Below are 72089 nucleotides of genomic sequence, written 5' to 3' on the forward strand. Positions count from 1 at the left end.
GGCTTGGTGGTGTATTCTCCACAGTCAGCATGCAACGCATGAGCTGACGTGGAGGAGGTACACACACTAGCACAAGGAAACAGGCTATCCCTAGTATAGTGGAGGGGAGGACTGACTCCAATAGGAGATTGTGGCGCACAGAGCCGGTGCAGATCTGACAGCCACAAACAATGCTTTCGTTATAACGTCTCAGCGCAAAGTAGCGCTGAGCGCATAAACCAGAACTGAGGAGATCAAGACAGGTAGACAGAATGAACGCTTGCTAGCTAGCGGCTACTTAGCGACAGCAATCTGAGCGTGTGTTAGGCTTGGTGGTGTATTCTCCACAGTCAGCATGCAATGCATGAGCTGACATGCAGGAGGTACACACACTAGCACCAGGAATCAGGATATCCCCAGTTTAGTGGAGGAGAGGACTGACTCTAACAGGAGATTGTGGCGCACAGAGCCGGTGCAGATCCGACAGCCACAAACAATACTTTCGCGATAGCGTCTCAGCGCAAGGTAGCGCGGAGCGCATAAACCAGAACTGAGGAGACCAGGACAGGTAGACAGAATGAACGCTTGCTAACTAGCCGCTACTTGGTGACAGCAAGCGTCCACAACAAGACTGACTGGAGTGAGGCAGCCAATGTGTTTGCAGCGATGGCGTGCCTCACAAGGACAGGACAGGATAGTCAGGAAATAGCAGAATCGAGATAGATGAACGTAACACAGACAAATATACAATAAGTATGTTTTCCTAGCGTATTACAATTACAGCTATCAATGAAACTATTTGTAACGTCTGACTAACATATGTATATATCGGCAATGAACCGATATTTGACATAAGCTGGAACACTGACTAGGACTGGAGCAACACAGGGAACGGGACTCAGAAGGATTCGCTATCTCTTCGCAGAGATGAACGCAATCCACAAACGGTAACAGAACAGGATTCAGAAGGATTCGTTATCTCTTCGCAGAGATGAACGCAATCCACAAACAGAACCAGGAGCAGGATAACTACCTCAGCACGGGTGATCAGGATACGCGCAAACTACCAAAACGTGCTGGAAAGCTGACTAACTGCACACAGGATATAAACAGTTCGTGTACGTATACATCAGCGACACTGATGTATCAACGTAACACGAATACAAGGAAAATAATAAACGTGCTGTTATGCGTATATATTGGCAATGAACCAATATATGATGCAAAACCAGCAAAGTATCTTTAGAACAAGAAACACGATCGGGGGCTGAAGCGACAGCAAGACAGGCTTAAACTGAAGCTATGAAAACCCGAGGAGTCCTGCAGGAAGCAGATCTTTATACTGAGGTCATCCAATGGGAGCAGACATGCAGATTCCCACACAGGTGAATAATAATCAGTCACAAGCTGACAGCAGGGAAAGGCAGACAAAGCTATGCAGCTTGCATGGAAAGAGATCAGAACTGCCTGAGCTGCAGCACTACTACTTCCAGCAACACCTGCTGCAGCAGCGATCATTACACCCCCTTCCTTTCTCCCCACCAACAGAGCTCTCGGTTGGTGGGGTCTGATCGCCCCCCAGTTGTTTGTTTTTTTGGTATACAAATATTTATTCCTATTTTTTTTAATTAAATAAACATATTTTTTTAATTTTTTTTCCTCTCCCTCCCGCCCACCCCCTGCCAGCCAATCACGGTGATCGGCTGTCATAGGCTTCTGCCTATGAGAGCCGACCGCTCTCTTGTCCCCCAGGGGGACAGCCATGTCACACGGCTGTCCCCAGTACAGTGCTGCTGCTGATCGCAGAGCTGTACTGTGTAAATAGACGGCGATCACACCGTCTAATAGTCTCCCGAGTGGCGATGGCCGCTCAGAGACTGAATATGGGGTGGAGCTCTGCCCCCCAAGAAGGAGATGCGCACGCGCACCATGCACGCAATCTCCTTCAGCTGCCGCCTCCAGGACCTGACGCCAATTGGCATTAGGCGGTCCTGGGGCTGCCGCCGCGACCACGCCCATTGGCGTGGGGTGGTCTTGAAATAGTTAAGAGCCTGTGTAATCTGGGAGTGGGTAAGAGAGTGACCTAAATTTATACTCCAAATAGATGATATATATTTTTTTTAATTCTTTATTTGGCCAAAAATATATATTTCCAATTTTTTACAAAAAAGTGCCTCATTACAGTTATATTCCAGAGAGTATCCCTCCCTTCACCCCCGAATCCTCTTTCTTCAAATCTGACCCATGTCCACTGTTCCCGAGGCGGTTCTCATTCTTTTCCCACTTCCTACTCCTATTCTATCCTGGGTCCAGTCTCCTTCGGTTATTTCTTATGGATTGGGCCAAAACTAAAAGCACATCCTCTGGTTACAAGTCCCCTCTAAAAGTCACTGAAGAGAAAGTTAGGTCCACCCTCAAAGAGTTTAAGATTCACGAAAAGTGTATACCCACTGGTCCCACTAGTCTGTCCCTCAAAGTTACCCGAGATTCCCCATCCAATTCCTCCATCTTTATCTCATTCATTTAGGTCTCCCTGCCCACGGGGAAAATATCCCAGCCCACCATTAGTCCTATATCTCACTACTCCGATACTCTTCTGTTTCTCTAAATTCTAGCCATTTGTCCCAGCCCCGATTCTCTTTTCTATTGATTATACTTGAAAGTTCTTCCATCGAGTAAATTTGGTCTACTTTAGTAAACCATTCCTTTATGGAGGGGGCCTGTCGGGACTTCCATTTTCTAGCAATTAATATCCGTACTGCATTAATTAAGTGCATCCCCAGTGACCCTTTATAATCTTTAATCCCTTTCTCCACTAGGTAGATGTATATTTTTCGAGGGCTCTATACCAATGAGCAGGGGCGTTGCTAGCCCCAAAGATCAGTGGCACGTGTCCTGGATCTATTCTGTGGTGCCCTGGATGTCCCCCAGGCAGAGTAGAGTCACCCCAGCACTCAGCATGGCACCAAACAGTACCCAGCATGCCCCACAGAGGCACCACAGCACCCAGCATGGCACTACGCAGCACCCAACATAGCACCATAGCACTCAACATGGCATTAGAGTACCCAGCGTGCCCCACAGAGACACCATAGCACCCAGCATGGCACCACAGCACACAGCAATGGGGAGTATGCTGGGTGCTATGGTGCCTTTTGGGTGCTGTGATGCCATGCTAGGTGCTGTGATGCCTTTATGGGGGCATGAAGGGAGCTGTGGTTCTTCTATGGGAGCGTGTTGTGACTGTGAGTTGTGGTCATTTATTTATGTGATCTGCTGCATTTTTGTTTTGTGTTAATGAGGAAGGTTCTTTATCTAACATTTTGCTGGGCAGGTCTACTTAGACCGCTGTTAAGTTCATGTAAATTTGGCTCCACCCATGGCCACACCCACATTTAGTGCATGGTCTCACTTGAGTGCCCAAAAGTGCCCCGGATCTCTTAGCTTCCTTGGAACGCCCCTGCCAATGAGACGATGTTGAAACAAATGTAGGCAGGTGCATAAATTTGGGCACCACAAAGAAGAAATGAAATCAATATTTAGTAGATCCTACTTTTGCAAAAATTACAGCCTCTAAACACTTCCTGTAGGTTCCAATGAGAGTCTGGATAGTGGTTGAAAGTATTTTGGACCATTCCTCTTTACAAAACATCTCTAGTTCATTCAGGTTTGATGGCTTCCGATCATGGACAGCTCTCTTTAACTCACACCACAGATTTTCAATTATATTCAGGTCTGGGGACTGAGATGGCCATTCCAGAACATTGTACTTGTTCCTCTGCATTAATGCCTTAGTGGATTTTCAGCAGTGTTTAGGGTCGTTGTATTGTTGAAAGATCCAGCCCCAGTGCAGCTTCAGCTTTGTCACTGATTCCTGGACATTGGTCTCCAGAATCTGCTGAAACTGATTGGAATCCATGCGTCCCTCAACTTGAACTTAGCCTGTGGTCTTCTATTTCCTCAATATGCTCCTAACAGTGGAAACAGACAGCTGAAATCTCTGAGACAGTGTAATAAACGATGGAGAGACAGTTGCGGTGAACAGCGCTACCACCGCAGCTGCCTTCAGCTCTCTGCCAAGCAATGTATCCAGGCCTCGGCGTCTAGCACGCCGAGGACGGGTCTGTCAGCCGCACATAGGGTCGCATTGTCGCGTGCGCGCGCACACAGACGGGACCTTTATGCAGGGAGGAGGCGCGTCAGAGGAGAAACTCGCCACTCCTCATTGGCTGATAGGAGGGGGCGTGCCGAAGGGGTCTCCTCTGCTTTATAAGCCTAGCTGAATCACTCGCAACTTGTCTGCTGTTGCGAATACTTTGTGTTAGCGCTCAGACCTTAGATAGTTCCAGTGTGCTTTGATTCGGGAGGAAACCGGGGATTTCACACAAGATAGGAATTGTTGATGGTTATTAAGGTATTTCATTACTGTGTTATTATCTGTGTATGACTCTGGCTCGTTCTGACTACTCTTCCGCTCAGTGATTCTGTACCTCTGCCTCTCCGATCTTGCTGCCGACTCTGCCTGTTATATCTTCCTGTCTCTGCCTTCCGATTATGTACTGCATCTGTCTGTCTGTTGCCAACTCGATTAGTCTGACCACTCTACTCTCACCAGAGGGCCCTTGACTCTGGTGAGGGGCGCTGTACTGTTAGTACCCACCAGCTCCTCTGGTGAGGTTTAGCCTAACCTATCAGTACTAATGTTGCACCAATCACTATACTTGCTATTAGCTATCTCATCAGCTGTCTGGTATATCAGTATTATTGGTGATTCTGCAAATCACCATATAATCAGGTATATATCTGTATTATAGGTGACACTGCAGATCATCTGATAATCAGAACTCTGTTCATGCTGACACATATCATTACAGACAGCTTTCTGTATCCTTCACCTAAACCAGGCATGGGCAAACTTGGCTCTCCAGCTGTTAAGGAACTACAAATTCCACAATGCATTTGCCTTTATGAGTCATGACTGTGTCTGTCAGACTCCTGCAATGCATTGTGGGACTTGTAGTTCCTCAACAGCTGGAGGGCCAAGTTTGCCCATGCCTGACCTAAACCATGATGGTGAACAATCTTTTTCTTTAGGTAATTTCAGTGTTGTATTGAGACCCCCATCTTGCTATTCTTCAGAGAAAATTAGAAGAGGAGGGAAACTTACAATTGACTCCCTTAAATACTTTCTCATAATTGGATTCACCTGTGTATGTAGGTCAGGGGTTACTGAGCTTACCAAGCCAGTTAGAGTTCCAATAATTCGTTCTAATTGTTTTGAAATCAATAAAATGACACCTGCCTTATTTTATTCAAACAATTATTGCGCCCTTTCTGTAAATCCAATAAACTTCATTTTACTTCTCAAATACTACTGTGTGTGTCTCTATATGGTAGATTTAACTGACATTTTTTATCGTAACAATCAACGATTTATACAGGAAAATCATGACAATTATCAAGGTTGCCCAAACTTTCGCATTCCACAAAAAAAACAAAACCCTGAGGATCCCTTATGAGGAGATGGGCTAGTTGAAAACCTGTCGGTTCTGTCAGATTTCTACTACCTACTGTAAGTGACAGCAACATGGGAGAAAAGTAATTTATGGCTCATTTTACTCTGGGAGAAACATACTTCTTATTTGTATGTGTTCACACGCATTTACATTTTTTGCGATAGTGCCCGTTTAAGCCAAGACAGATAAGCAGTGGTAAATCTTGAGATATATTCTGGGAATAAACCACTATGGGCTCGATTCACAAAGCGGTGATAACCCAGTTATCACGCTTAAAAGACTTTAGGCGTGATAACCTTTGCACCACTGAGTTATCACCGATTTTTGCTCTAACTCGCGCGAAGTTTCCGCGCGTACGCGCGTACATGCGCGCGCAAAGTCCCATAGGGCTTAATGGAAGCTTCACGCGAAGCGGGGACGCTGCGCGCGCAAAACTTTGCGCTCGGAAAATTCACGCGAGTTGCTTCTTATCATGCCTAAAGTGAGTTTAGGCGTGATAAGGGGCTTTTCACTGGCGTGCAAACACTTTGCACCGCTTTGTGAATCAAGCCCTATGTGTGATACTGTCAGTTTTATGTAATTTAAACATGCAGACGCATGAGACCTGACAGCCCGAGTTACTCAATGGGCTCCTTAACATCTAATGTGTTTTTGTGTCTGCGTTAAAATATGTGAGACCATGCTGCCCCCTGCTGGACAACATGCACATTTACGGATGCAGTGGCGTAGCAATATGGGTTGCAGAGGTTGCGACCGCATCGGGGGCCCTTGGACCAGAGGGGCCCCGTAGGGCCCTCCCTCATCCCCAGTATAAGCTCTCTATTGGTCACGTGTTGGTAATAATCACTTCTATAGATGCTTTGAATAGTATTAATCATTAACAAGCTGTTTTCCATGGCAGGTTTTGGTGCGCCGTATCAATTGTTATGTATAGAGTGCTTGGGGGGGGGAGCCCATAGCTCCTTAGCTATGCCACTGTACGGATCAGGGGCGTAACTAAGAGCCCCGGGCCCCCCTGCAGAAATTGTGAGCGGGGCCCCCCCACCCCCCGGGGCCCTCCTCCCCCTGGGGCCCGCTCGTGGCTGTTTTGAGGGGCTGGAGGGGTCACACCATGAGGGGAAAGCTATGGCCACACTCGGCGGGGAGGGGTGATGGTCCCACCACTCCCTCACCTCAGGCTTTCCCCTCTGTGCTCCCCTCCAGCTTCAATAGCTATACAAGTGCAGTGGAGCGGCGTGCAGCGGCAGGCAAATATACCTTCCGTGCGTCCGGACGCTTCTCGCTCTAGTGACTGACGTGACTTCCTGTTTTATACAGGAAGTCGCGTCAATCACTAGAGCAAGAAGTGTCCGCCCTGGAATGCACGGAAGGTATGTTTGCCTGCCGCTGCCCGCCGCTCCGCTGCACTTGTATAGCTATTGAAGCTGGAGGAGAGCACAGAGGGGAAAGCCCGAGGTGAGGGAGTGGTGGGACCATCACCCCTCCCCGCCGAGTGTGGCCATAGCTTTCCCCTCATGGTGCGACCCCTCCAGCCCCCCAAAACAGCCATGAGCGCCCCCCGCAGGCGCATGGGCTGCATCCCCTATTGTTACGCCCATGGAACGGATGTATTGTATTGTACGTGGCCACATGCCTCAGGTGTAGCAATGTACATGCTACACATCCGAAAATGCAAGTGTGATGTCCTGTGTATGAGGCCTGAGAACCAGCAGGAGGTTATCATTTGCTAAAAGGGTTTGAATGGGCAGATTTCTGCTTCCTTCCTGTCACATGACAGCGTCACAGAGAACAGGAAGTGAGGTGGAGGTATGTCAACAATAAAACCATTTTGTTTTACTTGGGTGGAAAACACAAAAAAGAATCTGTTATGTTCTTGTTGCTGCCCTTTTCTCTCAATTGAGATTTCCTTTGTTTCATTTCCAGAAAACAAAGCAACAAAACAGGAACTAAGCGAATCTCTGCAACAGGAACACAGACAGTATTAAAATCCCCACAGAGGTTTTAGCCAATAATTATTCCCCAAAATAAAGTTAGCTGGAGTTACACTCTAAGATTCAAGACAGGTGAAGGGTCAGACTCAGGGTTAGAGTCAAAATTTAATCAGGAAAAGGGATGAAGTTGGGTGCAGCCACTATATTGTTTGTGTGGGGAAACCTGACTGCCTGGGGGAAACCCACTCACACGGGGTGAACATATAAACTCCAACTACCGGTGTGAGGAGGAAGGACAGGTTGAAAGCCAAGGTGAGGCTAGTACGAGGTTTAACCACCCCTGGCGGTCTGATTCTTTCCAGATTTTAGGGTCTAAAAGCGGTGCAATTTTTTTGCAAGCTTTTACTCCCTAAAACCTGTATAAAAATCATACCGCAGAGAGTCCTGCAGCAGCCCCTCAACTTACTCACCTCCCTGGGATCAATCGTTGCAGATCTCCCTCCGTCCTCTGGGTGGCGCTGTAACCCTGCAGGGAGATTGCCGACATCAAACGGCAATCTCACCCGAGGGATGTAGAGAATCGGAGGACAGGAAGGAGAACGGCGTCCGGATCCCCCGGGAGGTGAGTGAAAACACCTGCTGTGCACTATGCTCTGCACTGTCTTGCCGGCGGTTAACATGAGTCACGCTTGCGATTACCGTTTCTGGCTTGTTTTTTCCAACCCGAGCTTGACTCATGATAACCGCCAAGGAGGTTAAACTACCTGCATACATACGAAGAATGGCGCCTGCAAGAATTGGGACTTGAACCATTGGGCGACAGTCCTTGGCTGACCTCTGTACAGACACATTCTGCTGCTATGGAGGGGAGAGGAGGACCAATGGTGTGACCTAGAGCAGCATGGAGTGGGGGGGGGGGGGGAGACGGATGAGACAATCTGCCAGCCACATATCCCGTCAATGTATCATGGGATTGGCCGCCGCACCCCAAGAACAATCTAAGGGCCCTTTTTCATGAGCAGTTGATAGCTAGTGAAAACACTGCCAAACGCACACAATTGCTTGCTGCTGCCTGGCAACTGCTTATACCAGGGCCAGATTTACCATTAGGCACTGCAGGCACGTGCCTACAAGCGCCTTATGGGGCAAAGGCGGCTTCCCAAATGTCCCTCTTCACTATTAAAATGCGGATCAATTACTCCCCCCGCCCACTTATGTCACGCTCCGGTGGCCGCCTCATGCTCTGCAGCTAGCCGCAAGCAGTAACAGCCAGGCTAGTGACTCTGTCACACTCTCTCATCCCACCTACCGTATTCCTTCTTGCCTACACGCAGCTCTGCAACTTGCAAGTCTTCAGCAGGAGCTGCATGCATAGGCATTGGGGTGGTGTGCAGCTCAGTCTCTGCTGCCTGGGAACGAGGGGAGAGAGATGTGTGAAAGCAGCAGCATGGGCAGTCCCCATCTGCAGCAAAATGATGTTGTAGGTCTATGGTGCTGGTCTGTGGGTTGACTTTGACTGTTCTCACCATTTGTTGCTTCTGTTTATCCGAGATTTTTCTTTCTCTTTCCTAACTGTGGAAACAGACAGCTGAAATCTCTGAGACACGTTCTGTACCCTTCCCATAAACCATGTTGGTGAACAATCTTCAGGTCATTTCAGTGTTCTCTTGAGACCCCCATGTTGCTATTCTTCTGAGAAAATTAAAAAAGGAGGGAAACTTACAATTGACCCCTTAAATAGTCTTTCTCATAATTGGATTCACCTGTGTATGTAGGTCAGGGGTTACTGAGCTTACCAAGCCAATTTGAGTTCCAATAATTCGTTCTAATGGTTTTGGAATCAATAAAATGACAACAGTGCCCAAATTTATGCACCTGCCTAATTTTATTTAAAGGACTCAGGAGGTGAAATACGAAAAAAAAAGTTAAATACCTGCATGAAATTTGAATGCACGGAGGATGCCATCCGCGCCCTCCGTGCCGTTCCGCCGGGTCCCCGCTGCTCAATGTCCCCCCAGGCCGGCTCCCGACCCCACAGCCCGGGTCGGGCTCTCCTGCCTCCACTAAGCTGTGGGGCTGTGGAGTCAGGAGCCGGCCTGGGGGGTACATTGAGCACAGCGGGGACCCGGCGGAACGGCACAGAGGGCGCGGATGGCGTCCTCCCTGCATTCAAATTTCATGCAGGTATTTAACTTTTTTTTTTGTATTTTGCCTCGTGAGTCCTTTAAACAATTATTGTAAACTTAATTTCATTTCTCAAATATCATTGGGTGTGTCTCCTATATGATACATTTAACTGACCATTTTTATCGTAACAACCAATGATTTTTTACCGGAAAATCTTGGAGATTAACAAGGTTGCTCAAATTTTCGCATCCCACTATAAACAAAACCCTGAGGATCCCTTATGAGATGGGCTGGTTGAAAACCTGTCAGTTTTGTCAGATTTCTATTACCTACTGTAAGTGACAGCAACATGGCCAAGACAGATACGCAGAGGTAATTCTTGAGATGTATTCTGGGAATAAACCACTATGTGTGATACTGTCGGTTTTATGTAATTCAAACATGCGGATACATGAGACCTGACAGCCCGAGTTACTCAATGGGCTCCTTCACATCTAAGGGCCTGAGCCCACTAACGCAGTTGAGCGCAGTTGTACACAGTTGTGTCCGCTTTTCAGCATCTGTAACACTGATGTGTTGCTGAAAAGTGGACACAACTGCACACAACTGTGTTGGTGGGCTCAGGCCTGAAGTGAGGAAAATTATTTCAAATAAACACATGACGTAGCTGCAAATGAATATTACATACTAAGCTCACAGTCAGTTCCTCTCAGAAGCTCACCATTTTCTTCTTACAACGATCCCAATATTTTGTCAGAACTGAAATATACCAGTTGCTGTCAGTCATATATCAGCAGCTGTCAGTTACAAATGAATGTGCAAGGTAATATCCATGTTTCCATATGGCTCAAGTGGGTGATATTACAGTGTGCTGACCAGGAAGCTGTTATGGGGTAATGGACATTTTTTAAAATGGAGGACGGAGAAATCCATTGATCACAGCGGACAAACAGGACGCAGGAGAGGAGAAAGAGATTGAGGAGTAAACTACACAGTAGGTAAGTATAACCTGTGTATGGTTATTTTGACATTTATAATGTGTTTTTGTGTCTGCGTTAAAATATCTGACACCATGCTGCCCCTGCTGGACAACATGCACATTTACAGATACAGTGGCGTAGCAATAGGCTAGGAGCTGCGTGCATAGGGATCGGGGGTGGAGCACAGCGCAGTCTCTGCAGCCTGGGAACGAGGGAAGAGAGATGTGTGAAAGTGGTAGCATGGTCAGTACTGACAGCGGTGTCCTCCGTGTTACACACTGCAGCCCATGTTGTCATAAAATAGATGACAGACAAGGGCCTCTGTGCTGTTATTAGCGTTGCTAGGCAACGCTGAAGGAAGTCGGTGCCGCATTGGGGAGAGTACCCGGCTTCCTGCTGTGGGAGGAACTCTGCTGAGGACGGGCTTGAGCCTGAGAGGGTGGGGCTAGAGCAGGCTCGCTCTCTGGATATGCAGGTAGCAAGGATTTGCAAAAATGAAGTTTTGGGGGTGGAGGTTGTTGCAGCTTCTGTGTAATATTGTGTGTGTTTGAGTGTAGGTGAGTCCCACCTACTTTCCCCCATCACATGGCAGTCAAGGAGATTGTGTGTGTGTGTGTGTGTGTGTGTGTGTGTGTGTGTGTGTGTGTGTGTGTGTGTGTGTGTGTGCGCGTGTGTGCCTGCGTGCGTGTGTGTGTGTGCCTGCGTGCGTGTGTGTGTGTGTGTGTGTGTATATCTGTGTGTGTGTGTATGCATGTGTATGCATGTGTGTGTGTGCGTGTGTGTGGTGTGTGTGTGTATGTGTATGTATCTGTGTGTGTGTGTGTATGTATGTGCGTATGTGTGTGTATGAGTGTGTGTGTGTGTGTATGAGTGTGTGTGTGTGTGCTTGTGTGTGTGTGCTTGCGTGTGTGTGTGTGTGTGCGCGTGTGTGTGTGTGTGTGTGTGTGTGTGTGTGCGTGTATGTATGTGCGGGCGTGTGTGTGTGTGCATGCGTGTGTGCACGCGTGTGTATGTGTGTGAGTGTTTGCCCCCCAACAGACACCACCCTGACCAAAAAGCGTCATCAGAGGCCCTTTGTTGCAGCCAAATTTCCCTCCTGGGCCCCTGAGCTGGCTGCTGACCCTCCCCCAATCATCCCCTAACTTAAAGAGGAACTGTAACGACAAAACGGCCCCTGGGGGGTACTCACCTCGGGTGGGGGAAGCCTCCGGATCCTAATGAGGCTTCCCACGCCGTCCTCCATCCGTCAGGGGTCTCGCTGCAGCCCTCTGTGCAGCGGTGACGTAATATTTACCTTCCTGGCTCCTGCGCAGGCGCTCTGACGGCTGTCGGCGCCGAAGTAGGAGGAAATACCCGATCGCCGTCGGGTCTGCTCTACTGCGCAGGCGCAAGTTTCTGGCGCCTGCGCAGTAGAGCTGACCCGACGGAGATCGGGTATTTCCGTCTATTTCCGTGCTGAAAGTCGCCACAGCGCCCCCGCTGGAGCCAGCAAAGGTAAATATTGAACTGACAGTCGGCGCAGTCGCCGGCTGTTCGGAGGGCTGCGGCGAGACCCCCTGGGACAGAGGACGGCGTGGGAAGCCTCATTAGGATCCGGAGGCTTCCCCCACCCGAGGTGAGTACCCCCCAGGGGATCTTTTTAATGTTACAGAGTCTCTTTAACAGACTCTGCAGTGTCCCTGGGGAGCAACAGTTCACATGGGAGAGGAACAACTTGGGGGCCCCTACAGGCTCTGGGGCCCTGGGGCAACTGCCCCTTTTTTCCTAGCCCTGCCTGGCTCCGATCGTCCTGTTCCAGCCGGCGACTACTTCCGGGTTCAGCGACAGCCGCCGACAGGCTGGGAACGCGAGTGATTCTCCGCGTTCCCAGCCGCTATATCACCCTCTATGCTGCTATAGCGTATATATGAGTATATAGTTTTATCAGGGCTGATAACAAGCAAGCTGAGCAGTGCAGAATGAAACAGAGAGCAGGGTAGGTGTTTTCTCTAATGTTCCTACTGATATATACTGTATGGTAAAATACATGAGGGTGTTTCGTCTCTGGTTCCCTTTAAGCAGTAATGTAATGCTAATCAATAACCTCTACTGGCTGTAAGGATCACATGAGCTTGGCTTTTGATGGTCTTTGCATTCCCTAATTGTCCACTTGTCACAGTGGATCCTCTCATACTTATCAGCAATGTATTTTGAGGAAAATGATCCTCTATACTGAAGGGCATATATTACTCCTATTATTACAGGGGGAGTGATGTGGATTTGGTAATGTAAATCCGGTATAAAGGGGTACAAGGATGGATGGGCGGTGCTGCTCTGTAGTGGCCTCTCACTGAGGTTATATAAACATCTCTATAGACGGGAACAGGGAGGGGAAAAGGCAAATAGGGGAGAGCGCACTCCATTTCAATATGACATAATAAAATGGCCTCTCCGTGGAGTGTTCTCACCTCTAAGAGTGGCTGACTCGCCCGTATGGGTTGGTCAGTGATATGGCTTTCATCCCTCTAACAGCCGGGAAGGCAGGCTGTGGATGTAATCTTCCTCCGCAGAGTCCCTCCTTAGGTCCACAGGATACTCCGTGATCTGCACAAGTAGCTCCGTGCTGGTCCTCCTGGATAGGATGGCCGGGCTGGATTATACTTGTAGTCCTCCCAATGTGAGGGGGGATTAATGTAAGGTGTGCGGAGGAGGTCTGCTATTAACACTGTAAGATTGGCAGCAATTTAAATATTCCCCTTGAAATTAAATAGGTGAATTTTGATTGGCTGTTGTAGGCTCCACCCACTTTCTTGAATATTATACCCAGTCACCCAGTGACCAACTGTGCAAAGTTTGAGAACCCTGCCATTAGCAGTGTAAGAATGGCTGCAGTTTATATTTTCCCAGGAAAAGTTTTCTCGTTGCTCTGCCCACTTTTTTGTAATCTTGACACACAGTCACTCAATGACCAAGTTTCTGAGCTTTCAGGTTCCTGGCATCAAAAATGTGTGAATGAATTTAGTTTATCCAGCAAAGAAATCTAATTGGCTGTTTGTGGCTCCACCCCCTTTTCTGGATTTTAACCTCAGTCACCCACTGACCGACTGTACCAGGTCTGAGGCCTCTGCTATTAACAATGTAAGAATGGCAACAATTTAAATATTCCCCTTGAAAATGTCAGAATTTTAAGAACCCTGTCATTAACAGTGTAAGGCTGCAGTGTACATTTTCCCAGTAAAAAATTTGGGATTTTGACTCCGTCGACTTTTTGTAACCTTGACACACAGTCACTTAATTACCAAGTTTGTGAGCTTCCGAATTGCTGGCATCAAAAATGTGTGAATGGAAGCAGTTTATTGAGCAAAAAAAATCTGATTGGCTATTTGTGGCTCCCCCCTCTTTTAGTGAATTTGAACCCCAGTCTCCCCCCAGCCCCCCCCCCCCCCCCCAATCAACCCCAATGACTGACGTTTTTGAGGTTTGAGGCCTCCGCTATTAGCAGTGTAAGAATTGCACCAGTTTAAATATTTCCCTTGAAAATCAATAGGTGAATGTTGATTGGTGACCAAGTGTGACAAGTTTAAGACCTCTGCGACTAACAGCCTAAGAATGGCTGCAGTTTACATTTTCTCATTGAAAATGAATTGCTCAAATTGATTGGCTGTTTTATGTTCCGCCCGCTTTCCAAGAATTTTTGACCTCAGTCACTAAGTGACCAAGTGTGCCATGTGGTTGGCTGTTTGTGGTTCTGCCCAGGTGTGTAGGGGGTACGCGAGACCCCCAGAGCATATCCTCCCAGGCAGCAAGAAATCTGCATACAAAGTCTTGTTGAAAGCAGAAAACATACGTGCACGCATGCACTCTATTATATATATAGATATCTATATTTATATACTGTAGTATATAAATTAACATCTCACTTTTCAACGTATTGATGTTTTTTCCCCTACTAGTATCTTTTGGCAAACTTCCTAGCCTGCCTAGCAATTGCAATTTTTTGGCGATTGCGTTTTTGCACTTCTCATTCTAGTGAATGAGAATCACAAGACAATCGCCGGGGAAAATGCTACATTCAGCAGGTTTGGGATCGTCAGAAATTGCAAACGTGCCGTAATCAGAGCAATGTGAGTAATCCTATAGGATTATTCCTGCTAGTCACCAACAAATCACCAAAGCGCAAATCGCAGGCAAAAAGTGCCCGAGGGTGGCCTCAGCCTTCAGCCTTTTTGTCTGTCTACAACTATACATATTCATGGTTTGCGCTCTTGGACTCTTCAATCTGTCTATGCACAACACAATGCAGACCCCCCTTCAGGGTATAACTCACCAGATCCTCTGGTCTGACCGACCACATCACGCCCCCGGGGTTTATGCCCCCCCCCCCCAAGTCACCTCTCTGGCAAGCTGCTTTATTTCTCCATATATCCTCGTTTTCCCAGTTCAGATCACCACCATGTACATCCACATGTGAATTAAAAAGAAGGAAGGGAAAGGGGGAAACCGCTTCCAATTGTGCAGATCGTTTATTATAAAATTAAAAAAGTCTTCAATTAAAACTTTACAGCAAGTTTGGCAAGCGTCTCATAAGCTTACAAAAAAGGTACAGGTAGGCCCAGTTCCCGAGTGGCCGCTCTATAACCATCTGCTGCCTTAATCCCTGCTGTCAGCCAAAACGTTAAACCAGCAAGGTATGCTAGCACGCTGACATGTTGGACGCAGCTCATTCACTCCTACACTTCTCCACCAGTGACGTCACTCTGCTGGCTCTGCCCTATGCATTTCATTGCATAGCATATCATCAGGGGCTATGTCTACAACTATACACTTTCCAAATAAAAGTTGGTTCTTAATTTTCAGAAAGTGCTGGATCCCTTCTATAACATTAGTACTCCATTCCTCTTTGGACAAAGAGATGAAGGACCACAAGCGTGTCTGCTACTTCTTGTTGGTGGGGGCTGCCCTTCCGTTTGTTGTTGCTAAATTTTACCTTATGTACGTTAATTTACAATCTCAGAACATTAATACATACAGACAAACTGACATTTTTTTTTTATTATAAATATGATGTATGATGATGCTGATGTTGTTGTCCAAGTGAGTAGACGGCTGATGTTGTTGGAAGCTGGCAGGTCTTCCACACAACTCACCACCCCTCACTGGCAAACGAGAACGACTTAAAGAGCTGTTGCTGCTCAGCTCGCAATCTGGGCTTCCTCTTTGCCTCAGAATAGGTGATCTCAAACACAGTCAGTGTGTCTCTCGGTTTTTCCTGTGGTGGTTCCACATGGAATGGGGGCCGTGCCTCTCCGGACTCCACGTCCTTCCAGTCTATCTGGATGAAGAGCGGCTCTTCCCTCAGGTTTTTCACCAGTTTTTCACGCCTTATCTGGCTCTTGCACAGTAGCTTCTTCAAGAAGTCTTTCAGCATGATGTCCATCTCCGCTGTATAGTCTGGAGATGTGCAGCAAATGGAGGATCTGAGGTCAAAATCAAACCTATCCTCCTCATCCTTCAGGAATGGGTACCTGAAGGACGCCATGATAAAGAGTACGATTCCCATAGAGAAGTAATCTACTGTGTGGTTGTAGTCCATCTCTAGGAACACCTCCGGGGCCATATAGAACAAGGTCCCCTTACATCCTTTAGTCATGGCATTTCCAAAGACATTTTGTGCTGCCAGACCGAAGTCAGCGATCTTTATATTCCCGACTCCGTCCAGAAGGATGTTTTCCGGCTTGATGTCTCGGTGGATTATACCCTTGGAGTGGATGTACTCCAGGCCGATGACCATCTGTGCAGCAAATAGTCTGATGGAAGAGAAATAAAATCATTATTAGCATCACATGTTCAATACACAAATAAAGCAGAAAGATGTATCCATGGGGCTAGGTGCACACATAGCAGAAATGCTACCATTGCAAACCGCTGCGTTTTATGCACCAATGTTACTCCATGGGCAGCATAAAAAAGGCATGGGTGTGTGTTTGTACTTTAGCGTTTTTATAATCGCTAGTTTTGTTGCATATAATGCATGAACGCATCAAAAAAGCACATAATGAAAGTCAATGGAAACGCAATATATTAAAGGACAACTGAAGTGAGAGGGATATGGAGGCTGCCATATTTATTTCCATCTAAGCAATGCCAGTTGCCACGCCCTCCTGCTGATCCTCTGCCTCTAATACTATTAGCCATAGCCCCTGAACAAGCATGCAGCAGATCAGGTGTTTCTGACATTAATGTCAGATCTGACAACACTAGCTGCATGCTTGTTTCTGGTGTTATTCAGATACTACTGCAGAGAAATAGACCAGCAGGGCTGCCAGGCAACTGGTATTGATTAAAAGGAAATAAATATGGCAGCCTCTGTATGTATACCTCTTACTTCAGTTCCCCTTTAAGTTTTGTATGCGTTTTTGATGCGTTTTTTTTTTTTTAAATAAAGATATCTGATTATTTCCGCTTCCTGTTGTCTTCCTAGTGATTTGCATAAATGTAAATATTAAAACCTATAAAAAACGCATACAAATCTCACATGCGTTTTGTATATGCAAACGTATTAAAACCGCACACAAAACGGTTAAAAAACGCAAACGCAGCAAAAACACACAAAAAATGCACACAACTTAAAATGAAAACATGGCATAAAATGCAGCCTTTTCACGTTATGTTATGTGTGCACCCAGCCTGACTCATTCTAAAGATCTAATACAAATTTCAGTGTGTAAAATGACTTCCTCACATTGATGTGATGTAAATAAAGCATTTTACCAGAACCTTTTCTAATAAGGGTAATTTACAAGATGGAATAGTTGTAACAGGGGGACTAGCAGATAACCCCCTCCCCCCCTCCCCCCCCCCACACACACTAGTATGCAGAGCAGTGCAGGAAGAAGTGTATGCTCCCTGCTTGCAGCACCATGTTGCTCTGATATCCTCCCCACAGTGGGTGGGCTCTGTGTGCTGCACACCTCCACATGGCTACTGGCTCCTCTTACATGTCATGTGACAGGTATGCAGCATCATGCACAGCTGATGTAAGGAGGGCAGCTGAGTGGCACAAGAACAGGTAACATACTCTGCTCCCTGCGCTGCTCTGCATATTGGGGATGGGGAGGTGGGACCCCCAGGTCACAGGGGTTACAGGCAGGGCTGGATTTACCATAAAGCACTGTAGGCACGTGCCTACAGGCGCCTGATGATAGAAAGGCTGCTCTAGCCGCCTCCCTCTCTCCTTCCCTATGCAACTTAATATTGAGGGTACTTCTGGCTACCTAATACTAAGGGGCACCTGTAGCTACCCATGGCGGGCAAGGGAAGTAAGGGAGAATTGACAGCTGGGACAGCCAGCACACTTGTGGTGTGGTTCGGCAGTGATTTGTAGGCTCAAGGAGGGCGGAGTCTAGGATGCCAAGACATTTGTGACTATAAGCTCCTGTGACACAAATCCGGGCCTGGTTACAGGGGCTTGAGGGGCAGTTGTTAGCTTTATAAAACAGCAGAGTCATCTCATGGCTCCCAACTGTCCCTCTTTGGGAGCCCTGCCCTTCTGTCTCTCTTTCCTCCTCACGTGTCCCTCTTTCAGGACTTTGTCCCTCTTTCTATATAAATATGGGTATTTCTCTACTGAAAAAAATGTGTGTTTGATTGACTCTAAACTGTATTCTCATCCTTTAAATTGATGTATATCTAGTTTTCAAGTGTTAATATGAAGAAAAATGAACCAGGATTGAAAGGACCAGTGTCGTTTGAGTTATAAAACATATTTGTCTTATAAAATCTTTATGGTATGTGTGGCTAGGGGTGTGCCGGGGTGTGATCAGGGGTGTGGCAGGGGCGTGGCTTAAGTGTCCCTCTTTCTCATCTCAAAAAGTTCGGAGGTATGTAATCTTACCTTAGGGTTGTAATGTCAAAGGGAACATCAGCATCATCTATAAGTTTACACAGGTCTCCCCCGCTCAGGTACTCCATGGCAAAGTAGAGGTAATCCTCCGACTGGAATGTACCATAGAGCTGGGTGATGAAGGGACCCTTCTTAAGGGTCTTCAAGGCCTGACTCTCCCTAAAGATGACCTCGGGGTCTTTCTTCAGGAATGCTCTTTTCCTGACCATCTTGATGGCCAGCTGTTGGTCACTGGCTCGATGGGAAGCAAGGTAAACCTGGAAGAGACAGAGGAGAATATTTAGTATTCGATAGTTAAGATGGACCAATAACAAACACAGAATATTTATATCATGCTTTTCTCCTGGAGGACTCAAAGCGGCAGAGCTGCAGCCACTAGGACGCGCTCTATAGGCAGTAGCAATGTTAGGGAGACTTGACTAAGGTCTCCTACTGAATATGTGCAGCTTACTGAACAGGCAGCGCCGAGATTCGAACCCTGGTCTCCTGTGTCAGAAGCAGAGCCCTTAAAGAGAATCTGTACTCTAAAATTCTTACAATAAAAAGCATACCATTCTATTCATTATGTTCTCCTGGGCCCCTCTGTGCTGTTTCTGCCACTCCCTGCAATCCTGGCTTGTAATTGCCAGTTTTAGGCAGTGTTTACAAACAAAAGACATGGCTGCTAACAGCATGTTATAGGCTCAGAGGAGCTCAGTCTGTGACTCACACGGAGCCTGCAGGGGGCGTGAAGAGGGTGTGTATAGCTTCTGCCTATAACAGCAGAGCAGCACATTCCTGCCTGAGCCCGGCAAAGCCGTCAAAGGAAAGAAGATTAGATTATATAACAGAGATAATACAGCCACTGTGCAACTAGGAAAGGCTGCAGTAAGACAAACCACATTAGAACAGGTATAGGAACTTATAGGATAGAAGAAATAAGGCTGAACATTTTGTTACAGAGTCTCTTTAACCATTACCAAAGATGCTCAAATTCGAATTCAGGTGAATTCCGGATAGTTACTAATCGGATTTCACCCAGTGACCTGTGTGGGCTGGGCAGGGGGGTCAAGCTTACCTATCTGATGTCTTCTTAGGTCCGTTCCTCGGCGCCTCACACGATGCGTTCCACACGGCGGTCATGTGATTACAAACACTTCCTCCTTCGGGTTGAAGGAGGAAGTGTTTATACTCACGTGACGAGTGTGGAACACATCGTGGGAGGCGCAGAGGGATGGACCGAAGAAGATAGGTAAGCTTGACACCCCCCCCCCCCCCCCCGTTCAGCCTGCACAGGTAACTGGGTGAAATCCGCATAGCAACTATCCGGGTCTCACCCGAATTCGGATTTGAGCATCTCTGACCATTACACTATCCAGCCACTACAATGCAAAAATGCTGCAGGCCAGAGTTGCTAAGGAAAGAAGATTAGATTATATAACAGAGATAATACAGCCACTGTGCAACTAGGAAAGGCTGCAGTAAGACAAAATACATTAGAACAGGTATAGGAACTTATAGGATAGAAGAAATAAGACTGAAAATTTTGTTACAGAGGCTCTTTAACCATTACCAAAGATGCTCAAATTCGAATTCGGGTGAAACCCGGATAGTTACTATTCGGATTTCACCCAGTGACCTGTGTGGGCTGGGCAGGGGGGTCAAGCTTACCTATCTGACGTCTTCTTAGGTCCGTTCCTTGGCGCCTCACACGATGCGTTCCACGCGGCGGTCATGTGATTACAAACACTTCTTCCTTCGGGTTGAAGGAGGAAGTGTTTATACTCACGTGACGAGTGTGGAACGCATCGTGGGAGGTGCTGAGGGATGGACCGAAGAAGATGTCAGATAGGTAAGCTTGACCCCCCCCCCCCCCCTTTAGCCTGCACAGGTAACTGGGTGAAATCCGCATAGCAACTATCCTGGTCTCACCCGAATTCGGATTTGAGCATTTCTGACCATTACACTATCCAGCCACTGCAATACAACAATGCTGCAGGCCAGAGTTGCTACCTGTCTATATCTAGTTCCACTGAGACCAATAAAGATGGCTATCTAAAGCCATATCTGGTCTGACCCCGCCCCTAGGGAAATCTGTCTAATTACTTACCTTGCCAAATGCCCCATGTCCGAGAAATTGATGGAACTTGAAGCTGTCCACAGTCAGTGGCGTCCTGATGGTCTGGATTCCACTCGGGCCTTGGAAGAGAAAGAAAAATCACATTAATATCATCATCTACTGAGATTTGCTATAAACCAAAGCGTATACATAATCAAAGCCTATACATGGTTGTAAAGGTAGCCCTACACCGGCAGATGTCTCGCTGAGATTAATAGGTAGTGAGAGATCTGCTTGTGCTCATCCACATCTTTCCTGCCGGGACCTTCTCACACTTATCTCTACTCCTCTATATGTCAGCCAGCATTCTCCCGCATGTGGACTCTGTGAAATAGTGATGAACCTTCTACCCTAGAATTTCCCCCAAAGGAGAGATCATGGAGAAATGTGATGGGCTGGTCATGTGATCACAGTGCAGGAACCTTTTGATTAGCTGGTCAGGATCCTTTTGATCCTGTATCACTTTTTATTATGCAAAAGAAACAGAAGTGAGATGTGATCAATGTGGCTGTGACTTGCCAATCAAAAGTCCTACAAATCTATCATATCATCAGAGCATCCACATATTGTCTATGATCTCTCCTGTAGGAAAAAGAAAGACATAGGATAAATTTGACCAATCAAATTGCATGATTGATCAAATCAGATTGGACCAATCAAATTGCAGTTGTTTCAAGGAAATAACACTCTTTACTGAGCACAGGGGCGGTGTTTCTAGAGCGGTGAACTAGGCAATTGCTCATGCTCAGGGCCCTAGAGCAGGCAAACGCTCCCCTCCAGGTCTATCACCAAGATAATAGTGCCCGCTCCCTCGGGGTCCTGTATTGATGCAGTACTTACAGTGGAGCACACTTACCTTTCCAGCTGACACGCCCCCTTCCTATGTTCTACCATCTCCATCCCTGAACACTGGCGCCTGTCCTATGTGACCCGGCAGCATGTACATACCCACATAGCATGCTGCCAGGTCAGAGAGAACAGCCTCCAGTGTTAGGGGATGGTGACAAAAGGACACAGGAGGATGCCTGGCTACTGGAAAGGTGAGTGCAATGCTGCCATTCTGCATCAATACAGGGCACAGGATGACCAATATTAGCTTGGAGGGGTTACCTTGGAAGGGGCATTCAGCTGGCTCAGGGCCCTGGGGGACAACACTATCTGGGATGTGGGGAGCAAAGGGAACAACTATAGCTGCATTGGAAAGTGTAGAAACATAATGTAATGCGCCTTGATAATAGCAACGACTCAGCACTCATTAATGGTGTGCCTGCTGTACACTCATTGCTATAGATTCCTCAGTATTAACCTCCCTTTTGGATAAGCCCGACACAGTGTCGGGCTAGCCACCACAGGGGATCGCATGGCCCCGGGAGAGTTTTTTTCAATGAAATTTGTTACATAGTCTTCAGCTAGCACTTGGCTAGCTACCTGTGCCCCCCAAGTGCCTCCGCTCTCCCCCCCGATCCCCGCCGCAATACATACCCCCCAGGGATCCCGCGATGGCGCAGCCTCCCGATCAGCTCCAGGCTTTGCTATGGGGAGGATCGGGACTGCGCATGACGTCATACTCGTCATGTCCGATCTCTGCCATAGCGACGACTGAAGCTAATTGGGAAGCTCCGCGGCTGGGTGAGTGTTGCCGGCGGCGATCGGGGGTAGCAGATAGGTGCCGGGAGACTTGGGGGACACAGGTAGCTAGCCTAGTGCTAGCTACGAAGTTTAGAGCAAGATTTATTCCAAAAATCCCTCCCGCGGACGCAGCCTCATAAACTGCGTTCCGCTAGGAAAGTTAACCTATATATTTGAGATGCATAATAACCAATAATGATGTAGTACTTACCAGCTTCTTCCTCCTCCACATCCACATGAGGTGAAGCATCAGACAGCTGATTTCCTGGCGCTGGAGTCCCAGCTACTTCCTCCACCACATAACCAGAAACATCAGCTTCTTCATTCTCCTCCACCAGATGCACACGAGGTGAAGCATCCGACAACTGGTATCCTGGCGCTGGATCCCCAGCTACTACCTCCACCACATGACCAGAATCACCTGTGAACACAAAGATAAAAAAATGATTAGCCTAACATTCAGCAAAATGCAACTTTTATTATTATGTTTTGATTTTTTAAAGCGCCTATATATTACGCCGCACTGGACAATAAGTATATATAATGATACAAGAATGACAGATGTAAAAAGGTTATACAACATACAACAAAGTTATTCAAACAAACGCTGCAAGATACATGATCATGCGATTATGGGCTATAGTTAGGTATGCTCAGTAATACAGGTACAAGCTTTCACACACCGCCTAGTGTGAACCCAGCCTGCATCCTCTGACACTTCCACCTTTACAGCAGCAGTGTGCCCCTGCACACTCCGGGATAATTTACTTTTTGTGAAATTGATTGAACCAATCAGATTGGATCAATCACATTGGTCTAAAGGTGCCCATTAACGCTACAATTTTTTCATCAGATGCGATCTTTTGACGCACTTTTATGACCACAAGTAATCGGAAGTTAATTATCGATTGTTCAATAAGGGCATTTTCTCTCTTCAGATACTATCATAAAATCCAACTTTCAGATCGATTACATATTCTGTAATTGACCAAACAATCGTTTCACATCAATTTTCCCCCCAGACTATAGTTTTCTGTACATTTTGATCAGAAAAAGTGTGTCGAAAGAAAGATCGTATCCGACAGGGGCAGACCACGCGGCCGCTTGGGGCCTCAAGGTCTTAGGGGCCTTGGTGGCTCCGTGACGTCGGCGTGACGTCACTGTTTTCCCGCAGCCCCGCGGGGCTGGCAGAGCAGAGCAGGGCTGCGGGAAGATGGCCGCCGCCGAAGCCCTGCTCTGGAGACTATTTATGTCTCCAGTACAGGGCTTCGGGTGGCCATCTTCCCGTAGCCCTGCATTCAATCAGCGCGGAAGATTGGAGGAGGGAGGGAGCTCCGTGGGAACTGCGCGCCTGAGGAGCCGGCCAGGAGAGGAGACGGGGAGAGAAGACTTCTGCCAGTGCCAGGTGAGTAAATTCTTTTCTTTTTGCAGCCCTAATTGCCTTTATCTGCTGAAAATGTGCCCTAATTGCGTTTATCTGCTGAAAATGTGCCGTAATTGCGTTTGATATCTGCTGAAAATGTGCCCTAATTGCGTTTATCTGCTGAAAATGTGCCCTAATTGCGTTTGATATCTGCTGAAAATGTGCCCTAACGCGTGCAGTGTGAACGGGGCCTAATTGCGTTTGATATCTGGTGAAAATGTGCCCTAATTGCGTTTGATTTCTGCTGAACTGTGCCCTAATTGCGTTTGATTTCTGCCGAACTGTGCCCTAATTGCGTTTGATTTCTGCTGAACTGTGCCCTAATTGCGTTTGATTTCTGCTGAACTGTGCCCTAATTGCGTTTGATTTCTGTTGGAAATGTGCCCTAATTGCGTTTGATTTCTGCTGAAAATGTGCCCTAATTGCGTTTGATTTCTGCTGAAAATGTGCCCTAATTGCGTTTGGTTTCTGCTGTAAATGTGCCCTAATTGCGTTTGATTTCTGCTGAAAATGTGCCCAAATTGCGTTTGGTTTCTGCTGAAATGTGGCCCAAATTGCGTTTGGTTTCTGCTGAAACATGGCCCAAATTCTGTTTGTTTTTGGTTGAAATGTTGCACAAATTGCGTTTGTTTTCTGCTGAAATGTTGCACAAATTGCGTTTTTATTTTCTGGTGTCTGAGGTAATTGTTGCTGCTTTTATTATTGAATTGTCATAGTTGGCTATATTTGCTGCGCTACGGTTAGGCTCCGCCCATACAATGTCATGACCAAGCCCATCCCTGCAAACAGCCCCGCCCCAATCTGCCCTCCCGCTCCACCCACATGACATGGTCACGCCCACTTATGCGGGATAGCCACACCATTTTCACTGATGTCAGGGAAGCAGGATAGGGCCACTTACTACAGTCCGCTTGGGGCCACAAAAACCTTAGCTGCACCCTTGGTATCCGATAAAAAAAATTGTACCGTTAACGGGCACCTTAAGATTAGACTAATTACATTCCATGATTGGACCAATCAGATTGGGCCAATCGGATTGCATGGTTTGACCAGTCAGATTGGATCAATCACATTGCAAGATTAGACCAATCAATTTAAACCAATCACATTGCATGGTTGCACCAATAAGATCGAGCCTATCAGATTGCCCTGTTGGACCAATCAGATTGCACAATTGGTCCAATCAGATCAGACCAATCACATTGCACAATTGGGCCAATCAGAATGGACCAGTCACCTCAATTGTGGCCATTAATGATCCAATCTTTTTTTCGGCAATTTGATTGGTACAATCTCATTTCGTCCAGTTGTGACCAAGTAACCCTGTGACCAACTGTTCCAAGTTTGAGGACCCTACCATTAGCATTCTAAGAATGGCTTCAGTTTAAATTTCCTATTTTAAATGAATAGCTAAAATTTGGTAGCAGCATAACGGGAGGAGGCGGCCTCATCAGAATCATAAACAAAATATTTGTTTATCTATTTGTTCACATATAACATAAAATCTGATGGAAAGTGCCATCTGCTTCCACCACGCCCCTCTGGTGATGTCATAATAGCAGCCTGTGCATGTGCAGGTGCAGGTGCTGAGCTTCCCTGACATCACAAGAGGTATGCAGGCTGCTATTATAACATCACTTTCCTGACATCACCAGAGGGGCCTGGTGGGAGCAGATGGGACCTTCCGGCACTTTCCATTCCCAAAAAATTGCATAAAATGCATATCAAAACACAAACAAAATGCACAAAAATGCACTTGTGACTCATATGTGTGAAATACAAATGCAGTAAAACGCAACCAAATACAAGTGTGAAACGCTTCTGCGAGCCGCAAATGCACTGAAAATGCACTTCATTATGACAAAAAATGCAGAAACACATTTGCAGCAAAACGCAACCTTTCACGCAACGCCTAGTGCGTTCCCAGCCTGCATCTTCTGACACTTTCGCCTTTACAGCCGGAGTGTGCCCCTGCTAACTCTGGGATGATTTCATTTTTTGTGAAATCGATTGAACCAACCAGATTGGACCAATCACATAGCATGATTAAATCAATCTGATTGGACCAATCACATTGATCGAAAGGTGCCCATTAATGGAAAAATGTTTTCATCAGATCTTTTGACGCTCTTTTATGACCACAAGTTATCAGAAGTTAATCATCGATTGTTCATTAAGGGTATTTTCTCTCTTCAGATGTGATCATAAAATCCAACTTTCAGATCGATTACATTTTCTGGTCCAATCAACCAAAGAATGGTTTCACATCAATTTTTGCCACACACTGTGCAATTTTCTGAACATTGTGATCATAAAAAGTGTGTTGGAAAAGCGCATCTGTGGATAAAATAGAGACCTTAAGATTATACTAATCACACTGCATGATTGTTCTAATCAGATTGGACCAATCGGACTGCATGATATAACCAGTCAGATTGGACCAATCACATTGCAAGGTTAGACCAATTAATTTAAACCAATCACATTGCATGATTGCACTAATCAGAATCAATTAAATTGCACTGTTGGACCAATCAGATTGCACAATTAGTCCAATCAGATCAGACCAATCACATTGCACAATTGGACCAATCAGACTGGACTAGGCAATTTGATTGGTGCAATCTGATTTTGTCCAGTTGTGATCTCAGTCACCCTATGACCGATTGTGTCGTATGAGGACCCTACCATTAGCAGTCTAAGAATGGCTTCAGTTTAAAATTTCCTATTTAAATTGAAAGGCTTAAATTTGGTGAACTGTTTTAAGCTCCTCCCACTTTTTCTAAATTTTAACCCCAGTCACCCACTGACTGACTGTGTCAAGTTTGGGGAGTCTGGCTTCAATACTGTGAGAAAGACAGCTTATTACATTTTCTCATTAAAGTAATTGAGAAAAATTTTAAAATCATCACTCATTATTGGACGGCCTGCTGTTCACTCATTGCTATAGATTCCTCAATATTAACCTATATATTTGGGATGTGTAATAACATATAATGATGTAGTACTTACCAGCTTCTTCCGCTTCCACCACATAAGGTGAAATAACCGATATCTGATATTCCGGCGCTGGGTTCCCAGCTACTCCCTCCTCCACATGACCGAAATCATCCGATATCAGATATTCCTGTGCTCCTGAAGAACGCCCGGTAGAAGGGGCAGGTCTACAGCAGCGGAAAAGTCTGCCCAAGAAAGCCCTGATGGAACGCACAGCTGCGTGGGCTCTGCTCCTCCTAGCCGGTGGTGTGGGCCCTGGGGTAGCAGTCGCAGGCTGTGCTGAAGGCTGCTGAACCTCAAGCCTGAGGTTCAGTTTGCGTCGCCTTTTACAGCAGCGCAACATAATTCACTAATGAGAATCTCACTAATGAGTAAATCGCTCGAGAGCAAAAGCAATTGTCTTCACTTGAGCAAATGGAGACAAAAGTGAGCCTCTGAGTGCTCAACACCTGTTTATATACACAGGCTACCATTATGACATCACTTCCCTGACATCACCAGAGGTATACAGGCTCTATTATGACATCACAAGAGGGGGCGTGGTGGCAGCAGATGGGACCTTCTGGTACTTTCCATCAGATTTTATGTTACATATGTGAAGAAATAGATAAAAAATAATAGGCCTAGAATGTGGAACCATGAATGTGTACATGCAGAACATAAATTATAGGACCACTACAGCAAAAAAAATAAAGCAGGTAAAATCTGTCAGAACCGACAGCTTTTGAACTAGTCCTTGTGTGAGATTCGCAGGGTATTATTTATTTTCCATAAGCATTTCCTTAATGGCAGTTGCTAAGTCAAACTGCTAAAATAGTGTACAGTTGGGTGTGGAGACTGGCTTATTTTATTTATTTTTCAGGTAAAATTAGTCAGTGGTTGGTCATAACTGAAAGTGTGTACCGGGCTTTGGTGAGCTGAAACCAATGTAGCAGTCAATATGCACCTTACCATGGAGTGTAAACAAGAGTTATCTCACTTAGGTTGCAGCCTCCCTTCTGATGAGGCCACCGCCTTCCCTTATGCTGCTCTCTGGGTAGGAATACACTAGGCAGAAACGCTAGCATTGCATAAAACGCTAGAGTAACTTTCTGCATATTTTTCCAAAACGCATCTAAAACGCACATTGTGGTCAGTATAAAAACACCTTTTCAGTGTCCTCTCTGGCTCATCACTAGGAAGTTCAAAGGAAGCAGAAACACATTATCAAACTTGGTTTAAAAAAAACATTAAAAACGCAATAAAAATACAATAAAAAGCTATACCTCTGCGTCACAATTGAGGTTATGTGCGTTTTAGATGCATTTTGGAAAAATATGCAGAAAGTTCTGCATTACAAAAAGGCACATTGTAGAACACAAATTAATGAGGTTTTTCATGTGGCCCATTGACTTACATTATACGCGTTAACGCTATTGTTTTACGCAATGCTAGTGTTTCTTCCTAGTGTGTTCCTACCCAGAGAGCAGCACAACGGTAGGCGGCGGCCTCATCAGAATGGAGGCGGCAACCTAAGTGATTTAACCATTGTTTAAACTCTATGATAAGGTTGTTTTTTTTTTACCTCTACGTTGGTTTCAATTCACTAAAGTCTGGTACACACTTTCAGGCTACTTACACACTAAGACGTTGCGTTAGGTTCTACGTTAAGGTCGCATAACGTACCCCTAACGCAACGCATGGTGGTGCGGGAGAGGACGGTAGAGTGAGCCGCGTTAGGCGGCTCTATCCGCATAAGGTCTCCTAGAGTGGTGCTGATTGGCCGGAGGGACCACGTGATGCGGAGCGAGACACTCCGCATCACGTGGTCCTGCCGGCCAATCAGCGGTCGCCAGTGCAGTGCATATTAAGTAGCCATGTGCGCGACTACTGTAGCAGCATCTTCCCGCCTCCTCTCCGCCCCCCACTGAGCATGTGCAAACAGTCTAACGCGGCTAAAGCCGCTAGAACGCACAGCATGCTGCACTTTCACTACAACGTGCAGCGTTACATGTAACGCAACGTGGGCAGTGTGAACAGCCCACTTGTGTTACATTGCTGTGCGTTGGGGGAGCGTTACAGGCTGCACTAACGTGCGCCTGTAACGTCCCTGTGTGGAAGCAGCCTCAATTATGATTGGCCAATCGCTGACTAATTTTACCAAACAACCTCTAAGCCAGTCTCCATACTCACCTGTACAGTATTTTGTCAGTTAGACTTAGCAACGTCCATTAATGCTTTTGGAAAAGAAATAATACCCTGTGAATCCCACATGAGGACTAATTCAAAAGCTGTCGGTTCTGACAGATTTTATCTGTTTTATTTTTTTTGCTGTAGTGGTCCTTGAATTTGTGTTCTACGTGTACAAAGTCATGTTTATCTATTTGTTCACATATAACATAAAATCTGATGGAAAGTCACCAGAGGGGCGTGGTGGAAGTAGATGGGACCTCCCGGCACTTTCCATACTGGCCACATTCCCCAAAAATTGCATAAAATGCATATCAAAAACGCAAACAAAATGCACAAAAATACACTTGTGACTCCCATGTGGGAAACACAAACGCAGGAAACGCAACCAAATACAAGTGTGAAACGCTTCTGTGAACCGCAAATGCACTCCAAATGCACTTCCTTATGACAAAAAATGCAGAAACACATATGCAGCAAAACGCAACCTTTCACGCAACGCCTAGTGCGTTCCCAGCCTGCATCTTCTGACACTTCCACCTTTACAGCCGGAGTGTGCCCCTGCTAACTCTGAGATGAGTTCATTATTTGTGAAATTGATTGAACCAACCAGATTGGACCAATCACATAGCATGATTAAATCAATGTGATTGGATCAATCACATTGGTCTAAAGGGGCCCATTAACTGAACAATTTTTTCATCAGATGCGATCTTTTGAGACGCACTTTTAAGACCGCAAGTAAGCGGAAGTTAATTATCATTTGTTCAGTAAGAGTTTTTTCTCTCTTCATATGTGATCATAAAATCCAACTTTTAGATCAATTACATTTTCTGGTCCAATCAACCAAAGAATGGTTTCACATCAATTTGCGCCACACTGTGCAGTTTTCTGTACATTGTGATTATACAAAGTGTGTTGAAAAAGTGCATCTGTTTATAAAATTGTACCGTTAATAGGCACCTTAAGATTATACTAATCACACTGCATGATTGTGCTAATCAGATTGGACCAATCGGACTGCATGATATGACCAGTCAGATTGGACCAATCACATTGCAAGGTTAGACCAATCAATTTCAACCAATCACATTGCATGATTGCACTGATTAGATTGAACCAATCAAATTGCACTGTTGGACCAATCACATTGCACAATTACATAGTTACATAGTTATTTTGGTTGAAAAAAGACATACGTCCATCGAGTTCAACCAGTATAAAGTACAACACCAGCCTGCTCCCTCACATATCCCTGTTGATCCAGAGGAAGGCGAAAAAACCCTTACAAGACATGGTCCAATTAGCCCCTAAAGGGAAAAATTCCTTCCCGACTCCAGATGGCAATCAGATAAAATCCCTGGATCAACATCATTAGGCATTACCTAGTAATTGTAGCCATGGATGTCTTTCAACGCAAGGAAAGCATCTAAGCCCCCTTTAAACGCAGGTATAGAGTTTGCCATAACGACTTCCTGTGGCAATGCATTCCACATCTTAATCACTCTTACTGTAAAGAACCCTTTCCTAAATAAATGGCTACAACGTTTTTTCTCCATGCGCAGATCATGTCCTCTAGTCCTTTGAGAAGGCCTAGGGACAACAAGCTCATCCGCCAAGGTATTATATTGCCCTCTGATGTATTTATACATGTTAATTAGATCCCCTCTAAGGCGTCTTTTCTCTAGACTAAATAAACCCAGTGTGAAGAAACGCGGAAAAGCCGACGCATGGACGCAGCATGAGGTGGCTGTTTCCGCGGCTGGCATAGCGGAACGCGGAGAAACCGCCGCGTCCGACGCGGCGGTTTGCGCGCACAGGCCTGCTACTGACAGTCTGACCAGGCGCGGGGAGGCCACCGCATGTGCTGATAGCGGTGCGGCTCACCCCGCGTGCAGGCCAGGAGAGACATTGCAAAGCGTGACTGGTGTGGCTGGGACTGATAGTCCACACAGGTTCAGAATGACGCGCGCGCGCTGAGAGGCAGAGTTTATATGACAGCCAGAAGAAGGTCAGCTGACCAAGCTGGTCAGCTGACATTTCCACCACTTTTCATTGGTCCAGCACTTAGGGGAGGCGCAGGAGGCGCTGATGTATATATACTGGGTGCTGGTCAGTTCTCTGGTGTCTGGCGTTGCGATCACTACGTGGTAGCACTCAGACCTTGTCAGTATCTGTGTTCTAGCATAGTTTCCAAAGGTGTTGATGATCACGGAGCTCACACCTTAGTGTTAGGAATATTAAACTGTATTATTTGTTATGATCTTCTGCTTGCCTGACTATCCTCCTGAACTCTGATTCTGTACCTTGCTATTTCTGATATCCTGTTGCCAAACTCTGCTCGTTCCTGGACTCGACCTTCTGATTCTGTACCTTGCTATTCTGATACTCCGTTGCCTAACCCTGTGTCAGGCATAGTCTCACCCCTCCGGCGGCTGGCAGTGTGGACGCCGCTCTCGGCTCTGACGTCACCGGATCCCCGAACTTCCGGCCCGCGTCAGCTGGCAGCGCCGGCGGTCGTTCCAGCCGCATGTCCTCATCTCAGGGCAGGGCAACGCGCTCACGCACGGAGCGTCAGGCCCTTTATGCCCTAAGGAGGAGGCTGCCTTGATCCGCCCTGCTGAGGCACTCCCCGCCCCTTGCTGACCTCATCAGGGGGGTGGGGGTTCCAGGACTGACAGTCTGCATTTAAGCAGCAGACTGCCAGTTCTCCTTGTCCGCTGTAGCGATCACACTCTGTGCTAGCTCTCGGATCCACAGTATACTTATATATTGGTTACGCCAATATATAAGTACTGGAAGAAATATACAATTGTATTTACCTGTGCCTTAGATCTTTTGCCTGTTCTCGACTCTGAGTTTGTCTAATCCTTTTGTACTGTTGCCTATCTGATTACCCGTTGCCTACCTTGCTGTGCCTTCGTTCACTCTCTTGCCTACCGTCTCTGTACCTCGTATCTCTGATCTCTGTTGCCGAACCCCGGCTAGCCCTCAAGACTCTGCCTCTGCCTCCTGATTCTGTACCTCGTATTTCTGATTACCTGTTGCCGACCCCTGCTTGTCGACCATCCCCGCCAGCGGGCCCTTGCCGCTGGACAATAGTCTGTGCTCTGTGGGCCCTCGCCACAGAGCAATACGCTATTTACTGTTTGCCCCAATCATTACACTCCATTTTGGGTGGACAGAGGTTAGCATATATATCGGATTATCGGTGAGACTGCAGATCACTTATAATCAGGTATATCTGTATTTCTGGCGATACTGCAGATCTCCGGAGATCAGTCACTCTCTGTCCTCACTAGTTGTTACGGAACGTGACAGTACAGCGGACCAATTAACATGGAAGCCCTGGTCCAGCAGGTTAATACTCTGATGACGGTTGTTGCTCAATTGGATCAGACCATTAAAGACCAGCAGGTCCAGCTCAACCGATTAACAGAGATTGTGCAAAACTTGCAGGCGCCAGGTGTTCCCGCTCCTAAAGCACCTGTCGAACCTAAGATGCCGTTGCCCATACCGTTTTCAGGGGAACGTGCTGATTTCCGAAACTTTCGAGATCGCTGTCAGTCATATTTTTTGATGCGTCCCATTTCATCTGGTTCTGAATTACAAAAGGTCACGCTTATAAAAACCCTCCTACAGGGCAACTCACAGACCTGGGCCTAATGCTTACCCTTAGGTCATGAGGCCCTTACCTCTGTTGAGAAGTTTTTCGAAGCCATGGCGGTGGTATATGACGACCCAGATATTGCTGCCACGGCTGAAATGAAATTGAAAAGACTCAGACAGGGTCAGAACTCTGTTGAGACTTATGCTGCGGAGTTCCGCAAGTGGTCGTTCTCCACCAGGTGGGAGGCACAGTCTCTTCTAGATAGGTTTTTGACTGGGTTGGCTGACTCCGTATCTGAGTTGATGTTAAGTCATCCCGAACCCAGAACCCTGGATGAGGCCATAAGTCTTGCTATTAAGATCGATCGCAGGGTACGTTTTCACAAGTCATCTAGACAGCGACCCATTATGCGACTCCAGCCTCCCATGAGTCTTCCCAGTTCTCCTCCCTCTGACGAGCCCATGCAACTGGGTCACTCCAAACTATCGGAGACAGAAAAGTTAAGAAGGAGAAAAGAGGGTCTATGTCTTTATTGTGGGGAGAAAGGTCATATCGCGTCTGTTTGTTCCAGGAAGGCGGAAAACTTCTCCGCCTAGGGTTAGTCGGAGGTACTACCCTGGGCGAGAATTCTGTACCTCCCAGAGATAAGGTCGTATTACCCATTTCCATCTCCTGGAATAAACAAGACTATTTACTGCAGGCTTTTATTGACACAGGCGCTGCAGCCAATTTTATGGATTCTAATCTGGCTCTAAAGATGGGCATACCAGTCATTCCTTTAGAGAAGCATATCATAGTCACGGCCATTGACGATTCACCATTGCAGGATAGTTTGCCTGTCTCTGTCACACCTGAATTAACTTGTAATGTGGGGGTTCTACACTGTGAGAAGTTACGATTCTATCTCATTAGAATGCCATCCTGTCCTATTATTTTGGGCTTGCCATGGCTACGTCTGCATTCCCCACAGATTGATTGGGCCTCTGGGCAATTACTATCCTGGTCACCCTACTGTCAGGAGCATTGTATTTCCCAAATCCCGCTTCGTTCTACTCATTTAGTTCTTCAGGGCCTCCCTCAGCCTTATGTATCTTATGCCGATGTGTTTTGTCCACGGTCTGCTGATTCACTGCCACCTCACAGACCGTATGACTGCCCGATTGAACTCAGACCTGGAACCATGCCTCCCAGGGGTCACCTTTATAATCTCACTGGTCCCGAGAAAGTGGCCATGAGAGAATACATCCGGGAGAACTTGGAAAAGGGGTTCATTCGACCCTCTAGGTCACCCGCTGGGGCAGGGTTTTTTTTTGTGAAAAAAAAAGATGGTGGGCTACGTCCTTGTATTGACTACAGAGCTCTCAACGCAATCACGATTAAGAATCGTTACCCGCTTCCCCTGATCGACGATCTTTTTAATCAGGTCACCGGTGCCCAGATATTTACTAAGTTGGATCTTAGGGGAGCCTACAATTTGGTCAGAATTAGACAGGGGGACGAATGGAAGACGGCGTTCAACACTCAGGACGGGCATTACGAATATACGGTCATGCCTTTTGGCCTGTGTAATGCCCCCGCTGTCTTCCAGGAGCTGGTTAATGACATTTTCAGGGACGTTGTGGGGAGGTTTGTGGTCGTTTATTTAGATGACATTCTGATTTTTTCTCATGATATCAAGGAACATCGGTCACAGGTTCAGTATGTTTTGCTCAAATTACGTGAGAATTCATTATATGCCAAATTGGAAAAATGTTTGTTTGAGGTCACTGAGGTACCATTCTTAGGTTATATAATTTCTAGTTCCGGGTTATCAATGGATAACAGCAAGGTCACGGCTGTATTGAACTGGCCTCAACCGGTTGGGCTGAAGGCCTTACAACGGTTTTTGGGCTTTTCTAATTATTACAGAAAATTCATAAGAGGGTATGCCGCTTTGATAGCCCCTCTTACTGATATGACAAGAAAGGGGGCTAACACCGTCAATTGGTCTTCCGAGGCCATCTCCGCCTTTCAAAGCCTTAAGACAGCCTTCTGTTCCGCCCCCATTCTGCATCACGTCGATTCTTCCAGGCCGTTTATCGTGGAGGTGGACGCATCTGAGATTGGGGTTGGGGCAGTCTTATCACAATACACCGGGTCACAGGGAAGACTCCATCCTTGCGCTTTTTTTTCGAAAAAATTTTCTGAGGCAGAGAAAAATTATGATATCGGGAACAGGGAATTGCTTGCTGTGAAATTGGCTTTTGAGGAGTGGCGACACTGGCTTGAGGGGGCAGAACATGTGATCACAGTATATACGGATCATAAGAATTTAGAGTATCTGAAGGGGGCTAAGAGGTTAAATCCTAGACAGGCACGGTGGTCTTTATTTTTTTCCAGGTTTGATTTCATTATCACGTTTAAACCGGGAAGCAAAAATGTCAAAGCAGATGCTCTTTCCCGATGCTTTGACATAGAATCGGTATTGCCCTCTGAACTAGATCCAATTTTATCAGAGAAAGTGGTGTTGGCTTGTATAGACTCAAGGGAGGATCTGGCCTCTGTTCTTCTTCCTCATCAATCAGACAGTCCGGCAGGAAAACCTCCTGATCTGATGTTTGTTCCTTTACAGTTTAGGTTACAAGTGTTACAGCTGTTTCATTCATCCAAACTGGCAGGTCATCCTGGAGTAGCCAGAACCAGAGAATTGTTATCTAGAAGTGTCTGGTGGCCCAATTGGAGGAGGGATGTCGAGGAGTTTGTTGTCTCTTGTACAGTATGCTCACGGAGCAAACCCTCACATATATCTCCAGTAGGTACCCTCCAACCCCTACCCATACCCTCCGAGCCCTGGACTCACATATCCATGGATTTCGTAGGGGAATTACCTTCTTCAGATGGTAACACGGTGATTTGGGTTATTGTCGATCGATTTTCTAAAATGGCTCATTTCGTGCCATTGAAAAAATTTCCTTCGGCCAAGGAACTGGCAGATCTGTTTGTGATCCACATCCTTCGCCTTCATGGGGTCCCGGAGAATATAGTGTCTGACAGGGGGGTGCAGTTTGTCTCGGAATTTTGGAAGGAATTTTGCAGAGTACTAGGAATCACGCTCTCATTTTCGTCTGGTTATCACCCTCAGACCAATGGTCAGACAGAGAGGGTGAACCAGTCACTGGAACAGTATCTCCGGTGTTATGTGGCAGACAATCAAACGGAATGGGTTCAATACTTACCATACTCCGAATTTGCCCACAACAATCTTCGGAGCTCTTCCTCAGGGTTTTCACCTTTTCAGATTGTTAATGGGAGATCTCCTAGGTTTTCCCCCCTTCCTGTCAGTTCCTCTCCTTTTCCTGCCCTGGAAACCTGGCAGGAGACGTTAAGATCTCGCTGGAGGGAAGTGAATGCCAATTTAAAGAAAACAGTTTCCCTCCAGAAACAACAGGCTGACCGAAAGCGTTCACCCGAGTGGGAGTTCTCTCCCAGGGATCTTGTCTGGATCTCCACTCGGCATATCGCTTTGCGGCAGCCATCAGCTAAACTTGGGCCTAAATTCGTAGGTCCATATCCGGTAGCTAAAAGAATCAATAAAGTATCTTATCAGATAACGTTACCCCAATCTATGCGTGGGGTAAGAACATTTCATGTGTCTTTATTGAAACCCGCGGTGCATGTGGACTCTGGTCCTCCTCCTGTTATTGTAGACGGTGAGCCTGAGTATGAGGTCGAGAGAATACTAGACTCTCGATTTGTTAGGAACTCTCTCCAGTATCTGGTTCATTGGAGAGGATACGGTCCTGAGGAGAGATCCTGGGTACCAGCACATCATTTCCATGCACAAGAACTCATACAGGAATTTCACGATTCCCATCCTGATAAACCTTCATTGGCGCGTTCGGAGACCACGCCTCAGGGGAGGGGTAATGTCAGGCATAGTCTCACCCCTCCGGCGGCTGGCAGTGTGGACGCCGCTCTCGGCTCTGACGTCACCGGATCCCCGAACTTCCGGCCCGCGTCAGCTGGCAGCGCCGGCGGTCGTTCCAGCCGCATGTCCTCATCTCAGGGCAGGGCAACGCGCTCACGCACGGAGCGTCAGGCCCTTTATGCCCTAAGGAGGAGGCTGCCTTGATCCGCCCTGCTGAGGCACTCCCCGCCCCTTGCTGACCTCATCAGGGGGGTGGGGGTTCCAGGACTGACAGTCTGCATTTAAGCAGCAGACTGCCAGTTCTCCTTGTCCGCTGTAGCGATCACACTCTGTGCTAGCTCTCGGATCCACAGTATACTTATATATTGGTTACGCCAATATATAAGTACTGGAAGAAATATACAATTGTATTTACCTGTGCCTTAGATCTTTTGCCTGTTCTCGACTCTGAGTTTGTCTAATCCTTTTGTACTGTTGCCTATCTGATTACCCGTTGCCTACCTTGCTGTGCCCTCGTTCACTCTCTTGCCTACCGTCTCTGTACCTCGTATCTCTGATCTCTGTTGCCGAACCCCGGCTAGCCCTCAAGACTCTGCCTCTGCCTCCTGATTCTGTACCTCGTATTTCTGATTACCTGTTGCCGACCCCTGCTTGTCGACCATCCCCGCCAGCGGGCCCTTGCCGCTGGACAATAGTCTGTGCTCTGTGGGCCCTCGCCACAGAGCAATACGCTATTTACTGTTTGCACCAATCATTACACTCCATTTTGGGTGGACAGAGGTTAGCATATATATCGGATTATCGGTGAGACTGCAGATCACTTATAATCAGGTATATCTGTATTTCTGGCGATACTGCAGATCTCCGGAGATCAGTCACTCTCTGTCCTCACTAGTTGTTACGGAACGTGACACCCTGCCTGTTCATTGGATTCTGTATCTGTCTCCTGAAATCTGTACCTTATCTGTCTGTGTGTTAACGACCTGGCTTGCCCGACCTCGAGAACTGGCCTTACTGTTAGAGGCAGTTCCCAGACCTGTTAGTGACACCCTCTCTCTGGTGTCACTCACACTCTGTCCTTCCTACTCTCAGCCTAGCTCCTCCCCAGGGAGAGTCTAGGCCAACGGAAGGAACATTCTACTGTGCAGTACTCAAAATATTGCTGTTGCACTCTACACTCACTTGTTATCTCAGGTGTCCAGAGGTTAGTAGATATATCTGATTATCGGTGATACTGCAGATCATCAATAATCGGGTATATTCTGTATTCTATGGCCCAAAGGGTTACATTTATTAAGACTTTGTTATCAGGCGATTCTCAGACCTGGGCATACAGTCTGCCCTCCGGAGATTTAGCCTTAACCTCCGTAGATGAATTTTTTAAGGCTATTATTATTATTATTATTATTTTTTATTTATATAGCGCCAACATCTTCCGTAGCGCTGTACATAGTACAAACAAATAATGGGGAACAAATATACATAAGAAATACAAGACACTGTACAGTCATGACATTGAATAGAGTAAATACAGATACATACATAGTTGATATGTAGTTGGTACATATACATATGTTAAAATTACAGCAGTATGAGAAACACTAGGAGGAGGTCCCTGCCCTTGCGAGCTTACAATCTAGAGGGTAGTGGGTAGGAAACAAAGGGGAAGGAAACACAAGGATTAGTGGGTGAGCCAGTGTGCCTTCAGTGCTGCCTATAGCAAATTATAGGCTTGTCTGAACAGGTGTGTTTTCAGAGTACGTTTGAAGGTTTCCAGACTCGTGGCATGACGAATCGGTTGAGGGAGAGAGTTCCAAAGGAGAGGGACCGCCCGTGAGAAGTCTTGGATGCGAGAGTGAGAGGAGGTGACTAGGCTGGAGGACAAAAGGGTCTCCTGTGAGGAACGGAGGGTCCGAGCGGGGAGGTATCTGGAGATTAAAGAGGAAATGTATGGAGGCGATAGCTTGTGTAGAGCTTTGTATGCCAGTGTGAGAAGTTTAAACTGGATCCTTTGGGCAACTGGTAACCAATGGAGGGATTGGCAGAGAGGGGCTGCCTCAGAGGATCTAGAAGAGAGGTGGATGAGACGGGCTGCAGAGTTTAGTAGGGATTGGAGAGGTGCCAATCTGCTTTTTGGTAGACCACAGAGTAGGGTGTTGCAGTAGTCAAGACGGGAGATGATTAGGGCATGCACAAGCATTTTAGTTGCTTCTTGTGTAAGGAAGAGACGGATTCTGGAAATGTTTTTGAGATGGAAGTAGCAGGAGGTAGTTAAAGTGTTAATATGTGATTTAAAGGAGAGCTCAGAGTCCAGAGTTACCCCTAGGCAACGAGCTTTGGGGGTTGATGCTATTGGGGTGTTCTCTACATTGATTGTGACAGTGGGAGGTGGAACAGAGAGCGAAGGTGGAAATATCACAATCTCCGTTTTGCTCATATTGAGTTTAAGGAAGCGGGATGACATAAATGTAGATACAGCGGATAGACATTTGGGGACTTTTGATAGTAGTGTGGAGAGGTCTGGGGCAGAACAATAAATTTGGGTGTCATCAGCATAGAGGTGGTATTGAAACCCAAAAGAGCTTATTATCTGTCCCAGGCCATGGGTGTAAATGGAAAAGAGGAGGGGTCCGAGGACGGACCCTTGTGGTACTCCCACAGACAGTGGGCGTGGAGAGGAGTTGGTATTGGCATAGGAGACCATGAAAGAACGTCCAGACAGGTAAGAGTTGAGCCAGGAGTGTGCTAAGCCCTTGATTCCCAGTGTTGAGAGGGTTTGGAGAAGCAGGGTATGATCAACAGTGTCGAAGGCAGAGGACAGATCTAGGAGTATTAGTACCGAAAATCTGCCTTTGGCTTTAGCAACTAGGAGGTAATTGGCAACCTTAGTGAGAACGGTTTCCGTAGAGTGTTGAGGGCGGAAGCCAGACTGGAAGGGGTCCAACAGGAAATTAGCAGAGAGAAAGTTAGACAACTCTGAGTAAATGTGGCGTTCCAGCAGTTTGGAGGCAAAGGGAAGGAGAGAGACTGGGCGGTAATTAGAAAGGGCAGTAGAGTCTAAAGAGGGTTTTTTGATTAGTGGCGTTATGATAGCTTGTTTAAATGAAGAAGGGAAAATGCCAGTTGAGATGGAAAGGTTAAACAGTGTTGTTAAAGCAGGAGTGAGGGGGGAGGAGAGCTGGGGGATAAGATGAGAGGGAATAGGGTCTGAGGCGCATGTAGTAAGATGAGCTTTAGAGATTAGTGAAGAAAGATGCTGTTCAGTTAAGGCAGAGAAGGTTGTTAGCAGGGAGGGGGTTTGAGTGGGTGAGTGGTTATGTGGAGAGGGATAGTTAATAGTAGGGGAGCTGCCGGGCAGAGAGGAAAAAGGAAGAGGTGATTGGACCGGTGAAGAGGGTTGCTTTTGAAAGCTGTTCTGTAGCGTTTCAATTTTGCTCACAAAATATGCTGCAAAGTCCTCTGCAGACAAGCTTGTGGTTGTAGGGGGAGGCGGGGGGTGGAGAAGAGAGTTGAAGGTGTTAAAAAGTTGTTTAGGGTTATGGGATTGTGAAGAAATAAGTATAGAGAAGTATGACTGCTTTGCAAGTGAGAGAGCGTCCCTGAGCTGGAGCAGCGTGTTTTTATAGTGGACAAAGTCATCTGCGTTGGAGCTTTTCCTCCACTGCCGTTCTGCTGCCCTGGACTGTCTTTTCAGTTGTTTGATGGGTTCAGTCAGCCAGGGCTGTCTGTTGATGCGGCGGGGGCTGAAGTTGGTGAGAGGGGCGGCTGTGTTCATGGCAGCAGAGACTGTGGTGGAGTAGTAGATGGATGCTGACTCGGGGTCGGTGTAGGATGACAGGGAGCCCAGGGGTTTTAGAGAATCAGCTAGGGAGCAGAGGTCGAGGTTGCGATAATTCCTGCATAAGCTATGGCCGTAATTTACGCCGACTCCAGACATTGCCTCGACTTCTGAGCGGAAGCTCAAGTTGTTACGTCAAGGCAAGAGTCCGGTTGAACAGTATGCTGCTGAATTTAGGAGGTGGTCAGTGTCAGCCAGGAGGGACACCTTTGCCCTTTTGGATTGTTTCCTATCAGGGTTGTCAGATGAGGTCTCCGATCTCATGCTAAGCCAGCCTGAGCCCAAATCTATCGATGAGGCCATTTCATTAGCCATCATGATAGATCGCCGGCTGCGCTATCAGAGACAGACCCGGGGTGGAAACCATGTGAAAATAATGTCCCACGCTGTGCCCCCTGAAACTCCACCTCCTCCCGATTTGCCTCCACCTGAACCAATGCAGATTGGTCGGTCAGAGTTTTCTCAAGTGGAGCGGAAACGCTATTACCTAGATGAGAAACGGTTACTTCTTCCTTGTACTGTTACATGGGAAGATAAAACTGAGGTTTCTGAGGCCTTTATTGATTCAGGCGCTGCAGCTAATTTTATGGATTTCGAATTTGCAAAGAAATTGGGTATTCCGCTCACCCCGGTAAAACCACCCATTCAGGTTACGGCAGTAGATGATTCCCCCCTGCAAAGTAATCATCCGCTGTCTCAGACACCAGAGGTGGAAGTCACTATAGGGGTACTACACAACGAAAAATTACAGTTTTTTGTATCACACATGACCACCTCCACAGTCATCCTTGGCATGCCATGGTTGCACCTTCACTCCCCACAGATCAATTGGACCACTGGGCAGTTAACTACCTGGTCAACTCATTGTTTCCAGCAGTGTTTAGGGAAGGTGACATTGGGCCACACCAGGATTCATTTGGAGGGGGTTCCAGTACAATATTCCGAGTATTCAGATGTGTTCTGTCCCAAGGCTGCTGATAAGTTACCACCACATCGCCCGTTTGATTGCCCCATCGATCTCCGATCTGGTTGTATGCCCCCAAGGGGTCATCTCTACAATTTGTCTGGGCCAGAGAAAGTGGCCATGCAGGAATACATTCATGAGAATTTAGCCAAGGGGTTCATTCGCCCCTCTCGGTCGCCCGCTGGCGCAGGGTTCTTTTTTGTTAAAAAAAAAAGACGGAGGCCTGCGGCCATGCATAGATTACCGGGGCCTGAATAAAATCACTGTGAAGAATCGCTACCCTTTGCCCCTGATAGATGACCTGTTTACACAAGTTACCAACGCTAAAATCTTTTCGAAATTAGATTTACGGGTGCATACAACTTGGTGCGGATTAGAAAAGGCGATGAATGGAAGACGGCCTTTACCACGCCCGACGGGCATTACGAGTACTTATTGATGCCCTTCGGGCTGAGTAACGCCCCGGCCGTCTTCCAAGAACTAATTAATGAGGTATTCAGGGAGGTGTTGGGCAAATTCGTGTTAGTATACCTTGATGATATACTTATTTTTTCAAACAACCTCTCTGAGCACAGGACACACGTCCGATTTGTATTGGACAAACTAAGGCAGAACATGCTTTACGCTAAATTGGAGAAATGCATCTTCGAGGTAGCATTTGTCACCTTTTTAGCGTACATAATTTCCACCTCGGGCCCGTCGATGGACCCTGCCAAGGTCTCTGCTGTGCTGGAGTGGCCTCAACCTGTGGGGTTAAAATCTCTTCAGAGATTCTTGGGCTTTACCAATTACTATAGAAGGTTCATAAAGGGGTACTCCACTGTCATTGCACCCCTCACTAGTCTCACTAAAAAAGGGGCAGATACTACCCACTGGTCTCCAGAAGCTCTGCAAGCATTCTCCACTTTAAAAGACTTGTTTTGCTCTGCACCCATCCTAAGACACGTTGACACTTCCTACCCCTTTATTGTTGAGGTGGACGCCTCGGAGGTCGGGGTAGGGGCTGTGCTGTCTCAGCGATCAGGGTTGCAGGGTAGATTACACCCATGCGCCTATTTTTCTCGTAGGTTCTCTCCGGCAGAGAGAAACTACGACTTAGGCAACAGGGAGCTCCTGGCTATCAAGTTAGCCTTTGAGGAATGGCGTCATTGGTTGGAAGGAGCAGAACATACGATCACAGTTTACACTGATCACAAAAATTTGGAATACATCGAGGGAGCTAAAAGATTAAGCCCCCGTCAGGCTCGATGGTCTTTGTTTTTCTCGAGGTTCAGATTTATAATTACGTACACTCCGGGTAGCAAGAACATTAAGGCAGATGCCCTGTCCAGATGCTTTGAGCCAGAGACAGCACAGCCCTCTACCCCAGAGACCATTGTCCCACAAAAACTGGTACTAGCAACAACTGAGACATGGAAAGACTGGACCGATACCTTAGGGCCCTTTCTGCAGGACGCCCGGAGGGGAAACCTGAAGGGGTTATGTTTATACCACTGCCATTCCGTCTTCAGATCTTACAGATGTTCCATTCACACAAAAATGCGGGACACCCTGGGGCCTCCAGAACACAGGATCTGGTTGCCAGGTGCGCTTGGTGGCCTTCTCTGGCAACGGATTGCAAGGAGCATGTTAGAGAGTGTGCAGTGTGTGCAAAAAGTAAGCCCTCCCGGCTGGCACCTGTGGGAACGTTGCAGCCCTTACCCACCCCGAGTGAGCCTTAGGACCCACTTGTCCATGGATTTTGTGGGTGAGCTTCCCAGGTCTGAGGGCATGTCAGTCATTTGGGTGGTAGTCGACCGCTTTAGTAAAATGGCCTATTTTGTGCCCTTGAAAGGACTCCCCTCGGCCCAGGAGTTGGCCGATTTGTTCATTATCCACGTTTTCCGATTGCATGGCATTCCGGAAAACATTGTGTCAGATCGGGGAGTCCAATTTGTTTCAAAATTTTGGAGGGCATTTTGTCACCAAATGGACATGGAACTGTAAGGAAACACGGAAAATCAGCCGCCTCTACTCAGCGTGAGGCGGCTGTTTCCATGGAGGGCATGGCGGAACGCGGAAAAACCGCCGCGTCTGATGCGGCGGTTAGCACGCAGTGCCCTGCTGCTGACATTATGACCCAGCGTGAGGAGGCCGCCGCCGGTGCGGATAGCGGTGCGACCAACCCCGCGCATGGGTCAGCAGAGACATTGCAAGGCAGTGCGAGGGTGGCTGGGACTGATAGTCCACCTAGGTTCAGAGTGACGCGCGTGCGCGCGGAGAGGCAGAACTTTTATGACAGTCAGAGAAGGGTCAGCTGACCAGGCCGGTCAGCTGACAATCACAGCAATTTTCATTGGTCTAGCAATTAGGGGAGGTGCTGGAGAGCACTAGTGTATATATGCTGGGTGCTGGTCATTCTCTGGTTGTCTGGCGTTGCGATCACAATGTGGTAGCACTCAGACCTTGTTCGTATCTGTGTTCTAGCATAGTTTCCAAAGGTGTTGACATCAATTCGTTCACACCTTAGCGTTAGGAGTATTATCTGTATTATTTGTTATGACCTTTTTGCCTACCTAACTATTCTTCTGAACTCTGATCCTGTACCTTGCTAATTCTGTTATCCTGTTGCCAAACTCTGCTCGTTCCTGGACTCTGTATTGGCCTGCTGACTCTGTACCTCGTTATTCTGATTTCCCGTTGCCAAACCTTGCCTGTTATTGGATTCCGCATCTGCCTTCTGATTCTGTACTTTATCTGTCTGTGTGTTGACGACCTGGCTTGGCCGACCTCGAGAACTAGCCTTACTGTTAGAGGCAGTTCCCAGATCTGTTGGTGACACCCTCTCTCCTTGGTGTCACTCACATTCTGTCCTTCCTACTCTCTGCTTAGCTCCTCCCCCGGGAGAGTCTAGGCTCACGTAAGGAACATACTTCGGTGTGTACTCAAAGTATTACTGTTGCACTAACACATTTGCTCATTACTCAGGTGTCCAGAGGTTAGAATATATATCTGATTATCGGTGATACTGCAGATCATCAATAATCGGGTATATTCGGCATTCTCGGTGATACTGCAGTTCACCGGTAATCAGACCCTCTCTGTGTTACACCGATCGTTACAGAACGCCAGACCAAAACAAAATGGACGCACGCACTGATTGTCTGGGCGCACTTGCCACTTCGGTGGATAACATCAACCAAGTGCTGGGTACTCACCAAGCGTTAATTGATGCCCTATCAGGGTCTGTACAAACCCTCCAGACGTCAGTGGATGAGGTGCGATCCCCTCCTAGCGTTGACATACGTATGCCCGTACCCAAAAGATTTTCTGGCCATAGATCTGACTTTCGAAATTTTAGGAGTACAGTGTTGTCTCATTTTGAATTGAGACCCCGATCGTCGGGGACCGAGACCCAAAAGGTTACATTTATTAAAACCTTGTTATCTGGCGACTCTCAGACATGGGCGTACAGTTTGCCCACCGGAGACCTAGCCCTTACTTCGGTAGAGGAACTTTTTAAAGCCATGGCAGTAATTTACGACGATCCGGACCTTGCCTCGACTTCTGAGCGGAAGCTCAAGCTTTTGCGTCAAGGCAAAGGTCCGGTCGAAAATTATGCAGCGGAATTTAGGAGGTGGTCAGTTGCAGCCCGGTGGGACACTTATGCCCTGTTAGATTGTTTCTTGTCAGGGCTGTCCGATGAGGTCTCTGATCTAATGCTAAGCCAGCCCGAGCCCAGAACAGTCGATGAGGCCATCTCAGCGGCCATACGAATCGACCGCAGGCTACGCTATCAAAAACAGACCAGGGGTACTCATCGTGCTAGAGTAGTGTCTTACGCCACAACACCAGTGACACCACTTCCTTCTGTCTCATCTCCTCCCGTCTCGCCTCCACCTGAGCCAATGCAGATTGGTTGGTCCAAGCTGTCCCAGGTGGAGCGAAGACGGAGGATGTCTGAACAGCTGTGTCTGTATTGCGCTGAAGGGGGACATAGAGTACAAGACTGTCCTAATAAGCCGGGAAACGCTACCGCCTAGGAATTGTAGGGGGTAGCACCCTAGGCGCCCGATTCTTACCCCTAGAAGATAAACGATTGCTTCTTCCTTGCACTGTTACATGGGAAGATAAAACCGAGGTCACTGAAGCCTTTGTTGATTCAGGCTCTGCAGCTAATTTTATAGATTTTGAGTTTGCTAAGAAATTGGGAATTTCACTCACCCCAGTAAAACCACCCATCCAGGTTACAGCTGTGGATGATTCCCCCCTGCAGAGGAATCATCCGTTATCTCAGACACCGGAGGTGGGAGTCACTATAGGGGTGCTGCACAGAGAAAGATTGCAGTTCTTTGTGTTACACATGACAACCTCCACAGTTATCCTTGGCATGCCCTGGTTGCACCTCCACTCTCCCAAGATCGATTGGGCCACCGGGCAGCTAACTAGCTGGTCAGATCATTGTGTTCAGCAGTGTTTAGGGAAGGTGAAGTTGGGCCAAACCAGGGTTCATTTGGAGGGTGTACCCGTGCAGTATTCTGAGTATTCTGATGTGTTCTGTCCCAAAGCTGCAGATAAGTTGCCTCCCCATCGCCCGTTCGATTGCCCCATCGATCTCCGATCTGGTTGTATGCCTCCCAGGGGCCATCTTTATAATTTGTCTGGGCCAGAGAAGGTGGCCATGCAGGAATACATCCGTGAAAACCTAGCCAAAGGGTTCATTCGCCCGTCCCGGTCGCCCGCTGGCACAGCTTTCTTTTTTGTTAAGAAAAAAGACGGTGGCCTGCGTCCCTGCATAGATTACCGGGGTTTGAAATAGATCATAGTGAAGAATCGCTATCCTTTGCCCTTGATAGACGACTTATTCACGCAGGTTACTGACGCTCAGGTTTTTTCAAAATTGGATTTACGGGGTGCATACAACCTGGTGAGGATTAGAGAGGGCGATGAATGGAAGACGGCCTTTAACACGCCCGACGGGCATTACGAGTATTAAGTGATGCCCTTCGGGCTGTGTAATGCCCCGGCCGTCTTCCAAGAACTGATTAATGAGGTATTCAGAGAGGTTTTGGGCAGATTCGTCCTGGTCTATCTGGATGACATCCTTATTTTCTCCAACAACCTCTCTGAGCACAGATCTCATGTCAAGTTCGTGCTGAATAAATTAAGGCAAAACATGCTTTATGCGAAACTGGAAAAATGCACCTTTGAGGTCACATCTGTCGCCTTCCTAGGATATATATTTTCCACCTCGGGCCTGTCTATGGACCCTGCCAAAGTCTCCGCTGTTCTCGAATGGCCACAGCCAGTGGGGTTAAAGTCTTTGCAGCGTTTTTTAGGCTTTGCGAATTACTATAGAAGGTTCATAAAGGGGTACTCCACTATCACTGCACCCCTTACCAGTCTCACAAAAAAAGGAGCAGATACCACCCACTGGTCTCCAGAAGCTCTACGGGCCTTTTCCACTTTAAAGGATCTGCTCTGTTCTGCTCTGCACCCATCCTGAGACACGTTGACACTTCTTACCCTTTTATTGTTGAGGTGGACGCCTCGGAGGTCGGAGTGGGGGCTGTGCTGTCTCAGCGGTCAGGGTTGCAGGGTAGATTGCACCCGTGCGCCTATTTTTCTCGTAGGTTCTCTCCGGCAGGGAGAAACTACGACATAGGCAACAGGGAGCTCCTGGCCATCAAGCTAGCCTTTGAGGAATGGCGACATTGGTTAGAAGGAGCAGAACATACGATCACGGTTTACGCGGATCACAAAAATCTGGAATACATCGAGGGGGCTAAAAGGTTAAGCCCTCGTCAGGCTCGATGGACATTGTTTTTCTCAAGGTTCAGATTTATTATTACGTACACGCCAGGTAGCAAGAATATTAAGGCATCTTGCTATTCTGATACTCCGTTGCTTAACCCTGCCTGTTCATTGGATTCCGTATCTGTCTCCTGAAATCTGTACCTTATCTGTCTGTGTGTTAACGACCTGGCTTGCCCGACCTCTAGAACTGGCCTTACTGTTAGAGACAGTTCCCAGACCTGTTAGTGACACCCTCTCTCTGGTGTCAGTCACACTCTGTCCTTCCTACTCTCAGCCTAGCTCCTCCCCAGGGAGAGTCTAGGCCAACGGAAGGAACATTCTACTGTGCAGTACTCACAATATTGCTGTTGCACTCTACACTCACTTGTTATCTCAGGTGTCCAGAGGTTAGTAGATATATCTGATTATCGGTGATACTGCAGATCATCAATAATCGGGTATATTCTGTATTCTCGGTGATACTGCAGTTCACCGGTAATCAGACCCTCTCTGTGTTACACCGATCGTTACACCCAGTTTATCTAACCTTTCTTGATAAGTGAGACCTTCCATCCAACGTATCAATTTTGTTGCTCGTCTCTGCACCTGCTCTAAAACTGCAATATCTTTTTTGTAATGTGGTGCCCAGAACTGAATTCCATATTCCAGATGTGGCCTTACTAGAGAGTTAAACAGGGGCAATATTATGCTAGCATCTCGAGTTTTTATTTCCCTTTTAATGCATCCCAAAATTTTGTTCGCTTTAGCTGCAGCTGCTTGGCATTGAGTATGATTATTTAACTTGTTGTCAATGAGCAGTAGGAGAACAGAGGCCCAACCGATTACCCCCATTTTCTACTATTTACCAAAACTACATAAAAGTTTACAAAAACCGCCCGGTAGACCCATTATCTCAGGTATCAACTCCATCACCAGCAACCTTTCCAGATTCCTGGACCAACATCTACAGCCACACGTACAGTCTCTTCCCTCCTTCCTCAAGGATTCACAACAACTCATACTACTCCTACGCGGCATCGCTTGGCAGCCGGATTATGTCTGGCTAACATGCGATGTCACTTCCCTCTATACCAATATCCCACATTCCTTCGGTCTTCAAGCTTTACAATATTATTTAGCCACCAACCCTTCCATGCCACCTACACAACAAACCTTCCTTCTGCAATGTGCAGAATTCATCTTAAAAAACAACATATTCACGTTTAATGATAAAGTTTACCATCAGACGAGTGGGACCGCGATGGGGAGCTCGTTCGCCCCCTCGTATGCTAATCTTACAATGGGGCTCCTGGAAGTACTTAAACTATCCACACATCATCCGTTTTCTGACAACATTGTACTATATAAGCGGTATATTGACGACCTAATCTTCATCTGGAAAGGCGATGCTTCACGCATTCCACATTTTGTCAGTTACCTCAACTCTAATACAGCAGGACTCCAATTCACACACCATCACCACATTTCCTCCATTGAATTTCTCGATCTCACTTTATACATAGAATCAAATCACATTATGACAAAAACATACTTCAAACCAGTCGATGCCAACAACTACATACATTTCAATAGCTTTCACCACCACCCTTGGATTACTAACACCCCCTACAGTCAATACAGAAGAATGCATAGGAACTGCACGGACCAATCACAATTTGACATTCAATCCGAGATCCTTACCAAAAAATTCACAGACCGCCATTACCCCAAAAAACTGATCAAAGATGCAAAATACAGAGCCAAACATCCCAACCCTCCTACCACTACCAAACAACCTACTAATACTACATGCCCACCCAGATTCATCACTCGTTACAATGCCCAACATCTGTCCATCCGCAGTATCCTAAAAAAACGATGGGACATCCTTATGCAAGACCCCTATCTACGACCTATACTACCCACAACACCATCAATTACATATAGGAGAGCACCAAATCTCCGCAATCTCTTAGCGCCAAGCAAACTACGTACACCAAACCAACCAACCACCCTGCAAACACAGGAGCCTGGTTGTTTCCCCTGCAACAAAAACCGTTGCACAGCCTGTCAATTTATCAACACCTGCACATTCTTCGTGTCCTCCAGTACCGGTATTCAATACCCCATAAAAAAACACCTCACCTGCGAATCTAAATTTGCCATCTACCTCATTTCATGCCCCTGTCGACTCCAGTACGTGGGGAGGACTACACAGTTGGCCCGCAGCAGAATCGGACAACACAAAAGAAACATCACTAAAAAATTCCCCCTTCACAGCGTATCACGGCACTTCTGCACTCACCACGCCAACAACCCACAATTCTTTAACATTACACTAATTGACTCAATTGATGCAAGTTCATCAAACGCATTCGAACAACTTAAAAAATATGAAATGTTCTGGATACAAACTATAAGAACCCTCATACCTGAGGGTCTCAATGAAGTTCTGGAAAAAATTTACTAAAATACCTCCTATACTGTTTTTCTTTTATCTTGGCCGCTCTCTTTTACTCTTTTTTTTAATCTTGTTTCATTACTTTTTTTATGTATTTGAATTTTATTTGTCCCAATAAGTTTTTTTTTTAAAGATTCTTTTATTTTCAGAACAAAATTTTGTAACAGGTGAAAAATACATAAGGACAACAGGTATATATTACTATACAAGGTATAGACAGTGTAAGAGTCATACAATCATTGTTAAGATGTCTGATAATCAGCCCGTAATGCTAGGTGGTGCACAATAATTGGTCTAGCTTATATATGACTATCTCAAACATTAGCAGGCCAAAAAATGATTCCAGTCAGACTTAGAGTCTAGGTATAGGAAGGGGGACTCCAAGTTCATACAGTCAGATTACAGCGAGCAACCAGGGCCCATAAGGGATCATACACCTGGATACTCAATATCCTCTGAGCAGTGTTGGAGCCTATTTGAACTGACGGGATATGTTCTGGCGTATCTCATGTATTCGTCACACACTGTATATATATAATCAATAATTGTCTGAGCTATATGTAGGGATAAAGTATAATATACAGAGAGAGAGGGAAAGAAGAGAGGAGAAGTGAGAGCAAGAGGGAAGGAAGATATGAAAAGTAGGGGACAGATAGAGATCTATGTCAATGCCTGACGCCACTTCAAGATTCAGTCGAAATGCCATGAGGGTGTATTATACACGAGGTGTGCAATCTTTTATCGAATTGGGGAGTCAAGTGGCTTGGGTGGACGTGAGAGATGCATACCGTGGTGTTTCAATAAACTCAAACCAGGCGTACCATGTCTTCATGAACTGGTCCCGCCTCTCCTGCATAGTGGAAGTGAGATCTTCCATCTTTTGTATCCAGTCAATTTCCTTAAGCCAGTCTTTAATCGTAGGGGGCTCCGTAGATTTCCAGCGACGTGCAATTAAGGTCTTGGCTGCATTTACTAAATATCTAGTGAGGGTCTTCTTATAGCGCCTAGTTGACCAGTGGTTATGATGTAGTAGGAAAAATTCGGGAGAGTCAGGTGGGAGGTAGTCTGTCAGGGAGTGCATGAGCTCTCTCACATCCACCCAAAATTGTGTAAGTTTACAGCAGGACCAGAAAATATGAATCAACGTGCCTTCTTCCATTCCACATCTCCAGCACAGGGGAGAGGTGGAGGGGTACATCTTATGGAGTCTAGACGGAGTCAGGTACCACCTGGTGAAAATTTTTGTATCCTGCTTCCTGACTTCGGGAGGATAGGGAGGATTTGTGTGCAAAGATTAGGATTTTTTGCCATTGTTTATCCGTGAAGGACTTACTCAGATCCCTTTCCCATTTGGTCCTGTACTGTTTGCAGGGTTCATCAGTGGTATTGAGAAGAGAGTAGACCATAGAGAGGGTACCCCGAATGTGGCCCTCTCCTCTACATGTCTGTTCAAACGGTGTAAGGGCTCTATTGAATCCTATTTTAGTACCTTGGGAGCGCAGAAAGTGCCTGAACTGGAGAAGGCTCCAAGTGTCTAGGGACGGGGAGTTTAGTGAGAGTTGGAGGTCCTCAATTGTCTTCCAGTTTCCCCCTGATATCAAGTGATGTGCCCGCAGAGGAGGTCCCAAACGCCAGAGCGGGTAGCTCTTGGTATTTAGGCCTAAGGGAAAGCTTATGTTGCCCAGTATGGGCATCAATGGTGAGGGCCATGGGGAAATGAGCGTGGATTCTCTATACCTGGTCAGCGTGCGGAGAGTCTGGTAAGGGACTGATGCCGCCGTAGAGGCTTTGGGTAAGGGGCGAGTGGCCCAGGGCATATCTTGCAATGTGCTTTCTACCACCTCTTCCTCCATACTCACCCATCGTTTGAGGGACCAGTGTCTATGCCAGTCAATCACTCTAATTAGAGTGGCTGCTGCATGGTAGAGGCGTGGATTTGGGACTGCCATACCACCTAGCTCTTTAGGGGCGGTCTGTATAGTGTATTTCAGTCTAGGTTTTCACCCATTCCAAATAAACTTGGAGAACACTCTCACTAGTTGTTGAAAATAGGCTGAGGGTATAAAAATAGGCATTGTCTGAAACAGATAGAGGAGACGGGGCATTATCGTCATTTTAATGATACAGTTCCTACCGAACCAAGAGAACTGGGGTTTGTCCCATCTCTCCAGGTCTTGTTTAATACGTTCTAGGGCAGGTGTGAAGTTAGAGGAGATGAGATCTCTAGGGTTAGGGGTGATTTGTATACCCAGGTATTTCAGGGAGCGGTTAGGCCATTTAAAGGGGAAATTACTTTGTAGAAGTTGCTTAAGGTCACCAGGGAGTAACACACCCAGTGCCTCGCTCTTGTCGTAATTAATGGACATGTTTGAGACCTCTCCATAGACCTTAAATTCGGCTAGAAGATTGGGCAGTGACACATGTGGGTTAGTGAGAAAGAACATAAGATCGTCCGCATAAGCAGCTACTTTATGGGATGACTTAGGAAAATCAACGCCCTGTATATCTGGGTTGTTGCGTATCGTACAGAGGAAGGGTTCCAGGGACAGTGCGAAGATCAGGGGTGAGAGGGGGCATCCCTGTCGAGTTCCGTTGAGGATGGGGAACGTGTCAGACAATGCGCCATTCACTTTTACCCTAGCGTTTGGACAGCAATAGAGGGCTAGGACCCGCCCGATCATATTTTCAGTGAGACCGATATAGCGTAGGGTGCCTTCGATGAGATCCCAGTCCACCCTATCGAATGCTTTCTCTGCGTCAGTTGATAGCAAGAGAGTGGGTTTGGACCGGGATCTCACCCAGTGCAAGATGTTTAGGGTTCTAATGGTGTTGTCCCTAGCTTCTCGGCCCATGATAAAGCCCACCTGATCGTAGTGAACCAGAGAAGGGAGGAGCGGAGCCAGTCTGTTTGCCAGCATTTTTGCAAAGAGCTTCAGGTCCACATTAAGTAGAGATATGGGTCTAAAGCTCTGGCATTGAGTTGGATCTTTCCCCTCCTTTAAGATCACCGAAATGTGGGATCCAAGCATCTGAGATGAAAAGGAGTTTCTCTCTGAGGACGGGTCAGCAATGATATCGAATGCCTTAAGCATATGAGGGAATAGTATCTGCTTAAATTGCTTATAGAATTCGGGGGTATATCCATCTGGTCCTGGTGCTTTGCCAGAGGGAGTTTGGGACAGTGCTACGCGTAGCTCGACCTCTGAGAACGGCTCTTCTAGTGCTTTAATGTTATCTGGGGACAATTTGGGCATCTGCGATTGTTTGAGGTATTCCACTATCTTTCTTTGCTTAGCTTCTTTAGAGGTGGCAGAGGGATGGCGTGGTAGATTGTACAGGTTAGAGTAGAAATCTTTGAAGATTTTCACAATGTCCTCATATTTATGGTGCATCACTGATCTCCTATCCTTGATACAAGGAATATAGTTGGAGGATTGTTGAGCTTTTAGCGCCCTAGCTAGGATAGAGCTACATTTATTACCGAACTCGTAAAAGGTTCGGTGACAGCGTAGGGCTGCATATTTAACCTTAAAGAATAAAAGTGATTTAAGTGTCTCCCTCAATTTCGTGAGTGAGGAAAGTGTTGTAGGGGATCTGTCTCGTTTGTGTTTTTGCTCTAACTCACCAATTGATATTAAGGTATCATTAATTGCTTTGTCTCTCTCTCTTTTTTTCCTGGCACCTTCTCTAATCAGGAGGCCTCTTGTGAAACATTTATGCGTTTCCCATATCAGAAGGGGGGAGGAGTCTTCTTTTACATTTAGTTCAAAGAACTCCTCTATTTCCCGTTTAACCCTTGAGAGAACCTGTTTGTCCTCTAGGAGTGAGTTATTCAGCCGCCAGCAAGCAGGGCCTCGTCTATGTTCCCTAATAGCCAGTTCCACAGTAACTGGTGCATGGTTGGACAGAGAGATGTTGCCAATGGATGGGGCTGCTGAAACCGAGAGAAGATTATGGGAGATGAAGACATAGTCGATTCTAGTGTACGTGTTATGGGGGAAAGAGTAGTATGTAAAATCTATCGACGAAGGATTATGTAACCTCCACACGTCTACTAGCTGCATGGAGCGTAAGAGCGATCTGCATTTTCGTAAGACTGCATGGGAGACAGAGGACTTCCTCGAGGAAGAGTCTAATTCTGGATCTAGAGTGACATTCAGGTCTCCCCCCAGTAATACACTGCCCTCAGCAAATGAATGTAACTTAGATAAGAATGTCTGGAGAAAGGTCGCCTGCTGAGAGTTAGGTGCATAGAAGGAGCCAATGGTGATCTTTTGGGTGTATACTGTACCCTTGATCAAGTTGAACCTGCCTTGTGGATCTTGATATTGATCAATCAGGGTAAAGGGTGTATCCCGTGAGATCAATATGGCAGTTCCTTTGATTTTTGACATTTGAGGAGAGCTAAAGAAAGCTGTTTTGTAATATCTATTTAGAAATTTGGGAACTGTTGGGCCCTTAAAGTGTGTTTCTTGGATACAGACTACATTGGCTCGTTCCTTATGACATAAATGGAGCACAGACGACCTCTTTTCAGGCACATTCAGCCCTCTGGCATTTAGGGATAGCAATTTAAGTGACTGCTGGAATGTCCGCAGTCAAGAAGCAGCATCGGCACGACACAGAGCTCATCTCAAAAGGTAAGACTAGAGATAGGGACAGTATAAGAAGTAATGTATAGCAAGTAGAACAGAACATAAGGAAGCGTGTAAGAGACCACGCAGTACAAATGTGTAATATGTAAGCTGAAATCATATTACCTGGTCTGGATTTAACCAGATCTAGAGTGAGCTTTCGCTCAGTTATCTGTGATCTTAGAGGATTCCCAGTTATCTTTGGCGATACGCCCTGGGGTAAGAAGGCCCGCAACAAACCAGTGGGTGAGCCCCCAACCCCCGGGTTACCGCATGTATAACCATAACCAGTCGACAAAGGGTATAACATCCTGTCAGTGGTATGTATGGTGTAAAACAATATGTTAAATAATTAACAAGGCATAAGGCAATCTATAAAACTATATAACTGAGGTATATCCTATAGTATATCAAAGATCAGTGGTGAACTTTACCCCTCAGGCAGATCTGCTTCCCCCCTCCTCCCTCTCCCCAAAGCTAGCTTATGAACTTTCGTGCATTACAAGGTTCACGTCTGTGGGCCTTCAGTTCCTTCCACTCGTCCATCTCCATAGTCAGGGCCCCCTCCCCGGTATCCCACGGGTTCCCAGTGGAGCATACCCACCCACCTCCCACATCCCCCCCGGTCTAGAGCCAATATCCACCACCCCCAAGCCATTCACCCCGGCCGCTACAATACCATAGCAGTGCATTTACAGAGGGATATACGATAGACCTTATAGTAGAAACAGACATGTGTTAAGTCTGGCCGTCCAAGCAGGTTACGGTAAATGAGACATGTTAGGGCCCAAGTATCTGGGAGGGGGGGCGGTGGCTCATCCTCGAACAAGGGGGGGGGCATGGAAGTCAGGCGGCACATACCACCCGCTGGATTGGGCCCCAAGCAGGAGTCCTCGGGTGAGGGGACTTCATCCAGAAAGCAAGTAGTTAAGGGTATGGGCGTTGGTAGGGGAAGGAGAGTCCGTTCCTCCGTGTGTCTATTCGGGGAGTTTGGGAGGTGAAGAGGGGGGGGGGGGGGGTAAGAGTACTTACAGCCAGGAAGACTCTAACGTCTTTTCTTGGGTTTCTGTGGACGGCCAAAATCAGGCGAGTCCGGGTCCCACTCTGTGAGGTCGACTGCTGGCAGCGACATTGTGTCCATAAATGAAGGGAGGTCTCGAGGATGGCGTAGCGTGCAAGACTTGGAGCCCTTCGTGGCTATCAGCTGGAATGGAAAGCCCCAGCGGTAGGTGATCCCCTCTTTCTTCAGGGCTTGTATAAGGGGGTTCAGTGCCCTGCGCTGGGCGAGAGTAAAGGGCGCCAAATCTTGGTATAGCGTAACTTGGTCTCCATCACAGTCCAACGGTCCCTTATCACGTGCAGCAGTCATGATGTCTTCTTTATCTCTAAAGTTATGCAGGCGGCATATGATGTCTCGTGGCTGCTCTTGTTCTGCAGGCATAGCCCGTAGGGCTCTGTGCGCTCTATCGAATTTGAGCTTCTGGGTCTCCGGACGGTTCAAAAGGCCATTGAAGAGGGACCTCAGAGTAGGCAAGATGTCTTCCGCCAAAATCGTTTCAGGGACCCCGCGCACCCTGATGTTGTTGCGGCGGCCTCTATTCTGAAGATCCTCCATCTGCGATCTCATGAGCTGGGAGGAAGCCTGTTGCTTCTCACTCGTCTCCCTTAAACGAGCCACTTCAGCACGTAGTTGTGTGATATCAGCTTCTGCTGTGGTTACCCGATCTGTGAGGCCTGAGATGTCTGTACGGATGGTCGCAATCTCCGTTCTCGTGGAGGAGACAATGCGCTCAGTTTGTTCATCGAGATCATGCTTGGTGGGGAGAGTTCGGAGATACTTCCAAATATCCTCCAGGTTGCTCATGGCTGCTGGTCTAGGAGGGGTGTCCCGCTGCGGAGACGAGGACTCAAGGTCCGCCATGTTGGAGGCCGCAGGGCACGGGGTGGCCGTCTGAAAGTAGCGTGTCACAGGCCGCTGGGAAGGGGTTCGAGGCTGTCCGTGTTTGCCTTTACCTTTTTTCTTTCTATCCATACCACTTGGAGCGAAGTTAGTGGCTGGTAAGTGGCATATATTTGCTTCAGTAACATGCGGGGCCCGGGAGCTCGGCAGGCACACGTCTTCACTCCTCCATTGCTGGCTCCGCCCCCTTGTCCCAATAAGTTTTAGTGTAACATTGTCCATTTTTACAACTACACCTCTGGCTTGATCATTATTTTACATATTTTTATGTCAAAAAGTGTAATTTGGTTTGATTGTTATGTGCTTTTTACCCATTGCTACAATTGTCCAGGACTATTAAGTTGATCCATATCTGCTTATTATTGGTATGACCTTTTTTCTTTTTAAATTTTTTTTTTTTATATATATATTTTATTATATTTTTATTATGTTTCTATTAATTTTTATGTTGCTCTTACATGTCTATTTATGCTTGTGTCTTAGGACTGGGTCATAACTTTTTGGTCCACTAGATGGCAGCTAAATACTTTTACACATCAATCCCTCTGTCAAATATACTAATTATATTCCCACTGGATCGAATCATTATATTTATTTACTTCTCGAAAAAGACCTTCTCATATTCTTTTTTTACTTAATTTATTATTATGCCCATTTACAGCATCCAAACACCTTTGGCCTTGGCCGGGGTTTGAACCCTGGTCTCCCATGTCAAGGGCAGTGCCCTTAACCAGTACTCTATTCAGCCAGTACACTATTCATCTGCACATTTGGTCACCATGATACCTGTATCCGCCCCCCAACTACCCAATACACTGAAAACAGGTGGCGAGAGCCCATTGGCTACTCACAAGCCCGCCCTAACCCCACCCACCCTTCCCAAAAATCCAACTCACTGAACACAGGTGGCGAGAGCCCATTGGCTGCTCGCACACTCGCCCTAACCCCGCCCACCTTACACCTCCCACACATCCAATTGGCCCTTTTAGCAAGAACCTGTGTGTATATAAGGAGTTGAGTGTCCTCACCACTTCACTGAGGCGCTACACCTGCTAATGCCGAAATTCTGGTGAGTTCTTTATATTATTTTATTTGCACACTTTACCCTGTATTTCTGGCCCCCTGTTCTCCTCTCAATGCTCTATTACCCATTACTCTTGCTGACATATACCCTTTTCCATTACCAATACCACTCATTGCAAATCTGTCTAAAAAACACCCCATAACCCATTACTATTGCGAGCACCATAGCCTCTACCCCCTATTGTTTACTTGCACACCTAACTCTTTTATGCTATCTCCACGAAGCAATTTTTCATATGGTATGCTTTATGTTATGCAATATATTGATATGCAAATTTGTAACTGCAGAATTTACTATAGCATAATGTACTGTCTCTTGTCTACAGTTTTGTCCCCACGTTTATTGCCTGATGAAGCGGGCTGGGCCTGCGAAACGCGTTGCACTTTTTTGGGGTACTATTTAATAAATGTGATTGCTACTATTCAGACAGTCTTTCGTGTCTGCTTTATGGAGGTAAGTCCACCACTTCCTTCCAGCAAATTTTAAAGCTTTTATCCGCTTTTATCCTGCTGGCGCCTCTGTTCTCCTACTGCTATACCGTGTCCACCCCTGGTGGAGGGGTGATCTACCTCCTTTCGCATCTACAGAGAGCGACTTCTTATCCCTGAGTGAGGACAGGTCTAATCTCCTCACCTGCCTATACAGTGGTTGCCTTTGTGGTAACCCATGTTTGTGAGTATAATTTTCTCACGATAACCTGTATTTCATTTATGCTTAACATACTACACTATATTGGGCTCTCGGTTTCTCTACACTTTGTTGTCAATGAGTACTCCTAAGTCCTTCTCCAAGTTTGATGTCCCCAACTGTATCCCATTTATTTTGTATGGTGCTAGTCCATTAGTACGTCCAAAATGCATGACTTTACATTTGCCAACATTGAATTTCATCTGCCATGTATGTGCCCATATAGCCATCCTATCCAGATCCTGTTGCAATATGACACTATCTTCCTGAGAGTTGATGATTCTGCACAATTTTGTATCATCTGCAAAAATAGCAACATTGCTCACTACTGCATCTACTAGGTCATTAATAAATAAATTGAAGAGCACTGGACCCAGAACAGACCCCTGTGGGACCCCACTGCTAACAATCTCCCATTTTGAGTACGATCCATTGACCACAACTCTTTGTTTTCTGTCCATTAGCCAGTTCCCTATCCATTGGACCAATCAGACTGGACTAGTCACCTTAATGGTGGCTACTAATGATATAATCTTTTTTGTCCAATCTTACCAAATGTATGTAGTAGAAGGGTAAACTGAGTGTGAATATATTGAATGAATACTTCAGGCAGTCCCTTATATCACTTAGAATATGTCAGATTGGATGAAAAAGATTGGATCATTAGTGGCCACCATTAGACCAATTGGGCAATTTGATTGGTCCAATCTGATTTTGTCCAGTTGAGATCTCAGTCACCCTATGACCGACTGTGTCGTATGAGGACCCGACCATTAGCAGTCTAAGAATGGCTTCAGTTTAAAATTTCCTATTTAAAATGAAAGGCTTACATTTGGTAAACTGTTTTAGGCTCCACCCACTTTTCCTGAATTTTAACCCAAGTCACCCAATGACCGGCCGTGTCAAGTTTGGGGAGTCTGGCTTCAATACTGTGAGAAAGACAGCTTATTACATTTTCTTATTAAAGTCAATGAGAAAATGTAAAATCAGCTTTCATTATTGTTCTGCCTGCTGTACACTCATTACTATAGATTCCTTAATATTAACCTATATATTTGGGATGCGTAATAAGATTTGGACTGGGGCTGCCATGAAAGGGCCTCTAGATTTTGTTTTCCCCAAGGCCAAAAGGTTCCACTGGGATAGCGGTTTTGTCTGTTTTCTGCAAAATGGGTTTTCATGCCATCTGATAAATTGTCGTAAAATACAGCATACGAGCGTTTTGAGCCCAAGAGGGGAAAAGCGCTATACAAAGGATTGGATTGGATTGGATTAAATTCTTTCAAAAGAATATAAAAACACAAATAAACACAGAACAAATGCAGAGCAGGCTGCAAACCCTTAAAGAAAATGTGTAATGTGACTTAAAAATTTCAAAACTTTCACCAATGGACCTAGGAAAACAATCTTTTCGGCCCCAAATTAGTGTGCATTCTGCGTTTGTGTGATTTTGTTTTTGTTATACAACTTATTTCAATGGCATCACATTTGTTTTGTTCTTTTTTTTTGGGGGGGGGGGGGGGGGGTCATTTTTCCTTGTTTTCTTTGTGTGTGCTTGTTTTGCCCTTTAAATTCACGCTGCAGGTCTGATTTGTATGTGATGTGCAATTCATATTTCATGAAAGTATGTGGGAATGCAGAAACAAATTGTTGTTTTGCGAAAGTTCAAGTGCATTTTTGAATTGAATTAGATACACTTATTTATTTTTTTATATAATTGTTTTTTATTGAAGATCAACAAAACATACAGAGAATATACTGTGATATATAGAATAAAGAAAATACTTTAGCTGATACAAAAAATAACAATGATATATATAAAAAACCATATAGCATAGCTAACTGTTGTTAGGAACAATGTCCATTCAATATGTGACATTTTTCTCATCTAATGTTCATTAACATGGCCGCTTTGGGCTGAACATCTAATGAGAATGTAAATATGTTTTCCAGTAAAAGGGACTCAGGAGACTGGAAAGCCTAACAGACAGGGAACATTGTTAATTGAAAGATGCAAACTTTTCCAGCAATAATAAAAACCACACAACACATAACGTGGCCTAGTAAACTATATCAGGGGTCTTGGGCCTCATTCACACCTAAAATCCAAAACACCAGCATTCTACGTATTTGTGTGGTTTTCTGTCCCCCTCCCGGCGCTCCACTGCGCGCTGCGTTTCTGGTAAAAGTGCTTTTCTAAGCGCTTTTCCAGAGAGGTTTGTAATTCACTCCTGACGCAAGTCAGTAAGTGAACTCTGTGACCCGGAAAAGAATAAATACAATGTATTTATTCTAAAAATCTTGAACATAATTGCCACATAAAGCGGTTTTGTGAGCATTTAGCGCTCTTTCTATACCTCCCATTATAGCAAAAAAAAAAAAAAAAAATGGTCCAGGCACCGTTATGCTGAACGCACAGCACACTAACCACGCTGATATGAACCTTCTCATAGAGATTCATTGAACAAGCGTTTTGTGGGCAATTTAAAAAATTGCCTTTGCTTGAAAAAAGGACGAAAACGCCCCTAGGGTGACCGAGCCCTAAATTTTCGTACTTTAGAGCAATACTTACTCTGAACTTTAACAGTTTGTAATTAATGGTAATAATTATTTCAATAATATTGCTTAGTGTATGTGTTGATACAAGCAATATTTATGAGTTAGGCCCTGTTTCCACTACACGCAGATTGGATACAGATTAGATGCAGAATGGATGCAGAAAAACTGACCCCAATGTATGCCTATGGGAAAATCTGCATTAGAAAAATTGCGTTTAGTGGAAACAGGCCCATAGGCTTTCATTGGAGTCAGTTATTCTGCATCCAATCTGCATCCAATCTGCGTGTAGTGGAAATAGGCCCTTACACGGTGTATAAATGTCTAGACATTCCTGACTGTAGATTTCTTCTAACAAGAGTGATCAGGTGGGAAAGTGACGGGACATCTTGTAACCTCCAGTTGGATGCAATGAGATGGTTAGCTGCTAGTAAGGTGTGGCCAATCAAAGGACGAATGTCTATCCTGAATTAGTTAATGCCTATTAGAGATGTTCGTTCAGGTTCCGCGGAAATGTAATTTCCGAATTTCCGATTGGAAAATGCATTTCCGCATCGGAATTCGGAAATCGGTAGTACAAGTGCGGTAGGTGGATTTTCATGGAAATCGCTGCCAACTTTAACATCGATTTTCTCAAAAACTACAAATGTTTCCTCTTGTTCCCACTCTTCTGCTTAACCACTTGAGGACCACAGTCTTTTCGCCCCTTAAGGACCAGAGCCTTTTTTTCCATTCAGACCACTGCAGCTTTCACGGTTTATTGCTCGGTCATACAACCTACCATCTAAATGAATTTTACCTCCTTTTCTTGTCACTAATACAGCTTTCTTTTGGTGCTATTTGATTGCTGCTTCGAGTTTTAGTTTTTATTATATTCATCAAAAAAGACATGAATTTTGTCAAAAAAATGACTTTTTTTAACTTTCTGTGCTGACATTTTTCAAATAAAGTAAAATTTCCTATACATTTGAGCGTGAAAGTTATTCTGCTACATGTCTTTGATTAAAAAAAAAAAAACATTCAGTGTATATATTTATTGGATTGGGTAAAAGTTATAGCGTTTACAAACTATGGTGCAAAAAGTGAATTTTCCCATTTTAAAGCATCTCTGACTTTTCTGACCACCTGTCAGGTTTCATGAGGTGCTAGAATTCCAGGATAGTATAAATACCCACCAAATGACCCCATTTTGGAAAGAAGACATCCCAAAGTATTCACTGAGAGGCATGGTGAGTTCATAGAAGATTTTATTTTTTGGCACAAGTTAGCGGAAAATGACACTTTGGGGCAAAAAAAAAGTTTCCATTTCTTCTAACTTTCGACAAAAAAAATGAAATCTGCCACGGACTAACTATGCTCCTCTCTGAATACCTTGAAGTGTCTACTTTCCAAAATGGGGTCATTTGTGGTGTGTGTTCACTGTCCTGGCATTTTGGGGGGTGCCTAATTGTAAGCACCCCTGTAAAGCCTAAAGATGCTCATTGGACGTTGGGCCCCTTAGCGCAGTTAGGCTGCAAAAAAGTGCCACACGTGGTATTGCCGTACTCAGGAGAAGTAGTATAATGTGTTTTGGGGTGTATTTTTACACATACCCATGCTGGGTGGGAGAAATATCTCCATGAATGACAATTTTTTGTTTTTTTTTACACAATTGTCTATTTATAGAGATATTTCTCCCACTCAGCATGGGTATGTGTAAAAATACACCCCAAAACACATTATACTACTTCTCCTGAGTACGGCGATACCACATGTGTGGCACTTTTTTGCACCCTAACTGCGCTAAGGGGCCCAAAGTCCAACGAGTACCTTTAGGATTTCACAGGTCATTTTGAGACATTTGGGTTCAAGACTACTCCTCACGGTTTAGAGCCCCTAAAATGCCAGGGCAGTATAGGAACCCCACAAATGACCCCATTTTAGAAAGAAGACACCCCAAGGTATTCCGTTAGGAGTATGGTGAGTTCATAGAAGATTTTTTTTTGTCACAAGTTAGCGGAAATTGATTTTAATTGTTTTTTTTTCACAAAGTGTCATTTTCCGCTAACTTGTGACAAAAAATAAAATCTTCTATGATCTCATCATACACCTAACAGAGTACCTTGGGGTGTCGTCTTTCTAAAATAGGGTCACTTGTGGGGTTCCTATACTGCCCTGGCATTTTAGGGGCCCTAAACCGTGAGGAGTAGTCTTGAACCCAAATGTCTCAAAATGACCTGTGAAATCCTAAAGGTACTCATTGGACTTTGAGCCCCTTAGCACAGTTAGGCTGCAAAAAAGTGTCACACATGTGGTATCGCTGTACTCAGGAGAAGTAGTATAATGTGTTTTGTGGTGTATTTTTACATATAACCATGCTGGGTGGGAGAAATCCCGCGGCTGCGGGAGGTTTTTTTTTCAATAAAAAAAAAACTATTTCATGCAGCCAACTGAAAGTTGGCAGCATGAAAGCCCACTAGAGGGCGCTCCGGATGCGTTCTTCTGATCGCCTCCGGCGGCCAGAAGTAACACAGAAGGCCGCAATGAGCAGCCTTCCGTGTTTCGCTTACCTCGTCGCCATGGCGACGAGCGGAGTGACGTCATGGACGTCAGCCGACGTCCTGACGTCAGCCGCCTCCGATAGAGCCCTTAGCGCTGGCCGGAACTTTTTGTTCCGGCTACGCTGGGCTCAGGCGGCTGGGGGGACCCTCTTTCGCCGGTGCACGCGGCGGATCGCCGCGCTGCGGCGGCGATCAGGCAGCACACGCGGCTGGCAAAGTGCCGGCTGCGTGTGCTGCTTTTTATTTGATGAAAATCGGCCCAGCAGGGCCTGAGCGGCAGCCTCCGGTGGTGTCCAGACCGCTCAGCTGGTTAAGCAGAAGAGTGGGAACAAGAAGGAAACATATTTTCAAAAAGATCTTGTAGGTTTTAAGAAAATCGATGTTAAAGTAAGTTGGCGGAAATTTCCATAGAAAATCCACAACGGAATGCGGAAATCGGTAGCGGAAAGCGGAATCGGTAGCGGTAATCGGCAATTATGGCGGAAGGCAGATTTTCCGTGGAAGCGGAAATTGGCATTTCCGATCATCCCTTACGCCTATCAGTAAGATTGCTAATGCTGGATCCTAAATGAAAATCCAATTTTCTGTATCTAACCAACATTTTCGAATTTCCCCGCACTCCCAAAACATGTGTATCATTGTGCCTGTTTCCTCTTAGCATTTCCAACATAGGGGAGACAAGTTTGGAGAGAAGAAAGCTAGTTTACATGGGGTTAAGTAGCAATGAGTAAAACGCTTTTGATTGCGTTCCCAATGAGTCTCCCATTTAGATTTCTTGGTGACCATTTTAACCACTTGAGGACCACAGTGGTAAACCCCCCTAAAGACCAGGCTGTTTTTTTCATAATTGGCCACTGCAGGGCCGCACAACACAGCACACGACGAGTGATTCCCCCCCCCCCCTTTCTCCCCACCAACAGAGCTCTCGGTTGGTGGGGTCTGATCGGCCCCCAGTTGTTTGTTTTTTTGGTATACAAATATTTATTCCTATTTTTTTTAATTAAATAAACATATTTTTTTTCCTCTCCCTCCTGCCCACCCCCCGCTGCCAATCACGGTGATCGGCTGTCATAGGCTTCTGCCTATGAGAGCCGACCGCTCTCTTGTCCCCCAGGGGGACAGCCATGTCACACGGCTCAGTCACACGGTTCAGTGCTGCTGCTGATCGCAGAGCTGTACTGTGTAAATAGACGGCGATCACACCGTCTAACAGTCTCCCGAGTGGCGATGGCCGCTCAGAGACTGAAGATGGGGCGGAGCTCTGTCCCCCAAGAAGGAGATGCGCACGCACACCCTGCACGCGATCTCCTTCAGCTGCCGCCTCCAGGACCTGACGCCAATTGGCATTAGGCGGTCCTGGGGCTGCCGCCGCGACCACGCCCATTGGCGTGGGGTGGTCTTGAAATAGTTAAGAGCCTGTGTAATCTGGGAGTGGGTAATAGAGTGACCTAAATTTATACTCCAAATAAGTGATATATTTTTTTTAATTATTTATTTAGCCAAAAATATATATTTCCAATTTCTTACAAAAAAGTGCGTCATTACAGTTGTATTCCAGAGAGTATCCCTCCCTTCACCCCCGAATCCCCTTTCTCCAAATCTGACCCATGTCCACTGTTCCCGAGGCTGTTCTCATTCTTTTCCCACTTCCTACTACTATTCTATCCTGGGTCCAGTCTCCTTCGGTTATTTCTTATGGATTGGGCCAAAACTAAAAGCACATCCTCTGGTTACAAGTCCCCTCTAAAAGTCACTGAAGAGAAAGTTAGGTCCACCCCCAAAGAGTTTAGGATTCACGAAAAGTGTATACCCACCGGTCCCACTAGTCTGTTCCTCAAAGTTACCCGAGATTCCCCATCCAATTCCTCCATCTTTATCTCATTCATTTAGGTCTCCCTGCCCACGGGGAAAATATCCCAGCCCACCATTAGTCCTATATCTCACTACTCCAATACTCTTCTGTTTCTCTTAATTCTAGCCATTTGTCCCAGCCCCGATTCTCTTTTCCATTGATTATACTTGAAAGTTCTTCCATCGAGTAAATTTGGTCTACTTTAGTAAACCATTCCTTTATGGAGGGGGCCTGTCGGGACTTCCAATTTCTAGCAATTAATATCCGTACTGCATTAATTAAGTGCATCCCCAGTGACCCTTTATAATCTTTAATCCCTTTCTCCACTAGGTAGATGTATATTTTTCAAGGGCTCTATACCAATGAGCAGGGGCGTTGCTAGCCCCAAAGATCAGTGGCACGTGCCCCGGATATATTCTGTGGTGCCCTGGATGTCCCCCAGGCAGAGTAGAGTCACCCCAGCACTCAGCATGGCACCAAACAGTACCCAGCATGCCCCACAGAGGCACCACAGCACCCAGCATGGCACTACACAGCACCCAACATAGCACCATAGCACTCAACATGGCCTTAGAGTACCCAGCGTGCCCCACAGAGACACCATAGCACCCAGCATGGCACCACAGCACACAGCAATGGGGGGTATGCTGGGTGCTATGGTGCCTTTTGGGTGCTGTGATGCCTTTATGGGGGCATGAAGGGAGCTGTGGTTCTTCTATGGGAGCGTGTTGTGACTGTGAGTTGTGGTGCCTCAATGGGCATTTATTTATGTGATCTGCTGCATTTTTGTTTTGTGTTAATGAAGAGGGTTCTTTATCTAACATTTTGCTGGGCAGGTCTACTTAGACCGCTGTTAAGTTCATGTAAATTTGGCTCCACCCATGACCACACCCACATTTAGTGCATGGTCTCACTTGAGTGCCCAAAAGTGCCCCGGATCTCTTAAGCTAAGTACCCACGGGGGTACAATTGTAGCTGTCGCCGCACACGGGAGCGTGTGCGCGACAGTTCGGCGGCAGTTCGGCGACAGCTCGTCGCCAAATCCCTCTGCATCCACACGGCAGCAGAGGGATTAGCGATGCGGCGGAAGCTGTCGCCGAGTTTCCTCCCCCCCGCCGGAAGCTCCGTGTGGTGTGTGTGGGTAGCTGTCGCTAGCCCGCATACACATGCGGGGCTAGCGACAGTTCCGGCGAGGTTGCGGCGACGACTGTAGCCGGCGATTGAACATGTCAATCGCCTGGCGACAGCTCCGACGGGTGACGGTTCGGGGCGCGCGCATCATACACACGGGGGAACTGTCGCCGCAACACGCGCGTGCCACGCGGTTGCGGCGACGGCTGTCCCCCGTGAGTATGGGCCTTTAGCTTCCTTGGAACGCCCCTGCCAATGAGACAATGTTGAAACAAATGTAGGCAGTTGCATAAATTTGGGCACCACAAAGAAGAAATGAAATCAATATTTAGTAGATCCTACTTTTGCAAAAATTACAGCCTCTAAACACTTCCTGTAGGTTCCAATGAGAGTCTGGATAGTGGTTGAAAGTATTTTGGACCACTCCTCTTTACAAAACATCTCTAGTTCATTCAGGTTTGATGGCTTCCGATCATGGACAGCTCTCTTTAACTCACACCACAGATTTTCAATTATATTCAGGTCTGGGGACTGAGATGGCCATTCCAGAACATTGTACTTGTTCCTCTGCATTAATGCCTTATTGGATTTTCAGCAGTGTTTAGGGTCGTTGTATTGTTGAAAGATCCAGCCCCAGTGCAGCTTCAGCTTTGTCAATGATTCCTGCACATTGGTCTCCAGAATCTGCTGAAACTGATTGGAATCCATGCGTCCCTCAACTTGAACTTAGCCTGTGGTCTTCTATTTCCTCAATATGTTCCTAACAGTGGAAACAGACAGCTGAAATCTCTGAGGCAGTGTAATAAACGATGGAGAGACAGTTGCGGTGAACAGCGCTACCACCGCAGCTGCCTTCAGCTCTCTGCCAAGCAATGTATCCAGGCCTCGGCGTCTAGCACGCCGAGGACGGGTCTGTCAGCCGCACATAGGGTCGCATTGTCGTGTGCGCGCGCACACAGACGGGACCTTTATGCAGGGAGGAGGCGCGTCAGAGGAGAAACTCGCCACTCCTCATTGGCTGATAGGAGGGGGCGTGCCGAAGTGGTCTCCTCTGCTTTATAAGCCTAGCTGAATCACTCGCAACTTGTCTGCTGTTGCGAATACTTTGTGTTAGCGCTCAGACCTTAGATAGTTCCGGTGTGCTTTGATTCGGGAGGAAACCGGGGATTTCACACAAGATAGGAATTGTTGATGGTTATTAAGATATTTCATTACTGTGTTATTATCTGTGTATGACTCTGGCTCGTTCTGACTACTCTTCCGCTCAGTGATTCTGTACCTCTGCCCCTCCGATCTTGCTGCCGACTCTGCCTGTTATATCTTCCTGTCTCTGTGTAAGGAAGCGTGGAAGAGCCGCCGCCATGAGGCAGCGGTCGGTGGCTCTTCCCGCATACAGTGGCCGCACACACGGGGAGGCAGCCGCCTCCTCCCAGCGTGAGGCGGCTGTCCCCGTGGAGAGGCAGGCGGAACGCGGAGAAGCCGCCGCGTTACACGCGGCGGCTGGTGCACACTTCCCCGCTGCGGAGACTCCGCAGAGCGGGGCTGGGACTCGTAGTCCCCCAGAGTTCAGAGTGACGCGCGCGCGCGCACTCAAGGGAAACTTATGACACTCTGAGGGGAGTCAGCTGACCAGGCTGGTCAGCTGACCCGGACTCTGCACCTCATTGGCCCATCACTGAGGGAGGTGCTGGGGGAATACTTGAGTATATATACTGCCGGCTGGTCACTTCTCTGGCGTCTGGCGTTGCGATCACACACGTGGGAGCACCCAGATCCGTAGTTAGATCCTGAAGTGTGCCGGGCCCGGGACCAGCTGGAGCTGTAATCCTACACTTAGCTAGATATTTGATAGCCAAAGTACTAGTTTGATTGTGATTATATGTTATGACCTATTGCCTGTTTTGACCATTCTCCTGAACCCTGATCTTGTACCTCGATATTTCTGATTCTCTGTTGCCGAACCCCGGCTCATACCTAGACTCTGTTTTCTGCCTCCTGATTCTGTTCCCCGATTATATCTGATACCCAGTTGCCGAACCCTGCCTGTACCTTGACTCCGCCTTTGCCTGCTGTACCTGTACTTTATCTGTCCGTGTGTTACGACCTGGCTTGTCCGACCTCGAGAACCGACCTCACGATTGGAGGCGGTTCCCTGTCCTGTTAGTGACACTTCTTCCTGAGTGTCACTCTTGGACTTTCCTTCCCATTGTCAGTCTGACTCCTCCCGTCTTGGAGAGCTCAGATCTGCGGAAGGTATTTGTGCAACACTCCTTGCTGCACTGAGGCTTGTCCTCTGTTACTGTTACACCAATCACTACACTCTACTCAGGTGAACAGAGGTTAGCCAGTATATTGGATTATCGGTGATACTGCAGATCACATATAATCTGGTATACGTCTGTATTTCCCGTGACGCTGCAGGTCACCGGTAATCAGATCTCTCTGTGCTTCACCGATCGTTACAGAACGCCAGACCAAAAAATACTGATGGAACGCACTGATCCTCTGACTGTGCTTGCCACTTCGGTGGACAGCATTCATCAAGCACTAGGCCAGCACAAAGCCTTAATTGATGCCTTATCAGGCTCTGTGAGAACCCTCCAGACATCAGTTGATTCAGTGCGATCCCCTCCTAGTGATGACATCCGTATGCCTGTCCCTGATACGTTTTCCGGCCACAAGTCTGACTTCCGGAATTTCAGGAGTAGAGTGTTGTCATATTTTGAGTTAAGGCCCCGATCCTCGGGGACTGAGACCCAACGGGTCATTTTCATTAAAACTTTGTTGACTGGAGACTCCCAGTCGTGGGCATACAACCTGCCCGCTACCGATACTGCCTTGACCTCAGTGGAGGAATTCTTTAAGGCCATGGCCATAATCTACGACGACCCTGACCTTGCTGCATCCTCAGAGCGGAAGCTCAAACTCTTACGGCAAGGCAGAGGGTCGGTCGAGGATTATGCGGCAGAGTTCCGTAGGTGGTCGGTCACCTCGAGATTTGATAATTTTGCCCTCATGGACTACTTCCTGTCTGGGTTGTCGGAAGAGGTTTCCGACCTAATGTTGACCGTGCCCGAGCCCAAGACAGTTGACGAGGCCATATCGTCGGCCATTCGAGTAGATCGCAGGCTACGCCATCAGAGGCAGGCTAGGAGTAGTCACCGGGTCAGGGTGACTTCGTACACAGTACCGGCTGTTGCATCCCCAGTAACAACAACTCCGCCTGTCTCGACCTCTCCGGCCTTGCCTCCACCAGAGCCAATGCAAATTGGTCGATCAAAACTGACCCAGGTGGAGCGGAGGAGGAGAATGACGGAACAACTGGGGAAGAGTCTGTGTGCTTGGATAGGGAACTGGCTAATGGACAGAAAACAAAGAGTTGTGGTCAATGGATCATACTCAAAATGGGAGACTGTTAGCAGTGGGGTCCCACAGGGGTCTGTACTGGGTCCAGTGCTCTTCAATTTATTTATTAATGACCTAGTGGATACAGTAGTGAGCAATGTTGCTATTTTTGCAGATGATACAAAATTGTGCAGAATCATCAACTCTAAGGAAGATAGTGTTATATTGCAACAGGATCTGGATAGGATGGCTATATGGGCACATACATGGCAGATGAAATTCAATGTTGACAAATGTAAAGTCATGCATTTTGGTCGTACCAATGGTCTAACACCATACAAAATAAATGGGATACAGTTGGGGACATCAAACTTGGAGAAGGACTTAGGAGTACTCATCGACAACAAGTTAAATAATCGTACTCAATGCCAAGCCGCTGCAGCTAAAGCTAACAAAATTTTGGGATGCATTAAAAGGGAAATAAAAACTCGAGATGCTAGCATAATATTGCCCCTGTTTAACTCTCTAGTAAGGCCACATCTGGAATATGGAATTCAGTTCTGGGCACCACATTACAAAAAAGATATTGCAGTTTTAGAGCAGGTGCAGAGACGAGCAACAAAATTGATACGTGGGATGGAAGGTCTCACTTACCAAGAAAGGTTAGATAAACTGGGTTTATTTAGTCTAGAGAAAAGACGCCTTAGAGGAGATCTAATTAACATGTATAAATACATCAGAGGGCAATATAATAGCTTGGCGGATGAGCTTTTTGTCCCTAGGCCTTCTCAAAGGACTAGAGGACATGATCTGCGCATGGAGGAAAAACGTTTTAGCCATTTATTTAGGAAAGGGTTCTTTACAGTAAGAGTGATTAAGATGTGGAATGCATTGCCACAGGAAGTCGTTATGGCAAACTCTATACCTGCATTTAAAGGGGGCTTAGATGCTTTCCTTGCGTTGAATGACATCCATGGCTACAATTACTAGGTAATGCCAATGATGTTGATCCAGGGATTTTATCTGATTGCCATCTGGAGTCGGGAAGGAATTTTTACCTTGTAAGGGTTTTTTCGCCTTCCTCTGGATCAACAGGGATATGTGAGGGAGCAGGCTGGAGTTGTACTTTGTACTGGTTGAACTCGATGGACGTATGTCTTTTTTCAACCAAAGTAACTATGTAACTATGTAACTATGTAACTGTGCCTATACTGTGCAGAGGCAGGGCATAGGGTGCGAAACTGTCCTAACAGGTCGGGAAACGGGTCTGCCTAGGAGTAGTGGGGGGTGACACCCTAGGCACACAATTTTCACCCCTTAAGGAGAAAAAACTGCTTCTCCCCTGTACGATTACATGGGAGAATAAGTCAGTAGCCACTGAAGCATTTATTGATTCCGGCTCAGCGGCTAATTTTATGAATCTTGCATTTGCTCAGAAGTTGGGTATTCCCCTCATTCCAGTGAATCCCCCCATTCAGGTCACGGCAGTGGACGATTCTCTGCTGCAACGGGAGCGCCCACTGTCACAGACTCCAGAGGTGAAAGTCACCATAGGGGTACTGCATGGGGAACTATTACGTTTTTTTGTGTTACACATGTCCACCTCCACCATTATCCTAGGCATGCCGTGGTTGCAAACCCATTCGCCGCAAATAGACTGGGCCACGGGGCAGTTAACCTCCTGGTCACCGCATTGTTTCCAACAGTGTTTGGGAAAATTGACATTGGGGCAAACCAAAGTTCAGGTGGGAGGTGTGCCAGATCAGTACTCTGAATATGCCGACGTATTTTGTCCCAAGGCAGCTGACAAACTGCCCCCACATCGGCCATTCGACTGTCCCATCGATCTCCGTTCAGGTTGTGTACCTCCCCGGGGCCATCTGTATAATTTGTCGGGACCCGAGAAAGTGGCCATGGGAGAATATATTCGTGAGAACCTAGCCAAGGGCTTCATTCGGCCATCTCGGTCACCCGCCGGGGCAGGGTTTTTTTTTGTTAAGAAAAAAGATGGCGGCTTACGGCCATGTATCAACTACCGGGGGCTTAATAAGATCACAGTGAAGAATCGCTACCCGTTGCCCTTAATAGATGACCTTTTCACACAGGTCACGGAGGCTAGGATATTCTCGAAACTGGATTTAAGGGGGGCATACAATCTTGTGCGGATCAGAAAAGGTGACGAATGGAAAACGGCCTTCAATACTCCGGACGGGCATTACGAGTACCTGGTGATGCCCTTTGGGTTATGTAATGCCCCGGCCGTTTTTCAGGAACTTATTAATGAGTTCTTTAGAGAGGTGTTGGGGAAGTTCGTTTTGGTTTACCTCGACGACATTCTTATATTTTCTAACAATCTTTCTGATCACAGAACTCATGTCAGATGGGTATTGAACAAGCTGAGGCAGAATTTATTATATGCTAAGTTGGAAAAATGCATTTTCGAGGTCACGTCGGTAGCTTTCCTGGGATATATAATCTCTACCTCGGGCCTGTCTATGGACCCTGCTAAGGTCTCCGCGGTCTTGGAGTGGCCGCAGCCGGTGGGGTTAAAGTCCTTACAACGCTTCTTGGGGTTTGCAAACTACTATAGAAGGTTTATTAAGGGGTACTCTACAGTAGTTGCACCCCTCACCAGTCTTACAAAGAAGGGGGCAGACACCACTCACTGGTCTCCCGAGGCCGTACAGGCATTCACCACTCTAAAAAGATTGTTCTGTTCGGCACCCATATTGAGGCATGTGAACACTTCTTTTCCATTTATAGTTGAGGTAGACGCCTCAGAAGTTGGAGTGGGGGCTGTGCTGTCTCAACGTTCAGGTCTTCAGGGGAGATTACACCCGTGTGCCTATTTCTCCCGAAGGTTCTCTCCGGCAGAGAAAAACTATGATATAGGCAATAGGGAGCTCCTTGCCATCAAATTAGCCTTCGAAGAGTGGCGTCATTGGCTGGAAGGAGCGGAGCACACGATCATGGTTTATACCGACCACAAGAATCTCGAGTACATCGAGGGGGCT

The 72089-nt window shown here is 46.6% G+C and overlaps 1 protein-coding gene across 1 annotated transcript; it reads right to left on the bottom strand.

The window, feature by feature from the left end:
• Positions 1-15655: 15655 nt before the first annotated feature.
• LOC137547471 (protein kinase C theta type-like) lies at positions 15656-22559 on the bottom strand. The gene is made up of 4 exons (XM_068271069.1): positions 22354-22559; positions 20505-20593; positions 18407-18672; positions 15656-16319 (listed from the first exon to the last, which is right to left on the bottom strand). The coding sequence occupies exons 3-4, from the start codon at positions 18622-18624 to the stop codon at positions 15656-15658; spliced, it is 882 nt and encodes a 293-aa protein (XP_068127170.1). The 5' UTR covers positions 18625-18672; positions 20505-20593; positions 22354-22559.
• Positions 22560-72089: the final 49530 nt, after the last annotated feature.

This window comes from Hyperolius riggenbachi, chromosome 2, assembly GCF_040937935.1.
Source record: "Hyperolius riggenbachi isolate aHypRig1 chromosome 2, aHypRig1.pri, whole genome shotgun sequence".
Classification (NCBI taxonomy): domain Eukaryota; kingdom Metazoa; phylum Chordata; class Amphibia; order Anura; family Hyperoliidae; genus Hyperolius; species Hyperolius riggenbachi.

Coding starts and splice junctions, on each gene's coding strand:
- LOC137547471 (XM_068271069.1), bottom strand. CDS start 18,624: ATGGTCAGGAAAAGAGCATTCCTGAAGAAAGACCCCGAGGTCATCTTT. Junction 16,320..18,406: donor TTTGACATTACAACCCTAAG/GTAAGATTACAT, acceptor CTCTTCCATCAG/ACTATTTGCTGCACAGATGG.